The sequence below is a fragment of the Muntiacus reevesi genome, chromosome 5, assembly GCF_963930625.1.
Source record: "Muntiacus reevesi chromosome 5, mMunRee1.1, whole genome shotgun sequence".
NCBI classification, from domain to species: Eukaryota; Metazoa; Chordata; class Mammalia; order Artiodactyla; family Cervidae; genus Muntiacus; species Muntiacus reevesi.
This window is the reverse complement of record NC_089253.1, coordinates 113,683,140-113,755,228: the sequence shown is the minus strand read 5'-3', so window position 1 is coordinate 113,755,228 and position 72,089 is coordinate 113,683,140. Positions and strand designations below refer to the sequence as shown.

The window sequence follows — 72,089 nt, the reverse complement described above, 5'->3', positions numbered from 1 at the left end:
ATTGCCTGGGCAAAGGGTGCTTCCTATTTTATCTATATTGTGTTCTTTAAGATATTTTCTGGTCAGTTCGTCTTTTGTGCTCTAACACAGGTGCCATCCAGTTCTTTTAGACTGTCGAACCCTCTGGAGACAACAAAATCAACTGGAAAAGCTATCAAAGTTATGAGTCAGTTTTCTTCCTCAAAGTGGAAATCTTTCAAGAATTAACTAGGGAAAACATGTTCAAGATGTGTTCACTAGATAGATATGGAATAAATTTAGCTAGAAATAAGAATACAACTTTCTTAAAAATATCTTCATGTATTCTGCACTTATGTGTAGTTAATTTTCACTTAGATTAATCACTCTGCTTGGTTCTGTTTACATAATATAAAAATGTGTCTAAAGTATCATAATAATTATTCCAGAACCATCTGCTCCTTTGTGTCTCCAGAAGCAGAGAATGGCATGCTTTAGCATTTTAAGTTATTCAATTTCTAACAAATGAGAAAATTTTAGAACAAAGATAGATTTTGATGGTTCATTTAACACTATACATAATTATGCAACATACTTTTCAATAACTTCTCAAGAATGTGAAAACTCTGGGTAAGAGAAAAATCAGATGAGAAATTAACCTCTTATGGAGAGATTTCATTAGGAAATAATCTAAGAATTTACTATACGATTCATTAAAGACTTAGTCAATATTTGCAGTGAATTGTCAATGTGATTTACTACCTAGAAAGAATATGACTACACTATGTGATGGAATTAAGAGCCAGTAAAATTTAAGATTGTAAGAAATATTATACTTGTTATACGTTGCTTATCATTTTAGATTAATGATTGAAGCATCAGCAGAACATGGTGATGTCCAGCTTATAAAAAGAGCTTGTATTAGAAGCTATTAGTGTGGTATGTGTTTCACAATAGTCTTGCATTGACTTGTCAATAATGTCCTCTTTAGTGTTGCTTATGACTGGTAGCAGGAATGTTTAATGGAAGTAAGAAAATATGTTCTTTCACTAGAGCCTTCAACTTTGTGTGGTTCTTGAGCTGGATAGGATGAGTAGGAAGCAAGCAAATAGGCAAGTAAGTTGTTTACCTTGCTAGATATACTGACGGAAACAAGAATTTTCTGTCTCTGCTGCTGCTGCTGCTAAGTCGCTTCAGTCGTGTCTGACTCTGTGCGACCCCAGAGACGGCCGCCCGCCAGGCTCCTCCGTCCATGGGATTCTCCAGGCAAGAACACTGGAGTGGGTTGCCATTTCCTTCTCTGGTCTCTAGCTTCCCCCTAATCATTGTCATTGAGTCATCCATGTTTTATTATTTGGAAAGATGTGTATAATAGTTATGTCTGTATGGATTCAATACAGGCATGTTCACTATCAACATTTAATTTCTCTCTTCCTTCTAATGATAATCTAAACCTTTGGCTTAGCTACAGGAAGCTTTCTTTCACATTTAAGACATTAAACATTTTCCTTTTCCCTCCATGTCCATTTCTGAAAACAAAAATAAATAGATTTTTATTTATTGGGAATAAATAAATGGGAAAAATACATTATATTGGAAAATGGGGAAAATACATTATATTGGAAAATGATGGTATGGGTTTTAATTTCAGATCTCCTGCTAAGTAGCCAATAATTGTGGGCAAGTTATCTCTTGGTCTGGGTTTTCTTATTTGTTGAATTGAGGAGATTGGATCAGGTAACTTCTAAGACTTGTGTCATTGCTGTGTTTTTATGACTCTAAGAATTTTATTGAGTTAATCCTCTCATATACACTTATGGATAGGTCTAAATAAGTACATATCTCCATCCTCCCCTTATTTTGTCTCCTGTGAACTTTGAAAAGAGCTCTCTCTGTCTCTTTTTTGAAACTTTCCTCTTTTTTCTTCAGTGACACCATACTCTGCTGGTATTCCTATTAACTCTCTAACTTCTCCTTCTTAGTCTTTTCGCTGAGAACTTTTTTCCTCATTAAATATTTCTGTTGCCTTTCCTGAGCCCTCTTCTATTTTGCATACTTTCTCCTTCTATTATCATACTGATACTCATACCTCTAAAGGTTATCTATATCTTGCTGACTTTCATATCCATATATTTAGCCTTGATTTTTCCTTTGAGCTTTTAGCTTATAGTATTTTAAACAGCCTGCTTGACCTCTCCATTTGAAGGCTAATAGAAGCTCTAATTTTAACACATATTATCCTAAACTCTTGATTACTCTCGCTATCGTCAATCCTATCTTATTTTTGTTGTTGTTTTGATTGTGTGTTAGTTGCTCAGTCATATCCCACTCTTTGCAATCCCATGGACTGTAGTCCACCAGATTCCTCTATCCATGGAATTCTCCAGGTAGTAATACTGAGGAGGGTTGCCATTCCCTTCTCCAGGGGATCTTTCTGACCCAGGGATCAAACCTGAGTCTCCTGCATTGCAGGCAGATTCTTTACCATCTGAGTCACCAATCCTATTAGTAAATAGCAAGTCCACCTGTCTCTTGATTGTTCAAGCCAGAAATCTTAGATCCATTCTTGATTTCTTCTCTTCTTTAAGAATCCAATTGTCAGCATATCCTGGTAATTTTTTCCCTGAGATTTATCCTGACCCTATTTCCTTCTCCTCATCTCTACTCCACCATCTTGATCAAGAAAATCACTCTTTCTCATCTGGACTTTTACAGAATGAGATCCTGACCCTCACTTCCATTTCTGTCATCTGCAATCCTTTTTCCAAATAGCAGCTGGAATAATTTTCTTGCTATGTAAATCAGATTATGTAAGACATCACACCAAAGATTGTCCCTTACTGCAAAATCAAAGCACCCTACCATGGTCTGTAAGACCCAGACTTTGACCCCCTCTGCAGCTTCATCTTGGGCTTCCCTGGTGGTTCAGATGGTAAAGAATCCACCCGCAACGTGGGAGACCTGGGTTCAATCCCTGGGTTGGAAAGACCCCCTAGAGGAGGGCATGGCAACCCACTCCAGTATTCTTGCATAGAGAAGTCCAAGGACAGAGGAGCCTGGCAGACTGCAGTCTATGGGGACGCAAAGAGTCGGCGATGACTGAATGACTGAGCACATCACACACAGCTTCATCTTGCGGCCCTTCCCCCTGCACTCACGGTTCCACTAGCCTTTTCTGCCTCAAACCTTTGCATTTTCAATTCCTTCTGCCTCTAAGACTGACTCCTTCTCATCCTTCCCATCACACTTTATCACCTCTTTAAAAGGCTTTCCTGTGAAATAAGAGAAACATCCTATCTAATATAGTTCCATTCCTCATTAGTCCTTATTACTTACTAGCAACATTCATACCTTTTATTTTGTACTCATTACAGCAATTATTATTTTTTTTGTAGATGGTCTTCTTGAGGTGGACACTGTTAGATGCCTTCCTAATATCTCTTCTTGCTTTTTTCTTATTAAAAAGTCCTTGGTATTCTTCGGAGTGTCATTGTGCCCAGGTAAATAGAAATGCTTCACTAAGCTGTCTTGCCACTAGTGTGGCAGTGTGATACAGGTCTAATCAACGAGTCTTAAACTGATGGTTTCCTGGGAAGCTTAGACACTCAATCCCATGTGTGATGCGTTCTTGATCATTATGTTTTCCTCTTGGGTGCAACTGCCTGAGAACAGCAGCCATGCCCATCTTGCAGCCCCTGCATGTTCCTTAAATGCCTGGCACACAGTAAGCTCTTGGTTAATGTCTGTTAATTTAAGACTAGAATTTGAAGCACAAAAACAACCGCTACAAAAAAAGCCAAAGCACACATTGGGGAAGAATATTTTCAGCATACATCAGAAATACTGTCAATATGTTTAAAATATGAAGATTTGTGTAAAGCAATAGGAAGAAATATTAATAATATCAAAGTAATACAGATGGACATGAGTTTGAGTAAACTCCGGGAGTTGGTGATGGACAGGGAGGCCTGGTGTGCTGCGATTCATGGGGTTGCAAAGAGTCGGACACGACTGAGCGACTGAGCTGAACTGAACTGAATACAGACTCAAACAATAAATTGGCATATTTTAATCAAATATTTGAAACAATCCATTGTTGTTGAATTCAAAATGAGACTGATATTTTTAATTGATTTTGTTTGTATTATAAACAGGCTCAACTCTTTTGGAAAGAATTTTAGTACAGTTCATTTCAGTTCAGTCTCTCAGTCATGTCCGACTCTTTGTGACCCCATGGACTGCAGCATGCCATGATTCCCTGTCCATCACCATTTCCTGGAGCTTGCTCAAACTCATGTCCTTCGAGTCAGTGATGCCATCCAACCATCTCATCCTCTGTTGTCCCCGTCTCCTCCTGCCTTCAGTAGTTCCCAGCATCAGGATCTTTTCAAATGAATCAGTTCTTCACATCAGGTGGCCAAAGTGTGAAGCTTCAGCTTCAGCATCAGTCCTTCCAATGAATATTTAGGATTGATTTCCTTTAGAATGGGCTGGTTGGATCTCCTTGCTGTCCAAGGGACTCTCAAAAGTCTTCTCCAACACCACAGTTCAAAAGCATTAATTCTTCAGCACTCAGCTTTCCTTATGGTCCAACTCTCACATCCATACATGACTACAGGAAAAATAATAGCTTTGACTAGACAAACCTTTGTCAGCAAAGTAATGTCTCTGCTTTTTAATATGATGTAATAGGTTGGTCATAGCTTTTCTTCCAAAGGGCAAGTGTCTTTTAAGATGGCTGCAGTCACCATCTGCACTGATTTTGGAGCCCAGAAAAGTAAAGTCAGTCACTGTGGAAATTGTTTCTCTGTCTATTTGCCATGAAGTGATGGGACTAGATGCCATGATCTTAGTTTTCTGAATGTTGAGTTTTAAGCCAACTTTTTCACTCTCCTCTTTCGCTTTCATCAAGAGTTTCTTTAGTTCTTCTTCACTTTCTGCCAAAAGGATGGTGTCATCTGCATATCTGAGGTTATCAATATTTTTCTCAGCAATCTTGATTCCAGCTTGTGTTTCATCCAGCCTGGCATTTCACATGATGTACTCTGCATATAAGTTAAAGAAGCAGGGTGACAATATACAGCCTTGATGTACTCCTTTTCCTATTTGGAACCAGTCTGTTGTTCCATGTCCAGTTCTAACTATTGCTTCTTGACCTGCATACAGATTTCTCAGGAGGCAAGTAAGGTGGTCTGGTGTTCCCATCTATTGAAGAGTTTTCCACAGTTTGTTGTGATCCACACAGTCAAGGGCTTTGGCATAGTCAATAAAGCAGAAGCAGATGTTTTTCTGGAATTTTCTTGCTTTTGCTATGATCCAGCGGATGTTGGCAATTTCATCTCTGGTTCCTCTGCCTTTTCTAAATCCATCTTGAACATCTGGAAATTCACAGTTCACAGACTGTTGAAGCCTGGCTTGAAGAATTTTGAGCATTACTTTGCTACCATGTGAGATGAGTGCAATTGTATAGTAGTTTTAACATTCTTTGGCATTGCCTTTCTTTGGGACTGTATGAAAACTGACATTTTCCAGTTCTGTGGTCACTACTGAGTTTTCCAAATTTGCTGGCATATTGAGTGCAGCATTTTCACAACATCATCTTTTAGGATTTGAAATAGCTCAACTAGAATTCCATCACCTCCACTAGCTTTCTTCATAGTGATGCTTCCTAAGGCCCACTTGACTTCTCATTCCAGATGTCTGGCTCAAGGTGAGTGATCACACCATCATGTTCATTTGGGTGATGAAGATTGTTATTGCATAGTTCTTCTGTGTGTTCTTGCCACCTCTTCTTAATATCTTCTGCTTATGTTAGGTCCATTCCATTTCTGTCCTTTATAGTGTCCATCTGCATGAAATGTTCTCTTGGTATCTCTCATTATCTTGAAGAGATCTCTAGTCTTTCCCATTCTGTTGTTTTCCTCTGTATCTTTGCATTGATCGCTGAGGAAGACTTTCTTATCTCTCCTTGCTATTCTTTGGAACTCTGCATTCAAATGGGTATATCTTTCTTTTTCTCCTTTGCCTTTAGCTTCTCCTCTTTTCTCAGCTGTTTGTAAGGCCTCCTCAGACAACCATTTTGCCTTTTTGCATTTCTTTTTCTTGGGGATGGTCTTGATCACTGCCTCCTATACAATGTCATGAACCTCTGTCTATTATTCTTCAGGCACTTTGTCTATCAGATCTAAACCCTTGAATCTGTTTTTCACCTCCACTGTATAATCATAAGGGATTTGATTTAGGTCATACCCGAATGGTCTTGTGGTTTTCCCTACTTACTTCAATTTAACTCTGAATTTTGCAATAAGGTGTTCATGATCTGAGTCACAGTCAGCTCCCAGTCTTGCTCTTGCTGACTGTATAAAGCTTCTCCATCTTTGACTGCAAAGAATGTCATCAGTCTGATCTCAGTATTGACCATCTAGTGATGTCCATGTATAGAGTCTTCTCTTGTGTTGTTGGAAGAGGGTGTTTGCTATGACCAGTGCATTCTCTTGGCAAAGCTCTGTTAGCCTTTGTCCTGCTTCATTTTGTACTTTAAGGCCAAATTTGCCTGTTACTCCAGGTATCTTTGACTTCCTACTTTTGCATTCCAGTCCCCTATAACGAAAAGGACATCATTTTTGGGTGTTAGTTCCTGAAGGTCCTGTAGGTCTTCACAGAACTGTTCAGCTTCTTCAGCATTACTGGTTGGGGCATAGACTTGCATTACTGTGATAATCAGTGGTTTGCCTTTGAAACGAACAGAGATCATTCTGTCATTTTTGAGGTTTCACCCAAGTACTGCATTTCAGATTCTTTTATTGACTATGAGGGCTGCTCCATTTCTCCTAAGGGATTCTTGCCCACAGTAGTAGATAAAATGGTCATGTGAATTAGTGTTTTTAGTGTTTCACATAAAAAACTGTAAAAGTGATGTCCTTCGATTCAGTAGTTTTTTTTTGGTTTGTTTGTTTGTTTTTGGTGTTTTCCCCCGAGAAGGAAATTTTGAACAAGGACATTATTCTTCACAGGAAAAGTAATTGAAATGTCCAGCTGTAGAAGAATATGTGTTCCCCACCTTCTAGTAGAGTATTATGTGACCATTACATATAATTATTAAGCCTTTGTAAAAATATAAAAATGATTAAATCAGGTGCTAGCACAGTTGAACTAAAAGGTAGGAATCAGAGCTCTGTGGTGAGTCGTGTACGGCTGTGATGAGGCCTTGTTAATGACTACCATAGCTGTAAGCAATCAAAAGTTTTCAGAGTCATCCAGGTTTAATAAGCCACAAAAGATGGGAAACTTGTCGTCTGTTAAAACTTGAGCACAACAGTGGGTGGTGCTTTGCCGTCTGAGGAGGCCTATTGTCCATCCTCGGTTGCAGTGTGGTCAGCATCCTCCCAGTAGCCTTACTGGCAGCAAAGTCATGCAGCTGGTCATGGTTGGGTCAGCAGTGGTGACTGACACTCTAGGTTTAATAGAATGAGCTGGAATCATGTTGGTGATACAGCCCCTTGCCCAGTATTCCACTGGTGCTCAGCTGGCTGCAGATCTTTCTACATTGACTCCAGTCCAGTCATGCCCTCACTGTGCACAGACTCCAGGCAAACCTCCACAAGCCGGGCTTGACAATGTATAATTTTAATATAATATAGCTTCTACAAAAGCACAGGTAGATTGCATATAACCTCTTGTCTCTATCATAAGAGTTTTGGGATCAGTTACAAAATGTTTTGTGTTAGTCACTCAGACTCTGTGACCCCATGAACTATAGCTCTCCAGGCTCCTCTGTCCATGGAATTCTGTAGACAAGAATACTGAAGTGGGTTGCCATGCCCTTCTCCAGGGGATCTTTCTGACCCAGGGATCAAACCCTGGTCTCCTGCATTGCAGGTGGGTTCTTTACCAATTGAACCATCAGGGAAGCCCTGAGTAGGAAAAGCAATTTCCTAGTAAAGTATTTGAGCAAGTATTTTGGCTTTGGTGTACATGGGCACTGTAAGCAGGCAGTCTGGCTAATTCAGAATTCAGTCCTGATTTCAAACCACCCTAACTCAAAATCACATATTATTGTTTCCTACCGTGTTGATTGACTTTCATGTAAACATGCCTATGAAGTTGGAAAATATAAGAAAGGGTGAAAGAAAAGAAGGTGGCTAAGTGGAAGGGCTAAATTGCTGATTCTGTGATGTATGAATGAAACAAATAATTATCCAGATGACTCTCTGTAGGATTCAATTCAGAGAGTAATCAGCTCAACTCTATTTCCTTCCTCTGAACAGTCCTTTCCTGTTCTATGTGATATCTGATTCAGCTGAAACTGACATTATTTTCTTTTATTTTGTCACTTGAACTCCTGGTTTTGTTTACATTAGTCAAATTAAATGGCCTTGGTGGAACTGATGAGTTTTGTCCAGGAAAAAATTTAATAAAAATAGCTGCCATTTATTGAAAGGTCTATTAGGTGTCCATCTTCTATGGTGGATTATCTCAACCAGTAGCTCAGTGGTAAAAGCATCTGCCTGCAATGCAGGAGTTGCAGGTTCTATCCCTGCATTGGGAAGATCCCCTGGAGGAGGAAATGGCAACCCCACTCCAATATTCTTGCCTGGAAAATCCCATAGACAGAGGAACCTGACAGAGGCTATAAGTCCATAGGGTTGCAAAAAGGCGGACACAGCTGAGCGACTGAACGAGTAGCACAGCACAATCCTCAGAATAGTTCTGGAAGCTGGATATTATTATTTCATAGTTATTTTGCACATCATGGATAAAGAGTCAGAGGCTTCAAACGTTAAGCTATAACTTATGACAAGGTACGCTCATCTCTGGTTCCAAAGATCATGCTGTTTGCCTCATATATGAAGCTTAAATTATTTTTTTTCTCCTTTTGAGACTTAACTTTGCCTGTGCAGATGTGATTTTAGCTTTTCATTAAGGACAAGGGTGAAGAAGAGTTATTACACATGTATGGCATTTGCAGATCTTAGTATCTCCGATTTAGGAAAGAATTGTAATAATGCCACTCAGTATTCCACCTACCTCTGGTAAAGGAAGATTAGAAGATTGGAAAATTTGACATGACTTTGATGTGTTAAATGCTAAATAGTGCTGCACAGGATAAAAATTCTTTGGAAGAAGACCATAACTATTTTTGCAGGTGTTTTAAGAGCAAAAATCTGTTCACTCAGTGATTCCACATTTTTGGGAAGAAGGTAACTAGGAAAAATTTTAGTGTTTTTTTTTTTTTCTCAAGGAAGGAACATGAAAATGCCAGAAATATAGAGGTAATTATTTTGATCAAGCAGTTATGTTATTCATTATGATGGCAAAATCAATTTGTCCTTTATAGAATCATTTGTCAAAAAGCTTGGAAGTATAGCACATTGATAACTGCGGCAAAAGCAATTATATTTGGTTTCTTGATTAAGAAGAAAATAACGAGTATAACCCATTAATTAACAAAATTATGAAGAGTCTCAAGTCAAATATACACTTATTTTTCTTGATGACTACGAGGTGATTTGACATTCATAAAATCCCATAGGAGTTTCAGCAGTCCAGACTTTCTAAATGTCAAGAGAAGATAAATTGAAGCTTCACTGGTAACTTGTTCAATAAAATACGTAAGAAAAAAATTAGGGTTTGTGAAAAGGAAAATAGTGATCTATCAGGACACTTGAAACTACTAGAGAGATGGGATCCACATAGAAATACTTGACATAGTCTTGGAATATAGCTTTGTATTAGGCTGTAATCCAAATTGCAAATCTGTATTTAACCAGATGACATCTAAGGTCAAGATCTGAATCATCCAACAGCTTGATCCGGACCTTTTGTGAGGCCCTGCTAGCCTTTGAGACTTCCCTTGGCATCTGGGTTGACACAAAGAAGCATTAAATATACTGCAACAAGATTGGAAAACCGGCTCCCAAATAAGGCTCATTTCTTTTAAAACTATGGATTTAATATCCATTAAGCATGTGAAAGTTCTTTCGGAAACTTCTTTGTGTGGGCTGTAGCTCATTTTCATACTGCATTTTTTCACCCCATCACTTAGGACAATTAAAAATCCACCAAATTTATTTGAAGTAACCAATTAATACTTTGAGAGGCAACAATTAATATGTAAATTATGCCACATTAAGAGTCTCAGGAGGAATGAATTAAATTGAAAATACACAACCCTTTAGAAGTTAAAAAAGATATTGTTTTACCATCACAGATTTTCCAAATCCATGTGATTTTTCTTCTGTGGTTCATTTTATTATCTCCTTGCCTAGAAGTACCGAAACAAATGACCATGCCTGTCTTAAATGCATTACGTCAGGAGACTAATAGAAGGATATTAAACATGATAGTCATATTTGACAGAAGACCTGATGAGGCAAATAACAATGCACATAAATAAATGTGAATTCAAAACAGAATAATTACATCAAAAAGTAAATAATTATCATTGCCATTTCCTTCTCTGAAATGCTCACAGGGACCAAGAGGTCATTTGGAGATCATTATCAAACAGGCAAAGTCTTTACTCATGTGTGCAAATTCTGTGGTACAATTAGATTTTAAATGGTTTTTCCTGGTGACTGGATAATGTTAGGGAAATATGAATGTTATCAATAGAACACCTTTGCTCAGGGCTTGGCCTGTCATCTAAACCTCACAACAGCTCTCTGAAATAGGTATTGTGGTTACTGTCTTACAAGAGAGGAACCCCAGGGCAATGTGATTGACTGAGGCTGCCCAGGGAGCAGGGCCAGGCTCTGAGCCCGAAGATCTAACTCAGGAGCCCACTTTTTTCACCATGATGTCATCTCTGAGAAGGGGGCCAGAAAATATCATTGGTATTTTTTTGAGCTTAAGTATTAAACTGTTAGAAAATTAGACAGATGAATATTGCTATTTAGATAATTGTCATTATGTTTACTTCTTGCTATTATTTCTACAATCTAATTTTTATTACTCTAAATATATGATAAAATATGTTGTAAGAATTAATGCACAGGTGTATTGTTTTCCCACTGAGCTCAGGAAGGTTTAAATGTATCATCTCATTATTTTACCTTCAGTTCACCTCAATTCAGTTGTTCAGTCATGTCTGACTCTTTGCGACCCCATGAACTGCAGCACCCCAGGCCTCCCTGTCCATCGCCAACTCCCAGAGTTTACTCAAACTCATGTCCATTGAGCCGGTGATGCCATCCAGCTATCTCATCCTCTGTTGTCCCCTTCTCCTCCCGCCTTCAATCTTTCCCAGCATCAGGGTCTTTTCCAATGAGTCAGTTCTTCACATCAGATGGCCCAAGTATTGGAGTTTCAGCTTCAGCATCAGTCCTTCCAATGAATATTCAGGACTGATTTCCTTTAGGATGGATTGGTTGGATCTCCTTGCAGTATAAGGGACTGTCAGGAGTCTCCAACACCACAGTTCAAAAGCATCAATTCTTTGGCACTTAGCTTTCTTTATAGTCCACTGTCACATCCATACACGACTACTGGAAAAACCATAGCTTTGACTAGATGGACTTTTGTTGGCAAAGTAATGTCTCTGCTTTTTATTATGCTGTCTAGGTTAAATTTTCCTTAATTAGAGATTGGAAGAAGCTGCATTTCTTCTCCTAGTGTAAATGACAAATATGGAGGTGATTACTTAGATATTGGTAGTGGATATTTGCAAGAGAGTTGAGCTAATTATTAAAATTCTTGTGGAAAACAGGTATTTTGCAAAGAACTACCCAGTACTAGATTCTCTTTTTTCTTATATATTGAGTTGGCCAAAAGTTTGTTTGGGTTTTTCCATAAGATATTATCATTATCATCACCACCATCATCACCACCATTCCTGTCTTTTTCTGAAAAGATATGACACAATTGCTTGAACTACATGCTTCAGGTAGAAGTCAGTTTTGGCCTAAAGGATAAATTAAGTCCATTAACAAGTGATTATTAAGCGTGTATTCCATACAAAACACTGCATTAGCTGCTTTGTGATAATAATTTTGAAATGCTCTAACTTTTGAGAGCCTGCAGTTTCACTGGGTCAATAAATCATACACACAATTAAAATCAAGGATGTCTGAGGAAAATACTTTTACAAGTAGAAAATCACATAAGAGTGTATAGATTATTTCCAAGTGGGAATTAAGAATAAGTAGGAGGAAAATCTGAAAATGGTCGTTAAGAAAGTTTTTAAATTGAGTTTTATGGGCACAGTAAGTTGTGTCCACTCATGTAAATCTATTTATTTTGCGACAGTTTACCAAATTTTCTCTTAAAGATGGAGCGGTTTTTATTTTCTGTGAGAAATACTGTGCTAAACTGTCAGTATAGCACAACTTAAACATCAGCTCTGCTGCTTAGTCACTGTATGATCTTGGGCAAATTACTGTGCCTCTGTTTTCTTACCTGTGAAGTGGAGATGATGGTAATATCTGCCTCATAGGGTTCTTCTGATGATAAATGAATTAATATGAGCAAAGCAATACAGTGCTTGGCACTATATAAGATGTAGCTACTCGGATTATTATTTCAGTGGGGATAGCAAGTTCTGATCATGTACATTTAAGATGTATAGGTATTAGCGCAAGAGTCATTTTGTATGTTTCAAAAATAAGAGGGAGGGCAAAAGACATGCCCTGAGCTAAAAACATGGCAAAAGCACAGACATGGAAAAACATAGGGTTTGTTTAATGTCATTTTGTTTTGTTTGGAGGAAACAAATAAGTGTTATGTCTTATTTATCATAAGGCATATTTACAGATCAGATAAAGAAAGTTTTTGAGGACTCATGAACATTAAATGTTGAATTCCCTTTTTGCCTTAGAAGTCTTAGGTTTTTGATAAGAGCAAATACATCATTCCCAAGACTGCCTTCATGAAGTTGATAAAATACTAGGAGACAAAACAGGATAGAACCGACTGAAAATTAATTGGTCTTTCAAGAGGATTAAAAGCAATCATTTCCTTCTGCCCCACATATTCATGTAGCAAGGAGGCATTTTATTTTTGGTTATTCCTGAGGATAAAAACTGTTCTCAATACTATAAGACAATGTAACTGATTTCTATAGGAAAATTCTCACTTAAGCATTTATTCACCTCTCTGATCACTTAGCTCATTTGTTATTGTTAACCCAGGTGAAAGTGAAAGTCCTTCATTTCCAATCTTGTATTCCCAAAGCTTATTGACTTATTTTTACAGGGCTGCTCAGGTTTTTATAGTAAAAAGCCACTTGAAAATCTTGTCTAAATGTGTTCAGGTGCATACTAATTGATTTTCCTCCTTTTATTAAAATTTGACAAGAGGACAGCTGGAGACAGTTTATTAACCATTTGGAAATCTTGGGCTCGAGAGATACTTGGAAAAGAACAGGAGGGGGAAAGTAGCATGATTTAAAGGAACACAAGTAGTCTTCCTGACAGTGAGATATAATATTTATCCATTTGCCCATTGATTACTTCCTCTACAAAACTTCTGGCTCAGAAATAGTCTGGAAATTAAATTAAGACTGTCTCCTGCATGATGCTCCAGAATGGTAAATATATGTATCTTTTGGTATTTAATATTTGATAGCTGATACTGCTGAAATATATATTTCAGAAACTTCTGTTTCAAATGATAATCACTCAGCTCAAAATATTTTAAGCAAAGGAAGGAATTTATTAACTCATTTAATGAAATTTCAGAGTGGTTCTAACTTCAAGCATGGCAGGGACTCGTGTAGTATCTTTTGGATTCTATCTTGCTGTATCTTGTCACTTTCCTTCCCTTGTGGTCTAGGTACACTTTCTGATGTGTTGTTGTTGTTGTTTTGTAGTAGCAAAGATGGCCCTCACAACCCCAGTCTTAAATCATTATGGCTTGAGGTTTAGAAGGAAAAGGCAGCCCTTTTCCCTAACATGCATGTATCAGTTCTGAGAGGAGTTCCTGACTGTATTTGCTTATGACAAATGTCCTCTCATGTATGATAATAAGCTGCTCAAACTATAACATATATACATATCATAAATAAACTTGATAAACATGTTAAACTGCAGATTTTAACTAAGCCCACTTTAACATTTTTTATATAGGTAACTTAACTCCCAAGGCATATAGGTTGCCACACATATCTTTTATGTCATATTATAAAAAGGAAGAAAAAGAATAAATGGAAAAAAGAGAAGTCTTTTTCTAGAAGTATCATACCTTGAACGAGCTGTATCACTGAAAACTATCAGACCCTGTGTGCTCAGTTGCTCAGTCGTGTCTGACCCTTTGCAGCCCCATGGACTGTAGCCCACCAGGCTCCTCTGTCCATGGAATTTTCCAGGCAACAATACTGGAGCAGGTTGCCGTTTCCTAGTCTGGGGATCTTCCCACCCCAGGGATCGAACCCATATTTCACGCGTCTCCTGCATCAGCAGGCGGGTTCTTTACCACTGGCACCACCTGGAAAGCCCATGTTGTTTTCTATGAATTGAAAGAATAGTATTCCAAAGGCACACTACTAATAGTAGACCTTAGGGTTGAAACATTTTATATGTATTGCTGAGTTGCAATATGTTTCCAGGATAAGCAGTGAGAAATCCTTAGAAGTGAAAACAGCAGTGAATATGGGAACCTAGGGAGGTGGATACACATTTAAGCTGTTCTTTTCTTGAGAACACTCAAACTATGGTGACTTGAGTTTATAATTTGATGGTCGCACAAGATGCAGAACATACTGACAAAACCTAGATCTAAAATATGCCTAATTGGAGATTCCAAGGTTGATAATAGAAAAATAATGAGAGAGAGAATTATTTGAAAAGAGAGCTGTTAAGAGTTTTTTAGTCAACACGAGAATGTTAAATCTCTTAAGATTTAACTGTGTTGTTTTTGTTGAGTTGCTTAGTTGTGTCTGACTCTTTGTGACCCTGTAGACTGTAGCCCACCAGGCTGCTCGATCCATGGGATTTCCTAGGCAAGAATACTAGGAGTGGGTTACCATTTCCTTCTCCAGGGGATCTTCCTGACCCAGGGACTGAACCCGAGTTTCCTGTGTCTCCTGCACTGGCAAATGGGTTCTTTACCACTGAGCCACCTGGAAAGCTCACAGAATATAAATATGTTTAATATATTTATAGAGATTAAAGAGGGAGTTGAAAGTATAATTAGAAGAGCAAGACACTTAAAATTTTCTTGGTAAGTAGAAAAAGAAAAAAAAACTCAGAGCAGTAAGAAAAGGAAAATAAAGTAATTAAGAAAATGAAAAAATGTGGTGGAGACACATGTAAGAGTTTCTTTTTTTTAAAAAAAGCTATATAATGATCTAATTATCTGGTCCAGCAGTTGATTACAGAAAGATAATGGGGAAGAGTAAAGTATTATAATTCAATAGCTGAGAATTTTCCAGAATTAGTAAAAAGTACAATGCTTAGATTCAGGAAGTTCATTAAATCCCCATGCATGGTAAATTAAAAGAAATTTGCAGTTAAACACATTACGTAAGGTTGTAAACTGAGGTGGGGAATGGTGCAGAAGTGGGTGGGTGGAGAAAAATGTTTTAAAAGTTGTTGTTCAGTCACTAAGTCATGTCTGAAATACAGTGCTGAACTTCCAAACTAGAAAAGGAAGAAAAGGAATATAAAAATTGTATTTAACTGAAAGAAAGATCAAAGAAGGAAAGAGAAAAAACACAATTGAAATGTAAGTACAAAATAATATTGTAGCAACAAGTCCACATATGTTAGTCATCATAATAAACATAAACGGACTAACTTTCCATTTAAGAGATAAAAATCGTCAGGCTCTATAAAAAAATAAAACTCATCTATTTGTAAGGGATACAACTAAATCGCAGGATACAGAGAAATTATAAGACTAAACAAAGATCCACAGGGCAAACGTTAAGACCTTCTCTGTAAAGTTAGAGTAATTAAAGCTTTTCGGTAATGGTGCAGGGACAGTCAAATAGGCGTGTCATCCGGGCTCTGCCACTCAGACATGACCTCTGGGGCTGCTGACAAAAGGCAGAAGGGCAGTAGTGCTGGGGATGGAAGTGGTTGCTGCCGTTGTTTCCTTATCAGACCCGTTCTGCAGTGAGATTTTGAATGTTGTCCCTGGAAGATTACCTGGAGCTAGAAATTCTGTGATCTACCCTATCTACCCTATGTATCACTCACCTAGAGCCAGACATCCTGGAATGCGAAGTCAAGTGGGCCTTAGGAAGGAGCACTATAAAGAAAGCTAGTGGAGGTGATGGAATTCCAGTTGAGCTATTTCAAATCCTAAAAGATGATGCTGTGAAAATGCTTCACTCAATATACCAGCAAATCTGAAAAAGTCAGCTGTGGTCACAGGACTAGAAAAGGTCAGTTTTCATTCCAATCCCAAAGAAAGGCAATGCCAAGGAATGCTCATACTATGACATAATCGCACTCATCTCACATGCTAGCAGAGTAATGCTCAAAATTCTTCAAGCCAGGCTTCAACAGTATGTGAACCATGAGATTCCAGATGTTCAAGCTGGGTTTATTTTATTTTATTTTTTTTTCTTTTTTTTTTTCAAGCTGGGTTTAGAAAAGGCAGAAGAACCAGAGATCAAAATGCCAACATCCGTTGGATCATAACAAAAGCAAGAGAATCCCAGAAAAACATCTGTTTCTGCTTTATTGACTATGCCAAAGCCTTTGACTGTGTGGATCACAACAAACTGTGGAAAACTCTTCAAGAGATGGGAATGCCAGACCACCTTACCTGCCTCCTGAGAAATCTGTATGCAGGTCAAGATGCAACAGTTAGAACTGGACATGGAACAACAGACTGGTTCCAAATAGAGAAAGGAGTATATCAAGGCTGTATGTTGTGACCCTGCTTATTTAACTTATATGCAGAGTATATCATGAGAAATGCTGGGTTGGATAAGCACAAGCTGGAATCAAGATTGCTGGGAAAAATGTCAATAACCTCAGATATGCAGATGACACCACCCTTATGACAGAAAGTAAAGAAGAACTAAAGAGCCTCTTGATGAAAGAAGGGAGTGAAAAAGTTGTCTTAAAACTCAACATTCAGAAAACTAAGATCATGGCATCTGGTCCCATCACTTCATGGCAAATAGATGGGGAAACAGTGGAAACAGTGACAGCCTTAGTTTATTGGGCTCCAAAATCAGTGCAGTTGGTGACTGCAGCCATGAAATTAAAAGACGCTTATTCCTTGGAAGGAAAGTTATGATCAACCTAGACAGCATATTAAAAAGCAGAGACATTACTTTGTCCACAAAGGTCCATCTACTGAAAGCTATTGTTTTTTTCAATAGTCATGTATGGATATGAGAGTTGGACCATAAAGAAAGCTGAGCACCGAAGAACTGATGCTTTTGAACTGTGGTGTTGGAGAAGACTCTTGAGAGTCACTTGGACAGCAAGGAGATAAAACCAGTCCATCCTAAAGGAAATCAGTCCTGAATATTCATTGGAAGGACTGATGCTGAAGCTGAAACTGCAGTATTTTGGCCACTTGATATGAAGAACTGACTCATTTGAAAAGACGCTGATACTGGGAAAGATTGAAGGCAGGAGGAGAAGGGGAGGACAGAGGTTGAGATGGTTGGATGGCATCTCTGACTCAATGGATATGAGTCTGAGTAAACTCCGGTAGTTGATGATGGACAGGGAAGCCTGGGGTGCTGCAGTCCATAGGGTCACAAAGAGTCGGACACGACAGAACAACTGAACTGAACTGTACAGAACCCTGTGTCTTTAAACAAAGAAATGCTCTCCTGCTGTTCTTTTTCACTCAGAGTCAGCTTCTATCATTTGCAGCTAGGAATCCTGACTAAAACAAAATGCGCTTCCTAAGAGGAAGAAGAGAAAATTTTAAGGTTTTAGCCTTAAATTAGCCTCTGGATTGCTAATTGGGATCCTGTCACTCTGATCTTTCCTGCAAAATGGGAGCACATTTCTGAATTCTCCCATTATTTGCAATGATTTCATCTCTTCCATTTCCCAGCAAAGTGTGAAAGATTAGAATCTATGTTCAGAAATACATCAAATTTAGAAACAATCCAAAGCAAGGGATACTTGTTTAAGGCAAAGTTCAGCTTTCAGGAGTTCTTGACAATAATATGAAAAGAAACTGATGATAATTTTAAAAGAAATGATATTTTAAAAAGAAACCTATAAATCACAGCAGGATCCTCTATGACCCACCTCCCAGAATATTGGAAATAAAAGCAAAAATAAACAAATGGGACCTAATGAAACTTAAAAGCTTTTGCACAACAAAGGAAACTATAAGCAATGTGAAAAGACAGCCCTCAGATTGGGAGATAATAATAGCAAATGAAGCAACAGACAAAGGATTAATCTCAGAAATATATAAGCAACTCCTGAAGCTCAATTCCAGAAAAATAAATGACCCAATCAAAAAATGGGCCAAAGAACTAAACAGACATTTCTCCAAAGAAGACATACAGATGGCTAACAAACACATGAAAAGATGCTCAACATCACTCATTATCAGAGAAATGCAAATCAAAACCACAATGAGGTACCATTACACGCCAGTCAGGATGGCTGCTATCCAAAAGTCTACAAGCAATAAATGCTGGAGAGGGTGTGGAGAAAAGGGAACCCTCTTACACTGTTGGTGGGAATGCAAACTAGTACAGCAACTATGGAGAACAGTGTGGAGATTTCTTAAAAAAACTGGAAATAGAACTGCCATATGATCCAGCAATACCACTTCTGGGCATACACACTGAGGAATCCAGATCTGAAAGAGACACGTGCACCCCAATGTTCATCACAGCACTGTTTATAATAGCCAGGACATGGAAGCAACCTAGATGCCCATCAGCAGACGAATGGATAAGCTGTGGTACATATACACTATGGAATATTACTCAGCCATTAAAAAGAATTCATTTGAATCAGTTGTAATGAGATGGATGAAACTGGAGCCCATTATACAGAGTGAAGTAAGCCAGAAAGATAAAGACCATTACAGTATACTAACACATATATATGGAATTTGGAAAGATGATAATGATAATCTTATATGCAAAACAGAAAAAGAGACACAGAGCTACAGAACAGACTTTTGGACTCTGTGGGAGAAGGCGAGGGTGGGATGTTTAGAGAGAACAGCATCAAAACATGTATAATATCTAGGGTGAAACAGATCACCAGCCCAGGTTGGATGCATGAGACAGGTGCTCGGGCCTGTTGCACTGGGAAGACCCAGAGGAATCGGGTGGAGAGGGAGATGGGAGGGGGGATCGGGATGGGGAATACATGTAAATCAATGGCTAATTCATGTCAATGTATGACAAAAACCACTACAATATTGTAAAGTAATTAGCCTCCAACTAATAAAGATAAATGAAAAATAAATAAATAAATAAAATAAAATAAATAAAAAGAAAAAGAAACCTGGAGGAGAGTTGATACATGAGATGCATAACCTTTATATTTTTAAAATTTATATTATATATTTTTATATATTAAAAGTGATATGTAATTTGTTTAGAGATTTTTTCTTTCTTTTCAAGTTTTTTTTTTCTTTCTGAAATTTAGGCCTAGTTATCTGTACCTTGACCCAGTATTAGTTTTCTTAAATGATTTTTCATGTGACTTGTCTAAATGCCTGCCTCGCTAGGAGATTCTAAGCATCACGATAGCGGAGAAGCATTTGTCTTATTCACTGGGTACTCCTGTTGCCTAGCAGAGTGCCTAGTATATAATAAGTGACTGAAAAAAATATTCTCAGTTAAATGAAAAATAATGAATAAGTAGAATATGGTAAAGGCAAAACATTTTTTACTCTCTTATTTCACTAAAATGATAACTTCAGACTGAATGGTTTTAAATATAATACCATAGAAACATTAAAAAAATATATCTGCATGATTGATTAGCATGAAGAAATACAAATTGTGTTTTTATATCTCCAAACCAAAAAAATGACTTTTGATTACACACAAGTTTAATGTTCTCATTCAAAATTCAACTATTCCACAAAAAATTTAATTTAATTTAATTTTATGTCTCAAATAGGCCCTCTCCCAGGATTTTCTTTGAAGAAGTTCATTAAATCTTCTGGATTTGAACAGAAGATTAATCTCCAGAGCTTTCTTCTAAATGTCTGTGTAGCACTATCTACTCTAATGAACTTGCCTTTCTTTAGGAATTATTCTTTTTCAGTCTTTAAATAAAATTTCCACTTCTTCCCAGGACCTTCTAAATTAAACAATTCATCTGCCTGGACAGCGCCTATTCCTTCTTCCTCTAGATTAATATTATTTGAAATTTTTACTTAAAAAATCTTCCTTGATATTTATGATAAAAATGAAATATTAAGTCAAATCCATAGTGGACTTCCATGATTGACATTGTACTTTGCTGGCCTTGAAATGTGTGTCTGTGCTTTGGGGGTGACGGTGAGAGGAGTGAGATGGAGTAACCATTGTTGAATCTCTCTGTAGAGGGACTGCCTCCCATGTGTATCCCCTAGATATGGTCTCCTCATCCTGGGATCATTCTCCAATGTTCTAATGCACTCCTTCACATTTCCAGCCCCTGCCTGATTGAACAATGCTCAATGTCCCCGGCAGAGCCAGAGCATCTGGGGCTTTCTCTGTCCTTTTTGATCTATTATCATGGCCTAAACTCTCTGTGTTAGTTTGCTAGGGCTTCTATAATAAAGTACCATGGACTGGGTTGCTTAAGCAACAGTGGCTAATCTTCTCACATTTCTGAAGGTTAGACATCTGAGATCAAAGTGTCAGCAGGGTTGATTTCTTCTCAACTCTCTCTCCTTGGCTTATAGGGATCTACCTTCTCCGTTTCTTCATGTAGTCTTTCCTCCATAGTTGTGTATCCTAATTTCCTCCTTTCTTAAGGACACCAGTCATTTTGGATGAAGGCCCACTCTAATGACCTCATTTAACCTTAGCTATGTTGTAAAGATCCTTTTTCCAAATACAGTCACATTCTGAGGTACTGGCAATTAGAACTTCAGTGTATGAATTTGGAAGCAATACAGTTCATCCCATAACCCCATATATCTTGCTTCTTTGAGCTTCAAAAGCCTACTTGTGAATTGTAAAGGAAAAAAAACAACAACAAACAAACCCAGAACATTTGTTGCTTCTTCTTTGTATTCAGCCTAGAACAACTCTAATTTTCCCTGAGGAAATGATTCAGCAGTAGGATGATGTGTAAAGAAAAGCACATGGATGGCTATTTTAAAATAGTATTTCACTGCTCCTACACTTTGCCATAAGTCGTGCTGGGAGCTTCCTAAAATTAATAACCTCACTCACATGGGCTCTGAGGTGACAGTCTATGCAAGAGGATGCAGACCCAAGGAGAGTTTAGGTCAGGTGTACAAGGTTAGTGACAGGATTGCAAAGCAGGAAAGTCCATCTCCAAAACCCAAGCTCTCATTGTAGAGATGACTGTTCTCAGTATTAGTTGGGCAAGAAAGTTGCAGTGTATGTAGATGCTATTAAAGACTCATACTGATTATAGCTAATGGATGAAGAGCGTCGGGAGAGTAATATGGTGGTCTGCTCTAAAATTAGCATAGTAATAATGACTGGAGTTCATGGCAGGATCCTCTTCCTGCCATAAGATGGCCAATGAATACATGAACCTTATGTTTTTGCCATGTGATTCTAAGGCTTTCAATAGGGCAGAGTGGGCAGGAACCTCTCTGTTGTACTGAATGAAGCAGAGCTTGGACTGCTCAGCTCTCTAGGTTTTAGCCCACTCTTGGTAGAGGATTACATCACTTACCACCTCCAATATCCCTTGTCACTTTTTTATACTTCTTACAAAACAACACCAAGGAATGACAGAAGCAGTAGGTGTATAAGTTACTGGGTTAGGAAAGAATTTCAGTGGATGTTTTTCTACATTTTTAAGAAATATTTTCCTCTGCAGAAAGGAAAATGACCAATCTAATAATTTTGATTATGATAATCATAATGACAAAGAAATAGTATAAATTATTACCATGTGTTATGTTTTGGACTATGCACATAATACTGTTAGTAAAAAAATGATCTTTACAGCCTCATTAAAATGGGATAAATCACAAAATTAATTAAATCTATTTGTCATTATTCCTGGCAGACTTTCTTTTTAGTGTTTTTATAACAAAATCAATATATAAGTTTATTCATAGAAAAGTAAGTTATTTATGTGAACTCCAAGTCACATAAATTACTTTTTCTTTAGGACCAATGTAGAAAATATCTGATACCACTTATTAATAATTAAATTTTAACAAAGAGGTTGAAATATACAAATAATGTGGTGATTTATTTGCTAGACCAGAGGTTACAGGGAGAGGAGCATAAAATTAGAGTGAAGAAAATCATGCAGGGTGAGATGGGGAACATGTGGGAATAATAAGAGCCTGTGCATTCTGAACTAAGAGTTCAAGGTTCTGGGACTGCTAGGGAGAGGTTGAAGGTTTGGGTTTACTTACATAATAATAGAGGGGAGTGTGCAAACAAAGAGTACTATGGAGGCATAAGATGTGTTCCTTGTCTCCAACAAAGATGAATTAAAGATGGGTCTTAGTTACAGGTTTTAAAGAAATTTTCTACCTTTAAGTTGCCAAATCCGGATAAAGGTCAATAAAGAAAATCATTCATTAATTCATTAAACCAACATTTGTCGAGTGACTTATGTATAAGCCAGTGTGTGGGCACTGGGCTTGCATCAAGAAGTAAGACAGAGATTTCTCATTGGCCTTATTTATCTTATAGTCTTGTGGAAATTATCCAGTCTTCCTGGATATCCTAATGAATAGAAGTCTTAAATTAGATTATTTTGAATTCCAAGAGCTCACCTGGTTAAATACAGAAGGGAATTTGCTCTGTTCTCCCAGGTTTGCTGCTATTTTTGAAGTATAGAAGAAGCATTTTTTTTTTTTTTTAATCTCACAAGGGACTATGAGCAACATTTCCATTCAAACCGCCTCAAAATTTCAAGAAGTTTTTAACAAGAACTCACTTGGAGCCCAGAACTTCGGAGACAGTAAAAGTATCTGCTTTCTGTGGTAGTTAGACAGAGCATCTGTTTCTTATGTACCTGGGAGCCTATGGGCTGCAGAAGAAGGGTAGAGGGCTGCGAAGGGGAAGGAAAGAGACGAAGAGGTACCAAGGTCAAGAGAGAGATACAGGGTCAGTGAGAGGGAGGCTCTAGGCAGGGCATTTTGCAAATAGACGAGTACAGTAGGTTCCCTGCATGCAGCCAAGTTCCATTCTGAGGTCACCCTCCTCAGTCCAATGTGTTTGTAAGTCCAACAGAGTTAGCCTACGTAGCCAACTAACACCGTTGGCTATATATTAATAGGTTGCTATAATAGGTTGATGATATTTTTCACACAAATAATACATAAAAAACAAACTCAAAAATAATACATTTTTAATCTTATAGTACAATACCTTGAAAAGTGCAGTAGTACAGTACAGCAGCTGGCATACAGGGGTTTGCATCCACTGAACAGGAGAGAAGAGTTACTGATTGGGAAGGGGTGGGAGATGGTAGGGCTGAAGGAGCAACAGCAATAGGAGGTGGAAGGCAATGGAAGGCAAGCTGCAGTTTCACTCAGGCCTGACATTGATGGCACAGGTTCTGGTTCCTTTCTGGAACCAGATGTAAGTTCACATCTTTGAAAGTTCCCATATTGAAGGTTCATAGGTAGGGGACTTATACGTTCTTAGACTGCCTGTGATGTTTCATCCTTAGCAAGATGGTGATGCTCATTTGGAGAGACTTCCCAAATTTCCTGTTTCAAGGAGGTATCTTTTAGCAGGTAAATTGCTCATCTGCTGTCTCTCCCATCCCAATACTTGGGAGGCGGCAGGGTCTTTCTCTACAAGAACTCTAATGTCTACTGCTGGGTCTTCCTAATACTCACTTGCAGACAGAGTCCAACTCAGGTCCTACCAGAAAGGCTTCTTGCTCGAGGAGAATGAGTCTGCTTTTCCCTGGGCCTTTTTCAGTTAAATGGGCTCCCCACTGTTTCTTGTGATCAAGCCTTTATTTGTAACAGGGTCCTGGTCCTCACCGTTGCCTAGGATCTCAGTTCCTTGGATCCTAGATTGCTCCTGGGACTCCTTTGTCCTCTCTCCTTAGAATGCCTTCCCACGATAGGTCACTGTTTTCTTCCGTCGGGCCGTCCTGATGCTCAGGGCATCTTGGCTATGGGTTTGCTACCTACTGGAACAGCCCCCTGACTTCCTCCTCGGTCTCACTGATGTGTAGTGTTGCCTGTACTTCTGTTGTTTTTGGTAAAAAGGGATTTGGGAAATAATTAATAATCCTTAACTCGTCAGAAGCTTCCCCCTCTTATGAAAGCGTGTGATAGTGTTAGTCGCTCAGTCGTGTCTGAATCTTTGTGACCCCATGAACTGTAGCCCACCAGGCTTCTCTGTTCATGGACTTCTCTAGGAAAGAATACTAGAGTGGGTTGCCATTCCTTTCTCCAGGGGATCCTCCCCACCCAGGGATTGAACCCAGGTCTCCTGCATCGCAAGCAGATTCTTTACTGTCTGAGTCACCAGGGAAACCCTAATATTCAGTTTGTAAAGATGCTAATTCTTGTTCAGTGGAGCTGTGAAAATGTTAGATATGATTGATGTTTACTGTGTGTACAAACCATAGATTTTGGTTTTGTTTTGATTGAATTTGTTTCGGTTGAATATGTTTACATCTGAGAACCATGTCGATCATGGGAGAAAGGAATGCTGGCTGAAAATGTTGAGCATGGATTAGATGACAAAGTATCTTTAATAGTTAAGATTACCTGTGAAGGCGCAAAACCGAGAGAATGAATACAGTTGGGCAATTGGTTTGATAAAGATCTTCTGATGTTCACCCTGATCATTGGAACCACAGACCAATATGTGGCTCTTAGAAGAATGAATAAGTATTTTGAGAAAACCTCTTTAGGATGGAGTAACTTCATGGTCTGCTCTCTCTCAGAATTCTGTGAGGAGCAAGTTTTCCAGTCTCTGTCTGCTTGGACCCCAGGAGCTCGGCTCTGCAGGGACTTGTCCAGGCACCCTCAGGGATCTCTAGCCCTTCACAATCCTAAAGTCTAAGCTTTATTTTGTACTCTGGTAATTAGAGGTGCAAGAAAGAAGGCAAAGGCTTCAGCCTTTTCTTCTGGGTTCCCCTAAAGGCCAAACTCTTTCTTTGGAAGAAAGAGAAAGGAACTTTAATTAGAGTTTTGAAATGCAAATCTGACTCACTTAGCTTGCTGCCAGAATGCCTGAGCACTTGAGTGTCCTCTCCCAAAACTGCCCCATAGCCTCCTGATGGCTGTTTCTCTGCTTGTATTTTGGAGTGTAATTTATCAGACAGGTTACTACATTTTATTTACTGATTCATTCTACTTAAAAATGAAAAAATTCATTAAGCAACTATGTTAGTTTAATAGTTAAATCAATGCAGTTCTTGATTTTAAGGAGGGAAACTAATGGATAAACCAGTAAGTGGCATGAAGTGATAGGTCATGGTAGAAAGTACGTACAGGATGAAGGAACGGAGGTGAAAGGAAGGAGGGTCAGATACCGAATTTCAAATTACTCTGGGGTGAGTTTTATTTTTTTTTATTTTTTTATTTTTTTAAATTTTTTATTTTACAGTGGGTTTTGTCATACATTGATATGAATCAGCCATAGAGTTACACGAATTCCCCATCCCGGTCTCCCATCCCACCTCCCTCTCCACCCGATTCCTCTGGATCCCCCCAGCCCAACAGGCCCGAGCACTTGACTCATGCATCCCACCTGGGCTGGTGATCTGTTTCACCATAGATAATATACATGCTGTTCTTTCGAAACATCCCACCCTCCCCTTCTCCCACAGAGTTCAAAAGTCTGTTCTGTACTTCTGTGTCTCTTTTTCTGTTTTGCATATAGGGCCATCGTTACCATCTTTCTAAAAATACCCTAATTCAACCCCAGTGACTGTTTGCTAAACCCTGGCTCTAAGACTTGGGCTCTGCCAAGCCAGGCTTGCTTCCCATAACAAAGTCCATTGGCCTCTCAGATTAATTATTCCTGTCCACAAAATAGCAAAGAAACATCACGCCAAAGCATTTGATTATCTTCTGCTTGAAGCTTTAATTAATCAGGTTTTTGCTGATTTATCATAATCTCAAGCAAGTGCCAGAAAAACATCATGGTGGAATGGAAAGGCACATTTCTTTGCTCAGAAATCACAGAAGATTGAAAGCTCTAAAGAGGCAGCTTAAAACTGGGCTTTGCCATGTACTTGGGCTTCATCAATCTGAGAACGAGGATGCTTTACCGCTATTTGAAAGCGTTTCTGCTTTCAAAAACCTCACCTGCTACTTGCATTTTAAGAAACAGGCATTCAACCTGTTTTGGGGAATTGACATATGGCTTCATTTTCCTGAATTTCTGCGGCTGTGTCTCTAAGGATTGTCTAGAGATACAGACAGTCACAGTGGTTCTACTGCAATAGTTTTTCAAGTATTGGCTATCAGTATCATAGGATATATGATGTTATTGATTATGGGAAAGAAAGTCCTTTTGCCTCTAGATTGGAAGTGGGTTGTATTTTAACATCTAATGTGTTTGGTCTCACCATTTTCCCTGAGTTTGGCAAAATTTTGAGAAAGATCAAACTAAGGTTGTCACAAATGAACAAATGTCTGTCAGTGACCCAACAATAAAAAGTTTTAGGTCAAGAACAAACCCATCTTGAAAATTTTTGTCCATCTTCTTCAACAGCTAGCTTTCTTAAGGAGAGATATAGTTGGTCAATTTTAAGGGTGGTTTGGTAGACAAATTTATTACTATTGTTTGAATGCTATCATCTCACTTTACACTCATGTGAACTATATGGTATAGGTTGTATTATCTCTGTTTAGTGAATGATGAATTCAGAGTATATGAAATTAGGTGACTTGTACAGTTTCAGACAGGTGGTATGGGGCAAAACTGGGACTTGACTTCACCAAATCCACATGGTTTCCATTAAACCATTATGCAGTTATGCAACCAATATCGCAGGCTCCTTGAAAACAAATGATTATTTGTAGCATTTTTCCCCCCTCATTGTACCAGATATCACTCTGGGAGTAGATGGCTTGATTTCCTCAGTTTATGGCACTATTCTCTAGAGATGTGCAGGTAACTATACCAAATAAATATGGATATATGTCTATATACTATAGCCAAAATATGGAACTATAAAATCCCATTGACTGGAGAAACAGACATAGAGAATAGACTTGTGGACATGGGGAGAGAGGGGGAGAGGGTGAGACGTATGGAGAGAGTAACATGGAAACTTACATCACCATATGTAAGGTAGATAGCCAACGGGAATTTGCTGTATGGCTCAGGAAACTCAAACAGGGTGCCTGGATCAACCTAGAGGGATGGGATGGGGAGGGAGATGGGAGGGAGTTTCAAAAGGGAGGGGATATATGTATGCCTATGGCTGATTCATGTTGAAGTTTGACATAAAACAACAAAATTCTGTAAAGCAATTATCCTTCAATAAAAAAAAAAATTTTTTTTTTAAAATCCCATTGACTAACATCTTACAGAGTACTTTTAAGGACTGTGAATTAAGGATTAGATTTTACCCTACTTGCAAACTATGAAGTAAGCCTGCCACAGTTTCATAGGGGCTGGTAGAAGACTCAGATTTCTCAAAGTAATAGCAGTACCAATCAACATTTTCCATCTTGTTTCTCCAAGTTCCGCTTCCTGTCTGGTGATACCAAGAGGGCCAGGTAAACCTCTGTATGCAGTGAGTTGTATTATAGGAAGGAACTATAATAGGATAGTAAGCATGCTTCTGCGCTTCCCTGGTGGCTCAGCTGGTAAAGAATCCGCCTGCAATGCAGCAGACTCTGGTTTGATTCCTGGGTCACGAAGTTCCGCTGAACTAGGGATAGGCTACCCACTCCAGTATTCTTGGGCTTCCCTGGTGGCTCAGATGGTAAAGAATCCACCTGCAATGCAGGAGACCTAGGTTCCATCCCTGGGTTGGGAAGATCCCCTGAAGGAGGGAATGGCTACCCACTCCAGCATTCTTGCCTGGAGAATCCCCATGGACAGAGGAGCCTGGCGGGCTACAGTCCATGGGGTCGCAAAGAGTCGGACACGACTAAGCAACTAAGCATAGCGCAGACAGCAAGCACGTTTCTACTCCAAAGGAAGACTGTATTTTATTAATATATTCTCAAACTATTCACTATACAAACATTTTTGGAAAGAGTGTTATGAGAAGAAAGCCTGGCTTGGCCAGGCTCAGTTCTTAGAGCCAGGACTTAGTGGGCACTTGGGTTGACTATAGTGTTTTCAAAACTCACCCAAAAATAATTTCAGCTCTGGCATCTAGAACAAAGGGCAGGTAAGCACCTTTCAAGGTGGTAGATAAAAGAGAGGACCATGGAGAATTGTCTCCCAGAACATATTCAACTCCTTTACTTGTGTTCGGCATAGAGTTTCAGTGTCTGAGGAGGCAGTTTCCCCACACCATCCAACAGTCAACTCTGACATCAGCGAGGTGTCCTTCAGTTCAACTCAATTCTGAGGCTATATACCTGGAGATAGCATCGGATTCCACAGACCCCACAACCCTGCAAGACTGCTCCCCTTTCAGATGCCAATCTCAAGCGCAGGTTCCTCTGCCTGGCTATAAATCAAAGGTTCCTATGACTCCCTCTTTGGGTTTGATTAACTTGGTGGCTTATAGAACTTGGGAAACCCGTGTACTCACTAGATTACCAGCTTATTATAAAGGATATTAGAGGATGTGAATCAACAGCCAGGTGAAGAGATGCATAGGGGAAGGCATGGGGAAAGGGCTTCATACTTCCTCACTTCCTCACCTTCTCCAGGCACACCGCTCTAATTATGTGGTTGGTTCTCTTGGCAATCAGTCTCCACGATCAACTTCTTATTCTTTAGGTCTCAGTTTAAACCTTTCTTCCTCAAGGAGACTAATCCTACCCCCGTGACTTGAATGGTCTGAAGTTCTACCTTCTGTGTAAGCTAACATTTTATCCTGCCACACTTTCATAGATGCTGGCAGAAGACACAAGACTTGTGGGTCAGAGACAGTCTTTATTATTACCAGACCAGGATCATTTGCCAGACATGCAACACGCCAGATGCTGAAAAGCTGAGGCTTACAGCAGAGTAGAAGTTTACTTGCAAGGCAGCCAAGTGAGGAGTCAGGAGAACAGCTCTCGGATCTGCCTCCCAGAAGATGGGGTTTAGGGATGTTGAAGGGTTAGAGGGGCAGGGTGATCTGAGGCATGGGGAAAAGTGACTGGAGGTAAGAAAAGTGAGGTCATGGGTGGTCTGCACAAGAGTACTCAGACTTCGTGCCTCTTCACAGGCCGCATGTTCAGAGAATGACTTCATTAGCTGCTGTAAGGGTGGAGTTTTGGACCCTATATTGTCAAAAAGTCATCCATCAAACATTCATGCAGGCCCACTCAGATGGTCCGTGGTCTCAACTGGTCCCAACAGGCAAGGTCTAGCTCCCAGTTCCTGAAAGATAAGCAATCATTACTCCAGCGACCCATATGTCAGAAGTGTTTTCTATAAGGAAGCTCTTGGGAGTTTAGTTTAAAATCAGCTAGAAGCCAGCAGTTAAAAGCCAGTGAGGCAGGTTAGGTGTGGCCGGCTTAATCAGATTTGCCCTCAGTTTCATTTCTTTTCATTCCTTTTTTTTGGCTGCACTGAATCCTCAGTGTTGCGTGCAGGCTTTCTCTAGTTGAGGCGAGCGGAGTCTGTTCTCTAGTTGTGGTATGTGGTCTTCTCATCGCGGTGGCTTCTCTTGTTGCGGATCTCGGGCTCTGGGGCATGCAGGCGCAGCAGTTGGGGCGCACAGGCTCCAGAGCCCAGGCTCAGCAGTTGCGGTGCCCAGACTCAGGTGCCCTGTGGCATGCGGAATCTTCCTGAACCAGGGGTCGAACCTGTGTCCCCTGTGTTGGCGGGGACTCTTAGCCCCTGGACCACTAGGGAAGTCCCTCAGTTTCCTTATTACAGCACAGCAGGCGGCACAGCTGTCCTTTCGCCTCGGCTCCTCTTGTCCCCGAAGTCTCAGGAGGGTGGTGGCGAGCAGAGCAGGTCAGCGCTGCACACGCAGTGGGTTTGCTGCATAGCTGCGGAGACTCACGCCCAAGAACCTTGGTCTTCCAAAGGGGACTTCCGGCAAACCCGCCCATCCTTTGCCATGGAGGCTGACATGGTCTTTACCGTGCTGGGAGGAAACCTTCCCTGCGCCTCAGAGGGAGACACCATCTCTGTCTTCTGAGGCTGCTTCTTATACAAACATCCATGAAAAGAAAGAAGGGAACAAAAGCTGACGCAAGAGATACATGAATGTGAGAGACCCAAGGAGAATGGTCTCCCAATACCCCTTCACTGCCTCATCTACCTCATCTACATTATGGTAGGTTGTTATAAATTTGTATAAAACTGTTATTTTCTCTTGGTAACACTTATTCCAATTACATTTAATAACGTCTTAGTATAATTGTTTTATTTATGTCTTCTCTAGATTCTAAGTTCCACGTGGGTAGAGACTAATTTGAATGTTAAACATCTAATTCTTAGCAAAGCCTACATGAGGTGATTCATAGATGCTCATAGAATTTTGTAGAATCATGAATGAACATGGCTGGGGCCTCTCTTGTGCCTGGAACCTCCTTTGAGAAGTCTTCTCAGATTCTCTAAATGTTGGTTTGATGTCCTGTGAACTTCTGTCCTATCTTATATGTGGTCATATTGCAACGTTCACTGCAACACTGAAATTATTTAGTAAACTTTGAACTTCTCCACAGAAGAGTCATCATTTCTTCCCCAGCTAGAACAATGCTTTGCACAGAGTAGAAGCTTAATGGGTATGTGCTTTTGTCTACACAGACCTAAATCTCCCTACTGACAGCCTTATATATTAAACTGCTTTTGGAGCTCATCTCCTAATATCCTGTAAGAAAACAGATAAATGAGTCACAAACATAAAGTTACACCATTTTGACTCAGTGTTTGACCCATACTTAACTAAAGGAGGAAAATAAAATATAAGTAGGTAGCTCAGTTGAACAAAAGTGATTATTTTGTTTGGGAATATCAAACCTAAGTCAAATACACATGATCACCAGTTTAAGATATTTTACTTTTCTTATATGTCTGATATTTCTTGTGTTGTCTAGAATATTGAATTGGGACAATTCTCTCTCCTTTTTTTTTTAAAGAACAATTCTTATTTTATTAAAAGAAAGTAGCAGGATAGCTTAGTTGAAAGTGCATGGACTTTTGAATCAGAAAAAAAAAATAGGAATTCTGGCTTTGTCATTATGAATTCAGGTAAGTTATACCTTTCTTGATTTCTCAATTCAAAAATAGGAATTGTTATATTTATTTTATTGTGCCAAGAATTGGATATTATATCTGTGATTTGCTTTGAAACCACATCTACGCCCCATCCCTTTGGACATTTGTGAATTCTTTACAAGTTTTGCCATGTGCCAAAGACCTGCCTTCCCCGTAATGCTGGCGATGCCCTTGGCACAGGCACAGGGAGGTGGCAGAGGGCTTGCCCGTCAGAGTTGCCTTCTCCAGCGGTTGACTCTGTACCCAGTGATGCAGCAGAGATGCTCCCTCTGTGTCCCTCTTTCTGCCAACAGGGCAGTAGCCATGCTTTCCCGGCTTAGTTCTTGACCCAGAAATGACAGTGCGGTGCCCACCCCCTGATGATGGCTGCACTGTTGTCTTCACCAGACAATCCTATGGCACGATTTTCAGCATTATTCCTCGAAGTGCAGCCTCGAGTCTGCGTCCCTAGCACTCCCTGTGGTTCTGGGAACTTTTTTGTCATTGTTCAGTAGCTCAGTCTTGTCCAACTCTTTGCGACCCCACGGACTGCAGCGCGCCAGCCTTCCCTGTCCTGCACTAACTCCCGGAGTTTTTAGAATACTGGAGTGGCTAGTCATTCCCTTCTCCAGGGGATCTTACCAACCCAGGGATAGAACCTAGGTTTCCCGCATTGCGGGCGGATTCTTTACCATCTGAGCCACCAGGGAAGCCCTCTGGGAACTACATGATATCTTTGATTTCATTTTCTACCTACTCAGTCAGAGACAGTTTCTGTCACTTTCATCTAAAAACCTCAAGCCAACGTATGTCCCCAGCGTATGAAGGTCCGGTGGGTTCGGCAAGTGAGAGGCCAATTAGCTCAGGTCCAGGCGGGGTTGAGAGGCTTCTCAACAACCCCAGAGTCGCCTTAAATGTCTGATGATCTGAGCACTGTACATAATTATTTAGGTCCAGAAAAGTGGAAATGAGGCAGTCGTTGATGATTCAAGCAAACACGCATGTTCTTTCGTTTGACTTTCTCTTTTAGGGCATTTGGTTTTACTTCATGCTCAGAATTAACTCAGTTTCATGCACTTGCCAAAGAAGCATGTGCCAGGGGAGTTCAGTAAGTATGAAAAGCCGTTCCTCTAAAAAGCAAGGAGCAGCCAATTTGGGGATACACCAGGCCCTCAATCGAAAAGGAGGCATTTACAGAAATCCTAAAATTTTAAGAAACGTTGGCACTAAATTAAGGCATTATTTCATCATCATGTATTTTTGGTGGAAGTGTTTAGGTTTTCTGATCATAAGCATTAAAACTTTATGTGCAGACTTAGCCTTTAATTTTGCTTTCAAAGACTTTCTAATTTTCCCCAAACCACAAAGAATAAAAAGCTATTTTAAAAAGTCCTATACAACTTGGTTTTAAATAAAAACAAAGGGTAATGTGATTTTAAGAGCTCTGGGCTTAAAGTCAAAAGTTTGTGATTTCTCCTCCTCCAACTTGCCCGCTTCCCACTGTTTGATCGCTCCTTGTCTCTGTTTCCCTATTTGTGGAAGTGGGTCATAAAATTCGTTCCACAGAGCTGTTTTGAGGACAAAATCCTGGGACTGTGTATACTAGAGCCCCTGCCTGGAGACTTGACATAGGAGGATCTTGCAGAAGATTGACATTTATACACTACTGTGCCTAAAGTAGGCTTCCCTGGTAACTCAGCTGGTAAGGAATCTGCTTGCAATGCAGGAGACCCTGGTTTGACTCCTGGGTCGGGAAGATCCCCTGTAGAAGGGATAGGCTACCCACTCCAGTATTCTTGGGCTTCCCTGATGGCTCGGATGGTAAAGAATCCACCTGCAACGTGGAAGACCTGGGTTCGATCCCTGGGTTGGGAAGATCCCCTGGAGGAGGGCATGGCAACCCACTCCAGTAATCTCGCCTGGAGAATCCCCATGGACAGAGGAGCCTGGTGGGTTGTAGTCCATGGGGTTACAAAGAACTGGACATGACTAGGCAACTAAACACACACACACGTGTGTAAAATAGATCGCTATTGAGAGGATATATCGCACAGGGAACTCAGCCTCATTCTCTGTGATGACCTAGAAGGTGGGATGGGGGCAGTGGGAGGCAGGTCCACGAGGGAGGGGATATATGTATACATATAGCAGATTCACTTCCTTGTACAGAATAAATAACATTGTAAAGCAATTATACTCCAATTAAAAAAAGAGGTTGAATTGATTTTGATCCTGAAAGTATTCTGACATTAATTTAAGATGAACTATATGGTGAAGGGGAGAGATGTTAGGCCCTTCTATAGTGCAGTTAATGTTTATTTTTAGGAAACTGCTCTCTTGTTATTATTATTTTCCCATAGTCTTAAAAATCTGAAAAGTGAAAGTGGCTCAGTCGTGTTCGACTCATTGTGACCCCATGAACTATGTAGTCCATGGAAGTCTCCAGGCCAGAATATCGGAGTGGGTAGCTGTTCCCTTCTCCAGGGGATCTTCCCAACCCAGGGACTGAATCCAGGTCTCCTGCATTGCAGTCAGATTCTTTACCAGCTGAGCTACCAGGGAAGCCCTTAAAAATCTGAATCCCAAATGATTGCTCCAAATCCTTATTAGAGAGAGGAATTTATTTTATTATTTTTTAATATAAGAATGTCAGGATGGGGGCTAAAGGGAGGGAAGATCCAGATTGTGAAAAATGAAGACTCCATAAACCTAAGTTTGTTTCTTCGGGGCAGGAGAGGAGGCATCGTGGGAAACGTGGGGCATCCCAGAGGAGGATCACTCCTTTATTTCTGTCTCGTTTCCGTCTCCTGAGCTGTAAGCACTGCGGATACAGTGCACACCAGCCCTCCTTTGCCAGCTTCCCTCCCACACCCACACAAGAACAATCTGTTACTGTCCTGGGGCTTGCAATTACCGAGTCTAAACCTGCACACACATAAAGGAGTACAGTTCAAGTAGAGTGTCAACGTGAAGATAGCATTTCTAAAAGTCTGCCTCCTTTGAGCCTGAAGAGTTGAGAGATGTGTGTGTTACCTGGAACATCTTGGAGCAGAGGATTTGTTTGTGCGTTGATGTGTGGCCAGAGCCGTTTGCAGGGCTTATCATCGAGTGATGTTGGTTTGAAGCCTCTGCTTGACAAGGGCTGGCTCCCAGCTCCTCCACCACCCCACTGCCCGGGTTGTTAGAATCGGCCTTGGTGTCTGAGACCACTTTGTCACAGCAGTGCCTCCGTGTGCCCTGAAGTCATTCCTTTAACCCGCCATGCTTCTGCTCTGGCTATTTCAGCTTTCCTCACAGTCTTGTCAGAGCAGTTCTGTTGGGCAGTGAGGTTCTTCATCTCCAGCCTGGAACTCTAATCCAGGCCCATGTTAAAGAACACCAGGGGAAGACTGGACCCACAGAACCGGCACCAACCTTTAGGTCTGTAGTTGTGCCTTGTATGGAAGTGTTACGGAAGGATGTTCATCATTCACTACGCCCAGCCTCGACGAGCCTCTGCACGGGCTTGTGGAGGAGATGGCTTCTCTGGGACTCGCTCACCCACATCAGGCACTTTCAGAAGGGCTTCCTGTTTTCAGAAGGGCTGCGGGTTTGGTTCAGACTTCTAACTATTGGGATGGTCAGATGTGGCCAAAGCATCTACTTGAAGAGCTCATTCGAGGAAAAGATGCTGTTTTTCATGGCTATACCTTTGACCCCACTTCCTCTGCCCCACTCTCCCCAGACAGCTTGTATTTAATTAATTTTGCTGCTAGTCACTCTGTCATGTCTGACTGTTTGTGAGCTGGGGCTGTAGCCTGCTAGGTTCCTCTGTCCATGGGATTCTCCAGGTAAGAATACTGGAGTGGGTTGCCATTTCCTTCTCCAGGGGATCTTACTGACCCAGGGATTGAACCCAGGTCTCCTGCATTGCAGGCAGATTTTTTATAGTCAAAGCCATCAGGGAAGCGTCATTTCTTTAATGGCTATACCACTAACCCAACTTTCTATGCCCCACACCCCCCAAGGTAGCTTGTATTTAATTAGCTTTGCTGAGCCTCAATTTTTCTCGTCTCAGAAATGGGGATAGTATTTTATATCTCATAGCGTTTCTTTGAGGATTAAGTGAAATAATGGTTAGAAATCACTTGACAAATCAGACGCATTGTGTTTCCTTCTCTTTATGTTTATAACAATTGTCACAACTTGTCATCCTTAGGGATGATTCCACCATCTGTTCTGTGTGTCATGCCAACAAAAATCATGCTGAAATATATATAGAACAAAAATTCAGCACTACTGGCCACTAAAAACCTAATGAGACCTGTTAATTAGCTAGATTATTTTCAACCCTGCGCTTTGGCAGAACAAGATAAATGACATAAAGTAGTCCATGACTCTGGTATCAGCTGAAATGAACAAGGAATTTCATGGCACGCACTGAGGGCTTATGTATACAGTGATCTTAATTACATGTACATTATTGCAGTGGGGTCATCAGGGAAAGTTTTGCATATTGACTCTCAATCTGCTTAGATCCTTAGTTACCAAATAAATATTACATTCATTATTAGCACTCATATTTGAGTAGCCCAGGCCTTCCCTTGTGGCTCAGATGGTAAAGAGTCTGCTTGCAATGCAGGAGACCTGGGTTCAATCCCTGGGTTGGGAAGATCCCCTGGAGGAGGCATGGCAACCCACTCTAGTATTCTTGCCTGGAGAATCCCGTGGACAGAGGAACCTGGTGGGCTACAGTCCATGGGGTCACATAGAGTTGGACACGAGTGATGAATGTACACAGAAGATTCTGATGATGGAGATGATTCTTGTATCGCAAAACTTTGCTAAAGAAGTATCCAATCAGCAATGGTAACCACTGCTTCGTTTAGAACATGGAGATGAGTTGCCAGAGGTAGATTTCAAGACCACAATAGAAAACATTTAGCTTCCAATCAGAGAGTGTGTGTGTTAAGTCACTTCAGTTGTGTCCAGCTCTCTGTCACCCTGTGGACCATAGCCCACTAGGTTCCTCTGTCCTTGGGGTTTTCCAGGCAAGAATACTGGAGCATTGGTGTCACGCTCTCCTCCAGGGGATCTTCCCCACCCAGGGATTGAACCCTGGTCTCCTGCACTGGCCAGGTAGATTCTTTACCACTAGCACCACCTGAGAAGCTTCTCTAATCAGAGTAACTGCTAATTACACTCAAGATCCCACTAGAAATTTTAACCTCGTTATAACTCAAACTATATCTCTTTCTTATTTAAATAACAACGCTAAATATTTGCTTATACCTTGTAGTAGTTTCGGGTTAAAGTATAAAGAAGAGAAAGGTAATTGATGACAAAATTATCTTCATGATCATTTGCATTGATTACATTACTTCTGATTCAAAAGAGTCAGTATTCAGATTATAATCACGTGTTATATTTTTTTAGATAGCACGATTTCATCGGGGGTGTGTCTGTAGTGCTTTACAATTGGCAGATTTGTTAATGAGTGACAAAAGTTCTGCCTCAAGATTTAGCATGTTTAGTAGTAACTGGAGTCTCAGTAGAAAACATCCATTCCTAATATACTATGATTATTTTATTAGGCTGATTCTAGGAGATGATGCTTAATTCTCTATCCTATCAATTATAGCTGGTTTTCCTAGTAATGGTGATTCACTTATATCTTATTCTTGATTGTCCATAGCCAAGTGGCACGTGTGGTAAAGAACCCACCTGCAATGCAGGTAGACGCAAGAAACTCAGGTTTGATCATGTGGTCAGGAAAATTCCCTGGAGGAAGGCATGGCAACCCACTCCAGTATTCTTGCCTAGAGAATCCCATGGACAGAGGAGCCTGGCGGGCTACAGTCCATGGGGTTAGAAAGAGTCTGACACGACAGAAGCGACTTAGCATAGCATGGCATACACAGCCAAGTACTGTAATACTAACTTAAGTAAACAGAATCTACAGCTAACTTGATGCCATATTTGGTTAGCTGTCACTTGTGGAGCTGTCTTTGTTTTGCAGAATTCCCTCTGCTAGATCTAGGAACAGGGACAGTTGGCTTGGATATTTGAAGGAACACTATTCTGCTGGCATAGAGCTAAGAAACATAATATAAAAATCAATGAAGAGGGATTTTGCTGTGTGTTTTACTGTTGCATCGGCTGAACAGTTTATTTGTGTTTTTCCATAACATGTTATGAAAAGCCCAAACGAATGTTTTGGCCAACCCAATACTTTTCATGTCTCACTTCTATCCTTAGACAGAGGTAAGAATGTCTATGTATCAAGCTAAGGAAAGAAGGAGAAAATGACCAGGACTGTGTGTTTATTGAACAGTTTTAGTGTTAAACTATGTAGGATTAACTAACAATCTACTTCTGCTTCATTGACTACCCTAAAGCCTTGAACTGTGTGGATCACAACAAACTGTGGAAAATTCTTAAAGATATGGGAATACCAGACTACCTTACCTGCCTCCTGAGAAATCTGTATGCAGGTCAAAAAGGAACAGTCAGAACTGGCTTGGGACAACAGACTGGTTCCAAATTGGGAAAGGAATACATCAAGGCTGTATATTCTCACCCTGCTTATTTAACTTATATGCAGAGTTCATTCTGGGAAGTGCCAGACTGGATGAAGCACAAGCTGGAATCAAGATTGCCGAGAGAGAAATATCAATAACCTGAGATACGCAGATGACATCACCCTTATGGCAGAAAGTGAAAAGGAACTAAAGAGCCTCTTGATGAAAGTGAAAAAGGAGAGTGAAAAAACTGGCTTAAAACTTAACATTCAAAGAACTGAGATCATAGCATTTGGTCCCATCACTTCATGGTAAATAGATGGGGAAACAGTGAGAAACTTTATTTTCTTGGGCTCCAAAATCACTGCAGTTGGTGACTGCAGCCGTGAAATTAAAAGATGCTTGCTCCTTGGAAGAAAGCTATGACAAACCTAGACCACATATTAAAAAGCAAAGACATTACTTTGCCATTAAAGGTCTGTCTAGTCAAAGCTATGGTTTTTCCAGTAGTCATGTATGGATGTGAGAGTTGGACAATAAAGAAAGCTGAGTGCCAAAGAATTGATGCTTTTGAAGTGTGTTGGAGAAGACTCTTGAGAGTTCCTTGGACTGCAGGGAGATCCAACCAGTCCATCCTAAAGGAAATCAGTCCTGAATATTCATTGGAAGGACTGATGCTGAAGCTGAAACTGTAATACTTTGGCTACCTGATGTGAAGAACTGACTCATTGGAAAAGACTCTGATGCTGGGAAAGATTGAAGGCAGGAGGAGAGGGGACGACAGAGGATGAGTTGATTGGACGGCATCACCAACTCAATGGACATGAGTTTGAGCAGGCTCCAGGAGATGGTGAAGAACAGGGAAGCCTGGAGTGCTGCAGTCCATGGGGTCGCAAAGAGTCGGACATAACTGAGCAACTGAACAACAACAAATAAACCTCTTGGTTTCCTGATCCAAATTTTGCCAGCGAGGCACCTTTTCACATAAAAATGCTTCTGCTACTAGCCCTCAAATACTATTTGGCCTTATGGTGTCATGGAAATGATTGGAGACAGAGAACATGACTGTATACAGATGCCTGAATTAATACTGACTGGAAACAATCTTGTGACTTGATTCTGAGTTTATATAAAGGCAGGAATTGGAAGTTCCAGACTCACCGCCCTTGGAATTGAGATGGACTCGATGGACATGAGTTTGAGTAAACCCTGGGAGTTGGTGATGGACAGGGAGGTCTGGCGTGCTGCAATTCATGGGGTCACAAAGAGTCAGAAAAGACTGAGTGAATAAACTGAACTGAACTGATCTAGTGAATTAGTTTAATCAAATATTTTGAATCTCTAGCCCTTTTCAGCCCTTAAACACCTAGCTAGGGTCTTTTTACTGTTAGAGTCTTGTCCCAAATTAAGGCACCAAAACAGTAACCAGAAACAGGTTTCTTTTCAGAAACCAGAAACCAGTTTCTTCATGACGAAGCCAAATCTGAAAAGCTGCCATCTTCGAAGGTAGCAAATTCAGTCTTATTTGAGCAGGAAAAGGCAAAAAAGCACCCATGTCAATTTAACTTTACTCTTGGGACTCACAGTACCACAGTTTTGCAAGTGAAGTATTGCTTTCTATGGAATATGTAACAATGGGAATTTCCGAGCAGCTCAGATAAATTGGAAAGAACATGGACATGAGTAATGAAAATGATGAAGGAGCTGGAAGACCTGATTTATGGCAGAAGATGAGAAGAATTTAATATGGATATCTTGGCTAAGTAAAGAATAGATCCTTTGATTAATAACTATGCATTCTTGAAGTGCATAAGCACTATGAAAAGTCAGTTTGGGGGTGTGGAAAACATGAATAATGGAATCAATTAAGTAAGGGAAAATAGGCTGAATGTAAAATGTAAGATATCTATTTCTGGATTTTTCAGATGTGCCTCTTGAGGTACTTTCAATGTTAAATATTTTCTAGTAGGATGGATAAGCTCTTAACATGTTCAATTGTTTTTTCCTAAAAGAAGCAAAATCTCCCAAGAGTTTTGAAAGGATGCATTTTGTCATAGGGGCATTGTGGTCAGATTCTGGGGTCTATGATCTTCAGGACAGAGACTTTGTATCTAATGTTATTGGTCCTAAAACTGAAGGATAGGCTTCTCATTTTTCTCTAGGAAGTTTGTCTCAGACCTCTAAGAGAAGCCGAGGGAAACAGTTGCCAGGGCTTTGACACCCATTGATTCAGGATGACCTGAATGCACACTGTCTCCTAATAAGAGGAGTCTGAGGTTCAGTTCAGAAGTTGGAAAAGTCTTCAGTTGAAAAATATTAATGAAATATGTCAGCATGGTTATGCTCAGACTTCAGTTGCCAAGACAGAAGTTACAAATGCACCTAAGGATGTGGAGGAGCAAATCTGGAGATTCCAAGCAGGCTGGTACCATGGTTTAACTAACACATGTACGTGGATTATCTGTCATTCCAATAAATCTTGGAGTCCAGGGTAGCAGCTTACTGTTTAATCTCAGGCAAATGTCCACCCTGTCTACATCGCAGCCTGCTCTTCTGTGGGCAGCTCCAAGCACTGTTGTGAGGATTGTGTCAAAGATGATATTTATAGAGCTCAGCAAGTGCCTGATTTAGCAAGTGTTCATTGCATGCATGAGTGTTCAGTTGCTCAGTCATGTCTGACCCTTTGCAGCCCCATGGACTGTAGCTTGCCAGGCGCCTCTGTCCATGGGATTTTCCAGGCAAGAATATTGGAGCAGGTTGCCATGTCCTTCTCCAGGGAATCTTCCCGACTCAGGGATTGAACCTGAGTCTTCTGCATTGGCAGGTGGATTCTGAGTCACCTGGGAAACCCCTAAGTGTTCAGTAAATCTTAGTAATTATTCTTGTTACTAGCTGGGTTCTCTACCCTGACTGTATCCTCCACCACTTTGATCACACCTCTTCTTCCAAAGGTAAGGACCAGTGATGGGCTATTCTTGGGAGAGATGAAAGAGAATAAATTGTCATCATTCCATGAGAAAGTATGGGGTATTTTATATATATGTAGATTTCAGGAAAACCTCTATGGTTTAAACTAAAATCTGAATAGTCTGACATGTCTAAATTATAATGTTCTAATAGAAATTCAGTCTTATTCTATTTCATTATGAGTGATAATCCATTTGCTTATTTCTCTACTTTTCTCAAATCTTAATTCACTGCTTTTATTTGTATCCTTTCTGTTATTAACTTTTTAATTCTAAATTTATATTTTACTAGGATTTTTGTGATTTCTAGTTTCACTGTAAGCCACCCCAAATCTTCTAGATAAGAAGTAAGGATATAAACAAATAAATAAAATGTGCATAATTGAACTACTTATAAAACAACACTTTATATGTATAGCTTAGGAATATATGCTCATGTTCTTAAAGAATGGAGAAATTCGTGTCAACAAAGAATAGCAAACTAATGATGCTGATTCAGCCTGGGGGAAAGAAAAGGGAGTTTGGGAAGAAGAATCCAGAAAGCTTCGGCTGTCCTGGGAATGTATGGAATGGATCTAGGGAAAACAGTAGGGTGCAGGCTTCAGTTGTTGTTCAGTCGCTCAGTCACATCCGACTCTGCAACCCCATGGGCTGCAGCATGCCAGGCTTCCCCGTCCTTCACCTCTCCCAGAGCTTGCTCAGACTCAGGCTTCAGTACCATGACATCGTTTCCATGATGAGTGGTCCTGGGAGAACTGGCATAAAGACTGTCTACGAAGATCAGTTTGATAAACTCAAAGGTGATGAGAACTCTAAAGCACAGTTGGCTTCTGCATGTGTTGCTTGTGACTCGGTTCTCTGTGCTTCATGTTGCACCTTCTGACAGTGCTTATGTTCCTCGCTAGTATGAATCTTTTCTGTCCTTATTATTTTGTTTTCTGGGAACTCAGTGTACATACAGGGTTCTATTAACAGCACTGACAGCTAAAGTTTTTAATACCAAATGCTTTGCAGGCACCATCTAATCCCATCACTTTAATCTTCTCCTAAAAATCTCTGCAATTATACACTCAAAATTAGGGCAGAATCAACTAAATTGAAATTCCATCCCCTCCAGGAAGGCTAATCTAACAGTGATGTCAGAGACTGGGTTTTCAGGTACAGGGTTTGGCTGAGCACTTCTGCCTGGGTTAAATGTTGTGACGGCATAACTCTGGGTTAAGAAGGCTTAGGAAATGAGCAATTTGAAATTAGAGGCAAAACTGAAAAATGAGAATCTTGGGTGCTGCAGATACAGAGCAAGAAAAGGGATCAGTAACACAATGTGGGATTGACTTACCATGGGCAAGGCATTACGTTTTGTAAATGAATAAATATCAGAAATCCAAGTCAGATGAGAATGTCACATCAGAAGAGGAAAAGGAGGCTTACAGAGCTTTAAGTGACGTGCTCATAGCCACATAGCTAGTGGTGGGCAGAGCTGGCTTCAAATCTAGATTTGTCTTCCCTCTAGAGCTGCTGTCCTTGACCTTTACGTCAGGAATTTATGTGCAAATTTCATAGTTACTTTTACTCAGCTGAGCAAACATGTATATTTCCTCACTTGTCAATAAAAAATTTAATTTCTCTCTGAAGCGCCTCTGATGTCTGATGCAAACATCTTCATTTAGACATTACCGGGGAAACCCAGTCGTATTTAATTTTGTAGTCTCTCATTTCAGGTCTGAAGTTATTCTGCTACGCCCTGCCTTTCCCTGGAGTTGACACTATGCCCAGCAGGCTACGTGGACCACGCGGAGGTGTTTCATTCTCTGACTTGGATGTGTCTCGGTGGCCCGCTGTTGTCCGTTCGACTTTCCAGCTTGTCTCCAGCCTGATATGGTGCCGTGGCATTTGAACAGCGGAACCCCTACTGGACAGGCCACTTTATATCTCTGTGTTAGGGCCCTGCTGTAATCCCTCTGTAATCTACCAGCACTCTGCACTTGGGCCAACTGCTGCTCCCGGCTGAGGGACCACAACCTCTCAATGTGTTCCTGCTGATTCCAGGGTCGAAAGAGTCTCCTCTCCCCAGCCCTCTCCTTCCCTCCCCGCCCCACCACCATTACAGTTTATTACAATATATTGAGTGTGATCCCCTGTGCTCTACAGTAGGACTTCATTGGTTACCTGTTTTATATATAGTAGTTTGTCTGCTAATTGCAAACTCCTAATTTGTCTCTCCCCCACCCTTTTCTCCCCTTTGGTAGCCATAGGTTTGCTTTCTATGTCTGTGAGTCTGTTTCTGTTTTCTAAATAAGTTCATTTCTATCTCGTTTTTTAGATTCCGTGTATAAGTGATATCATACGGTATTTGTCATTCTCGGTCTCACTTACTTTACTTGGTATGATAATCTTCAGGTCCATCCATGTAGCAACATGGATCCAGCCCTCTCCTTTATCCTTGATGGTGCCCACACCACACTGGCACAGCCAATTCCTTTCCAAGGTCCTCCCCAGGAAAATGGAGGCCAAGGTCTCCCATTTTTGAAATTTAATGACTTAATTGAAAGGCTGAAGGTATTTTTGGCTCCCCAAGGAGGCTGAGCTTGAAGAATGGAGGGGTTAGGATGCCACTTCCTGCCTCTGTCCTTAATGGATAACTCCCATGGTTTGTGTCTATTCTAGCTCTGATATCTTTTCTACCTCAACCTGCAGCATTCTCTCTAGATTGATGTAGGGGTGAAGAATGGAACGTTCAGTCACCCAGTCGTGTCTGACTCTTTGCGACCCCAGGGACTACAGCATGCCAGGCAGTTAACAATAGCTTCTTCCTAATCCTTCCGTCTTACTCATGGATCTGAAATGTTTGAGTTTACTGGCCCAGTTGTTCCTTTTGAAACTCTCCCTTAGAGCAAAATAGCCTGAGAGCTCCCAGCCTTGTTGGGGCAGGTCACATCTCTGGGAGGAGGGGGTGATGAGATGAAATAGCACTCCAGTTTGTGCTTACAAATCATTTTCCAACTTCAGTGAAATCATTATACCTTGTTGGAGGCATCAGGAGGCATCATTTTGGGGGGAGATTCCCAAAATTCATAATATTATTCTGTGGAAGTTGTTGATGCTGAAAGGTTGCCTAAATACTGAGGACTTCATAAGTTCAGTCAAAGTTACTTAATTTGCTATTCTGCTGTTACTTCAGGAACCTTGACATTTAAGACACATAAAAGGGAATAATTATGTAAGTCATAAAATTAACACATACTGCGGCAGTTCACAAAATACGTAAGCCAAGTCTGTCTTCCTGCAGGTGTTGGGAATTCAAGGGTGAGAAAAATTTGGCATTGACATGGGATGCTGATTATGTGGGCTTGTGCAACTTACATTATCAATCATCCTTGTTTGCACAAGAGAAGCCCTGTTACAATAGTCTTTAAGGAATTGCCCAGATTCTTTTGTTCACATCAAAATGGTTTTAATCCTGGACTCTTGGTTCATCTCCATATCCATGCAGAAACCAAATTCTGTCTTGCAAATATTTGTCCTGGCTTCTCCATCCCCATTATTACTGCCTTAGCTCAGACCCTTGTCTGAACTAGTTTATCTCTTGTCTATAATATTATAAGATCCTCCAGACTCTTCCTGCCTCACCCAGTACATACTTTGTGTGCACCCAGGTATTTCTTATTAAATACAGATCTGATCTTTTCTTCCCACTTGGGAAGCTGTGATGCCTGGCTACCGCTTATAGAATAAAACACCATCCCTTTGAGCAAAGTGTATAAGGCACTTTTCTGTCTGCATCTAAATCATGTCAGCATGTATGCATGTGTTCACTCACTTGTTCAAGGTTTCTATTGAATGCGTCACAGAAATTTATACAAAGATTAATGGGTATAGTTTATGCCCAGGTAAGAGTGGGGTTCTGGGTAAGGAGTAGATAGAAAGGAGAAAAATAAGGAGAGAAATCACTACACTGTCTGTAATAGGAAGATGCAGAAGATACAGTGGAGTGTGTGTGTGTTCAATTATGTCTGACCCTTTGTGACCCTATGGGAGATACAGAGGAAGTGTTCACTAAATCTGTTGGGGAAAGTTAGAGATGTTATCTTCTACTGCTTAGACTTTCCTTCTCCAAGGCACCTTTAATTCAGCTGTTCCACCATTATCTTTCTTTTTTTTTTCAACAACATCTCTTTTTTTTTTTTTTTTTTCAATTTATTTTCATTAGTTGGAGGCTAATTACTTTGCAATATTGTAGTGGTTTTTGTGATGCATTGACATGAATCAGCCATGGATTTACACGTATTCCCCATCCCGATCCCCCCTCCCATCTCCCTCTCCACCCGATTCCTCTGGGTCTTCCCAGTGCACCACGCCCGAGCACTTGTCTCATGCATCCAGCCTGGGCTGGGGATCTGTTTCACCCTAGATAATATACATGTTTCAATGCTATTCTCTTGAAACATCCCACCCTCGCCTTCTCCCACAGAGTCCAAAATTCTGTTCTGTACATCTGTGTCTCTTCTTCTGTTTTGCATATAGGGTTATTGTTACCATCTTTCTAAATTCCACAAAGCCACAGTCATCAAGACAGTATGGTACTGGCACAAAGACAGAAATACAGATCAATGGAACAGAATAGAAAGCCCAGAGATAAATCCACGAACCTATGAACACCTTATCTTCGACAAAGGAGGCAAGAATATACGATGGAAAAAAGACAACCTCTTTAACAAGTGGTCCTGGGAAAACTGGTCAACCACTTGTAAAAGAATGAAACTAGAACACTTTCTAACACCACACACAAAAACAAACTCAAAATGGATTAAAGATCTAAATGTAAGGCCAGAAACTATAAAACTCCTAGAGGAGAACATAGGCAAAACACTCTCCGACATAAATCACAGAAGCATCCTCTATGACCCACCTCCCAGAATATTGGAAATAAAAGCAAAAATAAACAAATGGGACCTAATGAAACTTAAAAGCTTTTGCACAACAAAGGAAACTATAAGCAATGTGAAAAGACAGCCCTCAGATTGGGAGAAAATAATAGCAAACGAAGCAACAGACAAAGGATTAATCTCAAAAGTATACAAGTAACTCCTGCAGCTCAATTCCAGAAAAATAAATGACCCAATCAAAAAATGGGCCAAAGAACTAAACAGACATTTCTCCAAAGAAGACCATTATCTTTCAATTCTGCTAAATTAAGAGTTTCATGATAAGCAGATTCTTTTTCCTTATCTTTGTTGCCTCAGAGTTGCCTAACAAAGTACTTGGAACTTTGTGGCATCCAGTAACCACAGTTGAATTAGGACATCATACTGAATTTTGTCTGAAATATGCTGAGGTTTGAAACTGTGTTTGTTACTGAGGGATGATCATTTTAATGAAAATTATTTATGAAAAATAATATATTTTTTTCTCCTAAATATACCCTTAGATGTTTGCCTTACTATCTGTTCTCTTTTTGAACCATAAGTAATAGCCATATTTAATTTACTTGTTCACACTTAATTCTTAAACTTAGTACTTAGCATTTTTAAGAGATGGGATTCCAATAGTCATGGGGGGGCGGGGGAAGCTTCCTGATTATAAGGACACACTTAACATAATAGAGAAGATACTGCAACAAAAGCATTGAGTAGCTGAGTAGTGAGACTAATCATAGAAAGCTTCATGAAGAAGGTTAGCATCTAGCCTGATTTCAAAAGGAGGGGTCAGGCGAAAAGAAGCAATGAGAAACATTTCAGAGAAAGTGGTCTATTTGCAAAGGTGAGAAGTATGTATAGGGCATGAGATATGAATTGTTAGACTATAGGGAGGGGAACATTTAGGATTAAAAAAGAAAGTGCTTGGTGTGCTTGCTTATTTTTTTAAAGATTGTATCTTGTGCTTATAAAGTGCTTAATCCAAAATTTATTGATTTCTTGGATTAATAGCAGAATGGTTAAAAAAAATAAGAAAATTGAAATCCAGATAGAATCTCCTGGATAGTACATGAAGTTAATTTTAAGTATATAACACTTCTTTTTTAAATCAAAGTTTTAGAATATAATACAGTGGATCATTTCTGTCTACCAGGGCTTCCCAGGTGGCTCAATGGTAAAGAATCCACCTGTCAATGCAGAGATGCAGATTTGACCCCTGGGTTAGAAAGATTCCCTGGAGAAGGAAATGGCAGCCCACTCCAGTATTCTTGCCTGGAAAATCCCATGGCAGAAGAGCCTGGTGGGCTATAGAACCATGGGTCACAAAGAGTCAGACCCAATTGAGCATGTATGTATACATATATATATGGAATAGTGAACGGTTGTGCTCTGATCCCCTAAACAAAGCCAGTATGAAAGAGGGAAGTTGGGAATCAAGAGAGGAGCTGCCTTGAGAGACTGGAGAGCATCATGGTAATATTAGCCCTCCACCCTCCCCTCCCCTTGTTTTCTCTAAGCCCAACTTCAGCTTAGCCTATTGGGTGAAAGCTCTCCCCATTGTTTTACCAGGTTAAGTTATGCTTCTGTTATTTGGAGCAGAAGTTGATCTGGCAAGCTTAGTGACTTAATATCCACCGAATCATAAAAGAGGCTTAATTTTATTGTGAGAAAGCTCTTACAAGGCTAACCAGTTTCTGCTTTCCACTGTCATCAATGCTCATTCACAATGTGTGTTAAGTTGCTTCGGTTGTGTCCCACTCTGTGCAGCTCTGTGGACTGTAGCCTGGCAGTCCTCTGTCCGAGGGATTCTCCAGGCAAGAATACTGGAGTGGGTTGCCATGCCTTTCTTCAGGGGATCTTCTTGAGCCAGGGATGGAACCCACATCTCTTGTGTCTCCTGCATGGGCAGGCAGGTTCTTTACCACTAGTGCCAAATAATGCCCACCTATTTTTAGGGTAGTCTAGATTAGAACACTACTCTCTTAACTTCTGGGAGAGGAGGGTGACTAAGAGTCATCGTCCCCCATCCCGGTCTGAATATCATGATTCCAGCTTTCACAGCATGCTAAAAGGCATTCGAGTAGAAAAGAGACTGTTTTCTGGTAACTCAGAATCTCATAAACTCTTGTTGCTTTAGCTGCATCTGACATTCTACTGTAGGACAAATGGGCCCCTGCAGTGGCCAGATTGTTTTCATGTTTTATCTGTTTTCCTTTGGAAAAGGTTGAACTCTCTACTTTGTTTTGTGATGTCTAGGGGTATGATGTTTATGTGGTTTTTGGCAAGTTTATTTGACCCTGGATTCCTCCAAATGTCATTCTCTAAGGCAACAGAATATTCACTGAAGACTCTTAAAAATGCAACAGGCTTGTTTTTTTGGGGGGAGAGGAGGGAGGTTGTCCTTGATTGATTAAGGTATAATTATTTGTAATAATGAATATACTATTACAGGGACATCTTGGGGCAGAAGCAAAACATTTAAAAATGCAACAATAACAACTGCATCTAAGAAAATCAAGGTGTCTTTTGATGATCCCTGTAAGATTCACATTACTATTCTCATCTTTGCATCAAATGTTTATTTAGTAGGATCTAATAGAGAACATCTTGCCAAGACTTGGGGACAACAAAATGAATATATCTCCTGACTTTTTAGGAGTTGCAATCTTGTACAGAAGTCAGGGCATATATTATAATAACCAGAGTATATCTAGGTGCCACAGAAAAATACAGTTCACAGTGATAATAAAAAACAAATCAGCAATATTTCTCCAACTCATCTACTATATATAGCTTGGTCTGCCATTTCCCACCTCAGATTTTCCCAGCTAATTCAGGAAACTCTGAGGGAGTAACTCACCTGTGCTAACCAACAGAGGTTTCTTGTCTTATGAGGTAGACTCCAGGAGTTCTTCATCATGCCTTGGTTGGCTGGTTGGTTGTTCAGTCGCTGAGTCATGTCCAACTCTTGCAACCCTGCAGATGGTAGCCTGCCAGGCTCCTCTGTCCATGGGATTTCCCAGGCAAGAATACTGCAGTGGATTGCTATTGCCTTCTCCAGGGGATCTTCCTGACCCAGGGATTGAACCCGCATCTCCTGCATTGCTCGAAGTCTCCTGAATTGCATGCGGATTGTTAAGTGACTGAGACGCCAGGAAAGCCTCCATCATGCCTTACTGCGCAGGTATCTTGGCCACCTTGAGAGGCTCCCATGTTCTCTTTCCTGCCTTTTGCTCTGTTCGAGAGAAGAAAGTGCTTTCTGTCCGTCTTGGTTGCTGTGGTCTACTGCCTGGACTAAAAAGAAGCAGCACTTAGCGTGCTCTGGGCCTGATGGATCTTAATAAAGCAGCACTTTTATTTAATCACGTTGTAAACTCTAACTCCCTGGGATTTTGGCTAAGTTCCGCTCGAGTTATTAGGTAAGATGGTGATGAATGGGCTGAGAGAAAATGGGAACAACATACTTCAAGTGGCACTTAAAACTATCCCTCCTTTCCTAGGTGACCCACTGGGCTTGGATTAATCATTGCTGACAATAATTTACTTTCACAGAATGCTTCTTTGCTTTTCAGGCGTGTAGATCTTGTGCTCTCTCAACCTTAATGTTCCTCTAGCTCTGGTTTTATTTGCTAAAATGTAATGAGTACCTACTATGTGTCAGGTGCTGTGCTGGACCTTGGTGATATACTGGTGGATGAAACAGTCCCAGTTTCTCTTATCAAGCATCTTAGCAGAAAGAATTACAGTCCTAAACTGTCTGAATATTCAGTAGATAGACAGGTTATGTTTTTTAAAAATTTACTTATTTTTAATCGGAAGATAATCACTTTACAATATTGTGTTGGTTTCTGCCATACATCAACATGAAGCAGCCATCAGTCCCCTCCCCCTTGACATCATATGTCCCCTCCCTCTTGGCTTCTAACCCCTGCTGCAGAACGAATGAGCAGCAGAAGGCTGTTTGTTAAATGCAGAATAAAGAAGCACCATAGGATTTCAGAGGAGCAATTGTTTACTGGAAAGGCTGGACTAAACTCTATGAAAGAGACGAGAGTTGAGACCTTGAGAGAAAGGACTAGATGGATAGAAATAAACAGGAATAGCATTCTAGGAGAACTGCATATGGCAGGTCCCAGAAGAGAGAAGCAGTCCAGGTTTGTGTCCATGCACGCCAGGAGAAATTCTCAGGACAGTATAAAGTCTCAATGACCTTGATTCAAATCAGAGTCTGATCACTTAGTGTGGATGTGAGTGACTTTGGGTTAGTTCATTAGATTCTCTGAGTCTCAATTTTCTAATCTGTAAAGTGACGATATTAAGACCTACTTCCCTGGTGGTCCAGTGGTTAAGACTTCGTCTTCCAGTGCAAGGCAAGGGGTGCCAGCTTGATCCCTGGTTGGGAAGCTAGGATCCCACATGCCTCATGGCCAAAAAAGGAAAACATAAAACAGATTCAATAAAACTTTAATGGTCCACAGAAAAAATATTTTTCAAAAGGACCTACTTCTTGGATTTTTGCATTGATTATAAGAGTACAAAGTTTATAAATGTAGAAAAAGTGCTAAAAATCATGCTAACAAATAGTAAGTGCTCAAAACTGACAGGTCTTGCTGTTTTGGTTGACCAGGTGATGCCTGTAGGATGAAGGAAGTACTTACTTTTAGATATTTAGTTTTGGAGTTTACCTGTTGCTCTTGAGTAGGTGAAAATGACCGAGAAATACTCTCTTGTTTTGTCACCCACAAGGTGAAAGAAAAACCAATAGAAAAATAAGTGACGAACACGGACTATTTTCTTCTTCTTCTTTCAAATTCTTATCATTTGTGTTGAGCACCTGAATTACTCAGCCGGATTCTTTCTGTGTTTGGGACGTGTGCTGGGCCAGTTGGGGGCTGGGAGAGGACACCCTCTTTTCCCCCATTACTCTTTACTTGGCAAACGGGGAGCAGAGCTGTGTATGAGATGATCTAACCACATACATCATTGTTATGCCAGAACATCAAGTTAGGTTATTTGAATTTAAAAGCTATTAGCAAACAGGGCTCATATGTTTCTACTTCCCATCATAAACACTAGCTTATAGACACTCATCTCTATTGCTTCCAATTGTGTCTTACCCTTTATTTGTGACAAAATCATCTTCACTGATTTAACTTGCTCATTCCTACTGTTGGCTTCTAATCTGTTTCCTTTATAATCACTTTAAACTCAAAGTCAATTGTAGTGCTGTAAAAACGGCAGCTTCAAAGTGAAGATGCCATTTCACATAGAATAAAGTAGATCTTTAATTTCGATTCCACATAGTCAAGGCTTTGAACAAGTCCTTGTGGAACTCTCACCTGAGTTTCTGTTGTAGCCACACTACAGTAAAAGGAGCAGAATCAGAAATAATATGTCTGGCTCTTTTTATTTCTCAGTGTCTTTTGCTGAAAGAATGCCAGCTTGTACCAGAAAATCTAAAAGAGAAAGACAGAGAATTGTTAGTAGGAGTGAGATATTTTGTAGTTTCAATAAAAAAACAACTAAAACCAAGAGGAAAGTGGGAGCATTTGGTAAACATAAAAAAAGAAAAGCAAGAAATAGGAGGAAAAGAATTACCAGATAGGTTAACAGTTTGCAAATAAGACAAATGGCAAAGAATTGTTGAAAGAAGAATGGTACAAGATTACTGGCCTGCGATTCAACGCTTGTCTTGACTGAATGAGATGGGAGACTCAAAGGGGATTATAATTCCAATCCAGTGGATTTCTTTTACTCTGAATTACCAGCAGACTAGAACAGCTCATATCATGATTTAATTGAGCAAGGCATCTCTAAATTTTTAGCCCCAGTCCTTTTTGTTCCTAATATGGTTCCTTAGCCTTTCTTCTGAAATTGAACACCTGAGCACCATTGTATTCAAGTTAATTGATTAAGTGTCTTATTGCAGCTGCCAGTGGGACTCTTGAGGGCATGGAACCTGTTGTGTCCATCAGTGAGTTTCCTGTGCCTGACCCACAACTGGGCACACATTAGGTGTTCTCTGAAAGTTCTGACATGAATGAATAAAGTAGTGACCCTTTGGCATGGCCCAATAGGCTTTCAGCCCATTTCTTTGAGTATTCTTTAGACAGATTGCTTATTATTCTACTTCCTCTGAAGCAATGAATTCTCTCTGACATCCAAGAAACATTCAAAAAGAGAAATAGGACTTTGATTCCCAAAAGGGTTTCCCTACAAACACAAAGTATTTCATGTGTAATGATGAAAGAACCCAAAATCAGTCTGGCACCATCGCGACAGTAACTGACAGGCTGACAAGCTGCACTTTGCCTGAAAAATCTCAGAGGGCTGGGTGTGTTTTTCATACCCTGCCAGTTTCGAGCATCTACCTGACAGATGTCTGTCGGGTGGCAGCAAGAAAAAACAGCCTCGGGGAGGCCCAGTGGTGTTGCCTGTACGTGCAGCTGGATGTGAAAAGTGGCCTGACTTTGACTACTACGTGATCTCGTCTCTGGACCTGGAACCTAAGATATTTTCATTTCCCCAATTCTGGGAATTAGAGTCACTTTCAGAAATAGGAACTTCATTGTCTGTTTATTCTAATATGTGTGTGTGTGCATGCTCAGTCCTGTCTGACTGTTTGTGACCCCATGAACTGTAGCCTGCCAGGCTCCTCTGTCCATGGGATTTCCCAGGCAAGAAGACTGGAGCAGGTTGCTGTTTCCTACTCCAGGGGATCTTCCTGATCCCGGGAACAAACCTGCATCTCCTGTGTCTCCAGCATTGGCAGGCAGATTCCTTACCACTGTGCCACCTGGGAAGCACATGAAGTGAATGAAGACAGCTTATTAAAAAGGTATAGATTTTTCTGTTTTGCACAGGCCTGGTGCACTGGGAAGACCCAGAGGAATCAGGTGGAGAGGGAGGTGGGAGGGGGGATCGGGATGGGGAATACATGTAAATCCATGGCTGATTCATGTCAATGTATGACAAAAACCACTGCAGTATTGTAAAGTAATTAGCCTCCAACTAATAAATGGAAAAAAAAGGTATAGATTTGAGAATCAGATGAATAGTTTTTAGTTGAGTGAAAGTGAGCAAATATCAATGAGTCTGTGTTTCTTAATCCAAAGAAGTGTGTATGATACTTGTTTCACAGAGTTGTTGAGAATGGAGATAGTGTGCCTGGAGTGTATGAGATGTTTGTTTGTTCTCCCTGAAAATCTGTATGTTGAAACCGAATCCCCAGGGTGATGGCATGAGGACTCGTGGCCTTTGGAAGTGATTAGGTCATGAGGGTGGATCCCTCATGAGTGGGATTAGTGCCCTCTTAGGCTTTGAAGTGCTTACTCTCCACTTCCACCCTGTGAGGACAGATCGAAAAAGATGGACTGTCTATGACCCAAGAAGCTGATCCTCACCAGACACCAAATCTGCTGGTGCCCTGAACTTAGACTTTCCAGCCTCTAAAGTTGTGGCATATAAATGTGAGTTATTTAAGCCACCCAATCTATGGTATTTTTGTTTTAGCAGCCAAAATGGGTTAAGACAGGATCTACTGAGCAGTGGTTCTTAACTGGAACAGTTTTGTGTTCCCCTCTAACTAGGGGCATTTGGCAATGTCTAGGGACATTTTTGGTTGTCACCACTAGGGAGGTTGCTGCTGGCCTCTAGTGGCTAGAGGGGTGCTGCTCAGCATCCTGCAATGCATAGAATAGCCGCCACCACCACACACCCCTCCCCATAAACGAGGAACTATTCTGCTCCAAGTAATCAGTACTGCCAAGCCTGAGAAATGCTCCTGGAGAGCAGGAACGCTCGAGCCGTGAGCGGAAGCTTGTGTGTTTAAGTCCTAGAAGGGTTGTTGTCTTGTTCTCCTTAAATAAACCCCCACTCAGAAATCATGTGACCCTTTAAACCATGCTCCTCACTCAAAAAGCATTTGGGCTTTAATCTTTTAACACTAGGTTGAACCAGAATGTTCTGTAACGTATTTTAGTGACTCAGGCAAGCGCTCTTTCAGGTCTGAGACCCGTCTCATCCTCCCATAGTCTCACAGAGCCCTGCAAAATATTCCCCTGGGCTGCCTCTCATCTTCGGCCACATTCCGTGGAGGGGTCCATGTGTGGGGTCTGCTCTCTGGCTTCTAACTTGCTGTGATTTCCGAGGCACTGTGTTGGCAGAGTTTGCTCATGACTCAGTTGTCTAGCTGTCATGGGTAACTCCCCAACCCCCGGATTCACATGATGAAGTCCTAACCGCCCAGTGCCTCACAACGTGGCTGTGTTTGGAGTTAAGGTCTTTAAACAGGTACTCTAGTCAAAGTTAGGCCATTAGGATGAACCTTAATATAATATGACTGGTGTCCTTCTAAGAGGAGATGAAGACACAGACAAGCACAGGGCAAAGACCCGCAGCATCAGGGTCATCTGAGAACTCGTTAAAAATGCAGATTCTCAAGCTCCATCTCAAACTTACTGAATCAGAAACTGGAGAGGTGGGACACAGCAATTTTATGTTTTTAAGAAGTCCTTCGAGAGAATCTGATACATTTTCAAATTTGAGGCTCTAGATGTGGCATCTTTGAGTCTCTGAGAATTCTTTTTGTTTCCAGCACAGTCTCTTCTGTCTCAAAGGACTCTCTGGTATCTAATTGTTGGAGTTCCTCCCCAGAGTGACATCCTATTCTTCCATTAAAACACCCTTCAACTGCTTTCCTATGGGGAGATCATCAGTAGGGTTCACAGATTTTAGGATGGAAAACTCAATTCTCAATCATCCTTCCATCAAAATCAGACCATTGGCTAGCTTATCCCCTGAAAATTATTTTTCCCTGACTAGGCTAGTAACCTATTTATACTTAGTTGCAACATTAAATGCACTTTTGTGTTATCACCAGGCTGCAAGTTCCAAATTTATGTACTTGATGAGAAAAGGAGTAGGGGAGAGGATCTTGTCTCAATAGTTTTAGATAAATAGTAATATTAATAGTTTCAAATTGTAAAGCATTTTCCAATGTACAAAACTCTCTTTACCTCCTGAAATGTTTGTGTCCTCATCTGTACAGCAGGAATTTAGAACTGGACATGGAACAATAGACTGGTTTCAAATAGGAAAAGGAGTACATCAAGGCTGTATATTGTCACCCTGCTTATTTAACTTATATGCAGAGTACATCATGAGAAACGCTGGGCTGAAAGAAGCACAAGCTGGAATCAAGCTTGGCGGGAGAAATATCAATAACCTCAGATATGCAGATGACACCACCCTTATGGCAGAAAGTGAAGAGGAACTAAAAAGTCTCTTGATGAAAGTGAAAGAAGAGAGTGAAAAAGTTGGCTTAAAGCTCAACATTCAGACAACTAAGATCATGGCATCTGGTCCCATCACTTCATGGGAAATAGATGCGGAAACAGTGGAAACAGTGTCAGACTTTATATTTTTGGGCTCCAAAATCACTGCAGATGGTGACTGCAGGCATGAAATTAAAAGACGCTTACTCCTTGGAAGGAAAGTTATGATCAACTTAGATAGCATATTAAAAAGCAGAGACATTACTTTGCCAACAAAGGTCCATCTAGTCAAGGCTATGGTTTTTCCAGTGGTCATGTATGGATGTGAGAGTTGGATTGTGAAGAAAACTGAACGCTGAAGAATTGATGCTTTTGAACTGTGGTGTTGGAGAAGACTCTTGAGAGTCCCTTGGACTGCAAGGAGACCCTACCAGTCCATCTTAAAGGAGATCAGTCCTGGGTGTTCATTGGAAGGACTGATGCTGAAGCTGAAACTCCAATACTTTGGCCACCTGTTGCAAAGAGTTGACTCATTGGAAAAGACCCTGATGCTGGGAGGGATTGGGGGCAGGAGGAGAAGGGATGACAGAGGAAGAGATGTCTGGATGGCATCACCGACTCAATGGACATGAGTAGGAGTAAACTCCGAGGGTTGGTGATGGACAGGGAGGCCTGGTGTGCTGTGATTCATGGGGTCACAAAGAGTCATACACGACTGAGCGACTGAACTGAACTGAACTGAATAGGGATTTTAAAACAAGCTCATGAGTTTGGATCCCCATTTCTCAGAAGGGAAACTGAGATTCAGAGAAATCACATGACACAAGCTGTGGGTCCTGCAAAGAGATTTTCTGATACCATCATTGAAAACAAGACAAATCCATTTGTTCCCACATTGTAGGTTTTTAGCACTAAGTAGGGATGGTCCAGCCACCAGGACCCTCACTTGACGTATGCCTGGGAGACAAATTATGTTTCTTACATCTTTGGTTGCTGATCCATGCCCTCACTAAAAATAACTGAATGTACAGCCCAGGGGGCCTGCTTTCAATTCTCTTCTGTAAATTAAAGAGGGGAGAAGACAGAGTTCTTATTGCAGCTAATTACGGCTAGAGTCAGTGGGAAAAATGAGTTGTGACAAAAGCCAACCATCAGTGGCAAGGTACTGTCTGCAGTGGGAGGACTTGGGAAGGCTGGTAATGCATGGCTGTGGAAAGCTCTGAAGATGAAGGTGGCTTTTTCTGTTACTGCTGGACACCTGCTCTAAAAAACCCAAGGACCCGGGGGGAAAACAGGCTCTGTCCACAAGTTGGAAAACTTTCTGTATTAGAATGTTGAACATTGTCTGATGCAAAAACTCTGGGGGGCTGCTACAGATGATTGACAATTCCCCCAAAAAAGAATGGAGATAGAGTCATGTGAAAGACTTGCAGGAAACTGGAGAACTCTGCTGAAACCTTGATACTTGAATGAGAAAGTTATGCATTTGTGTTTACATGTAGGTGCATGCCCCCACCGCCGCCTCTGTTTGTTAGTTGCTCAGTCGTGTCCAACTCTTTGCCACCCCTGGACTGTAGCCCGCCAGGCTCCTCTGTCCATGGGATTCTCCAGGCATGAATACTGGAGTGGGTTGCCATTCCCTTCTCCAGGGGCATATACATGCCTGTGTGAATGCACGTGTCTGGGCTCGTGTGATTATGTATGCATGTGTGTGTGTTTAATGTTTCTTTTTTATACCTTTTAAAAGCCCCACAGATGTTTGCGGGAGAGGATTTTAAGTGATATGTAAGCATGTCAGGTTGTCTTTGAGAAAACATAAAATTCTGGGAGCCATGGAAATTGTGATGGAATTTTCCTAGATTCTTAAAAGAAGTGAGTGCCAAAACTTAAGGTATAATTAGAATATGTTAAAGTATATTCTTGGCAACCACCTACTTAATAGGTATTTTATGTCTTTTTTTCCCTCCCTTTCAAGATGAGAGTCAATTGTTGGCCACCCCTTAGCATGTTGGCATAATTTGGATATATAACCTTACTCTGACCTCTGAAGACTGCCACCTTGGCCCTTTTGTTTTTCATTCTGAATGCACAAGTTATTGTTGCTTTTTGCAGTATAATGATATAACTAAAGCTCCAAATAAGTCACAATAATAATAATACAAGAGTGGACATTTATTTTCTACTATTCACTGGACATTGTTCTAAGACTTTATAGGTAATATCAACTTTAACTTCTACAGTTTAGAGGCAGACTGTACTTGCTTCTCTTTTTTTCTGAGTTCATTGTAATGAGGGCAGAAATAATCTTTTTAAAAGTATAAATCAGAGATTGAAAGCTGACAAATCAAGGTCTGGATTTTGCCAGTGAACGTATTTTGATTGACCTGCAAAGCGTTCATAAAAATATTATTTTCCAACATTTAAATACTGATTGTTTCTCATAAGAATTCATATCTCTGGCAGTTTTGAAAAAAGATCAGATATTTAACATTTCAGATATTTGACATTTCCTTCTCACAGGCCAGTGATTGGCTGAGGGTGGGTAATGACTGTATTTCCTTCTCACAGGTTAGTGATTGGCTTGGGGTGGGTAATGATTGCCATTTTAGATGAATAGTAGGTCTTCAACATTCTGCTACACAATTATTTTATCTTCCTCTAAAATGTTGAAGTACCTAGGGCTCGATCATGAGATCTCTTCTTTGTTCTATCTATACTCATCACTCTGTACTGACTCCCTGGGTAATTTCATCTAATCTCATGACTTTTAATCTTATTTCAATACAGATTAATCCAAAATTAATATTTTCATTCCAAAATACTCTGCTTTTCAGTAAATGTCCATTGGCAGATGAATGGATAAAGAAGATGTGGTACATAGATACAATGAAATATTATTCAGAATGAGTAATAAGAATAAAGGATTAAATAATGCCATCTGCAACAATGCCATGGATGGATCTAGAGATGATCATACTAAGTGAGAAAGAGAAAAAGAAATACCATATGATATCACTTATAGGTAGAATCTAAACAAAATGATACAAATGAAGTTATTTACAAAACAAAAACGGATTCACAGACATGTTACCAAAGGGCAAAGGTGGAGAGGGATAAATTAAGGGTCTGAGATACTATTGCATGCAAAATACATCAATGGCAAAGATCTGTTGTATAGCACAGTGGACTATATTCAATATCTTATAATGACCTATAATGGAAAAGAATCTGAGAAAGATTATGTATGTATATATGTATATATAATGTATGTATATAATATATAGTATACTATATATTATATATAATTAATATGATACATTATATATGTGTATATAATGTATGTATTTATATGTATAATGCATATATATAGTATATGTATATATAATGCATTTTGTATACATATATTTCTATATGTATATACATAATTATATAATAAATATTATATATCTGAATCACTGCGTATACCTGAAAATAATACATTGCAAATCAACTTTACTTCAATCTTATTTTATTTATTTATTTCATTTTTATTATTTATTTATTTATTTGTTTATTTTTCATTTATTTATATTACTTGGAGGCTAATTACAATATTGTAGTGATTTTTGCCATACATTGATATGAATCAGCCATGGATTTACATATGTTCCCCATCCTGAACCCTCCTTCAATTTTAAAAAATGCAAGTCAGTTCATGGCTCTACGTTGCTTAAAATCCTCCACTGACCCAGTTCACATAAAGAAAAGCCTCAGTTCAGTTCAGTTGCATAGTCATGTCTGACTCTTTGCGACCCCATGGACTGCAGCATGCCAGGCTTCCTGGTCCATCCTCTGCTTCCAGAGCTTGCTCAAATTCATGTCCATCGAGTAAGTGAATCCATTCAACCATCTCATCTTCTGTTGTCCTCTTCTCCTCCTGCCTTCAATCTTTCCCAGCATCAGGGTCTTTTCCAATGAGTCAGTTCTTTGTAGCAGGTGGCCAAAGCATTGGAGCTTCAGATTCAGCATCAGTCCTTCCAATGAATATTCAGGACTGATTTCCTTTAGGATGGACTGGTTGGATCTCCTTGCTGGCCAAGGGACTCGCAAGAGTCTTTTCCAACACCACAGTTCAAAAGCATCAATTCTTCGGCTCTTAGCTTTCTTTGTGCTCCAACTCTCACATCCATACATGACTTCTGGAAAAACCATAGCTTTGACTAGACCGACCTGTGTCAAGCAAAGTAATGTCTCTGCTTTTTAATACATTGTCTAGGTTTGTCATAACTTTTCTTCCAAGGAGAAAGCGTCTTTTAATTATATGACTGCAGTCACCATCTGCAGTGATTTTGGAGCCCCCCAGAATAAAGTCTGTCACTGTTTCTGTTGTTTCTCCATCTATTTGCCTTGAAATGATGGGACTGGATGTCATGATCTTCACTTTTGGAGTGTTGAGTTTTAAGCCAGCTTTTTCACTCGCCTCTTTCTCTTTCATCAAGAGGCTCTTTAGTTCCTCTTTGCTTTTTGCCATAAGGGTGGTGTCATCTGCATATCTGAGGTTATTGATATTTCTCCCGGCAGTCTTGATTCCAGCTTGGGCTTCATCCAGTCCAGCATTTCACATAATGTACACTGCATATAAGTTAAATAAGCAGGGTGACAATATACAGTCTTGACATACTCCCTTCCTGATTTGGATCTAGGCTGTTCCATGTCTGGTTCTAACTGTTGTTTCTTGACCTGCATACAGATTTCTCATGAGGCAGGTCAGGTGGTCTAATATTCCATCTCTTTAAGAATTTTCCACCGTCTTACTGAGCCATTACCTGAAAACCCATCATGTATTTCATTGTGTTGCATTCCTATCCCCTCTCCTGCTTTATTTTGATCCTTTGTGAAAATTATCGCCAGCTGAATTACTATATGTGTTTATTTTATTTAATTGTCTCTTTCTCTTTGAATTGTAATGTTGCTTTCCAAAGGCCAAAATGTTTTTTCCATTGCTATATCCCAAGTGATACAGTGGTACCTGATACTAAGTAGGTGCTCAACGAATATCTGCTAAATAAATGAATGAATGAATAAATAACTTGGCTCCAAGTAAAATGTTTTCAAGGTGAATGGAACAGATTCAAAGGAATAGATAAAAGAAGTAAGCGGCCAAAAAATACTCAAAATTGGATTAAGAAGGTATATATTTCTTTTCTCAACCTGAAATAACATTTATGTGCACTATTTGAAGTGAACATTCTTACAAACCAATAGTGTAAAGGGACACAGAAAAAAAATAGAGCTATGTTTAATAATGAATTTTTAAGTGTTGGCTTAAAAAATCATTGAAAGTTGGAGTTAATGTTAAATGGACCAGGCTTTAGCTGATACCAAACTTTAAAAGTCACATGCTTAAAGAACCTCTTCTGGGAACATTACTTTCACTTTCTTGCACTAGCTCAGTGGACTGGATCTCTCCCAGGAAGAGCAGCATCAACATCAGTGGAACTGGTTAGACATGTAGATTCTCAGACCCCACCCCAGATTGCTGCGTCAGAAAAAAGATGACAAATGAGAACAGGCTGTATGTCACAGGGAACTCTACCTAAAGCACCATAGTGACCAGGGTGGGAAGTCAGTCCACAAGGGAAGGGATGCATGTGTGTGCGTGGCTGACTCACTCTGCTGCATGGTGGAGACTAGCATAACACTGTAAAGCAACTATGCTCCGATAAAAATTAATTTTAAAAAAGGAAGTCCTGGGTAGGGTTCAGAAATTTGCATTTCCATGAGTCCTCCAGGTGATTCTGACACACGTGAAAGTCTGAGACCCGTGGCTGGCTATAACCAGCTCTGGCTCTCCAAGGGACACACTGCTTCCCTGCCGTGCTCCCACGTGGAAACTGTATTCCAGTTGCTTTCTTTAGACCACTGGCTGGAAGTGAGCTAGTGGCCTCGTTTTTAAGCCTCCTTGCCTCTCAGGCCGTTTCACTCCCTTCTCTGACAATGGAAACATACACGCGCGTGCACACACACACTGGGGTTATCAGACCAGACTTATTATCCATTGTACCTTCTCATTTGATATCATCCTTGTCTTCTACCTCGTGCACAAACAAGGTATGCTTTTGCCATTCCAAAAACAAAACACGGCTTCCCTGACGGCTCAGTGGGAAAGAATCTGGCTGCCAATGCAGGAGAAACAGGGCCGATGCTTAATCAGAGAACCCACACGTCCCAGAGCAACCAGGCCTGTGTCCATAACACTGAGCCTGTGCTGTAGAGTCTGGGAGCGACAACTACAGAAGCCCACGTGCTCTAGAGCCTGTGCTCTGCAAGGAGAAAGCCACCACAGTGAGAAGCTCACACCCTGCAGCTAGAGAGTAGCCCCCCTTGCCACAACTAGGGAAAAGTCCATGCAGCAATGAAGACCCAGAATAGCCCATAAATAAAATTACAAAAAACAAAATAAAAATTTGAAAATTCTCTCATGAGCTTCTTTCCCTTCAAGTCATTCTCCCATTTCTCAACTTACTTTTATAGCAGAACTTAAAATGAATTCTCTTAAAACTCTCCTTTTTCTTTTGAACCCACTAAATCTGGCTTTTTACTGACACCACTTTACTAAAACTGCTTTTATCAAGGTCATTCCACTGTGCTACATCCAATGAGCAGTGTTTAGTCCTTCTCATACAGTTCTTCTCTGAGTACTGACCACTTCCCTATTCTATCTATGCCCATTTTACATCTAATACCACGGCTTTATATACCAATAAAGAATCTGCCTGCAATGCCATAGACCCGAGTTTGATCCCTGGGTCAGAAAGATCCCCTGGAAAAGGGTATGGCTACTCACTCCAGTATTCTTGCCTGGAGAATCCCGTGGACAGAGGAGCCTGCAGACTACAGTCCATGGGATAGCAAAGAGTCAGACATGACTGAGCGACTAACACTTTCACATTCATATATTGATGACTCCCAAATTTGTATCTCTAGATCCAAATGGTACCCTAGCTCTAGAGCTCAAAACTATATCCAAATGTCTGCTTCCCGTGTCCATTTTGGTGATTAACAGGCATCTTGAAATTAACATATCCCAAACCAATTGCCTATATGTTCCCTCCCAGACCTACTTCTTTACATTCTTATCTCAGTTGATTGATTATAACTCCATTCTTCCAGTTGCTTAGACCAAAAACCCTGATAACATTTACACTTCTTTCTCTTTCATGTCACATGCAAAGCAACGAACAGCAAACATCGTTGGCTCCATTTTCAAAATACATCCAGAATTTGATTGCTTAGATTCTTCCTCCAGAGCTCTTACACTGGTCCAAGCCACAATCATATCCTGCCTGGATTGCGTGGTGAGCTCTTAAATGGTCTGACTTTTTCACTTATTCCCGGTGAGTCCATTTCAGCACAGCACTGGCCTGATCCTGCTAAGCCCAAGTCAGATCTCTACTCTTTTACCCAGATCCTTTCAGTGATTGCCCCGCCAGGCCAGAGTGCAGAGCAAAGCACTTATGATTGAAGGGGTCCACCGTGATCAGCCCAACATTAAGTTTTTGATCTAAATTCCTGCTCACTCTCTCCTTGGCTCCCTGGCCTTTTTGCTATTTTCTTTCTTCCTTCCTTTCTGAAAAGTTTTGCTTGTTTGGACACACCATGCAGCATGTAGGATCTTAGTTTCCTGACCAGGGATTGAACCCGTGCCCCCTGCAGTGGAAGTGTGGAGTCTTAACCACTGGACCCCAGGGAATTCCCATCTTTCCCGTTTTCTTAAACACTTGATAGGCGCATTCCCACTTCTGGTCTCTGCCTTGCAGTAACTGCTGCCTTTGCCTGGACTATTTCCTTGCAGTTTTCTGCATTCCTCTCTCTCACATCCCCCAGGGTCACAATTCCTTGTCTAACATTTTAATTCTCTCGGATAGCTTCTCTCTCCCTTCCATTTATTTATAACACAAACTTTGTAACTTAGCACCATATGGGATATGGTATATTTTATTCATCTGTGTTGTTCATTGTCTCTCTTCCACACTAGACTATTAACTTTGTGAAAGTAGAAATTTGTGTCTCTTTTGCTCTTCCCCAGCACCTAGAGCAGTGCCTGGAGTGTAGTAGACACTGAATATCTCTTTACTGAGAAATGAGTGAACTAAAACTTAAGCTCATAATTTCAAAAAGAGCATCTGTACTCATCCTCAGGCTGAAAGGATAATATAAAACTCTTGCATTTTTAATGGAAAAAAATGTATAAATATTCTTATGATGACTTTGTTAAGGCCTGTCCCTCCTCCCACTTGATTCTGAGTAGCATGAAGACGGGAACTGAGTCTCATTTTCTCGCAGTTGTCCAGGAGCAACTGTGACAATGAGGCTTGTGCTCTGGACATAAAGTTAAATTGGGGTAGGGCACATCAAGCAATCAAGATACATAATATTTTCATACAATGCTTTTAAAATGTCAAGATGTAAAAATCTGATGAATAGCATACCAAATTTTTAAATAAAAATAGGATTAGTATTCCTGACTGTCTTTAGCTTCAGTCTCAAATTTGGCTTCACTTGGTGCTAATTTTGCCTTTTTTACCTTCATTTATATATATTGATTTGATTGATTGACGACAGCATGGCACATAGTAAGTGTAGGTTGCTTTCGTTATTAATGCCAAAGCACAAAGGAAGGTCTCTAAGAGGTAGGTTTCTCATACTCTGCATCTTTGCTGGACTTCATTTCCTTGTTCATGCAGCAAATGGTTATCAGGTAGCAAAAGGTTATGTGTGTGTGTGTGTGTGTGTGTGTGTGTAATAATTTATTAATTTAAACATTCCCCACACACTATAAACTGTTATTTCTGCTATCATCCCCATTTTACAGATGTGGAAATTGAGGTCGAGAGAGATGACATGATTTGAGTGACTTCATAGTAAGTGGCAGCTCTAGGCTTGATAGTGGCAGATCTTCTGTGGATAGGAAGTCTGATAGTCTGCACGGCACCAGGATACATTCCAGGAAAAGGGAATCTAAGCAAATTCCTTTTACTCTTATAGAGCAAGTTCACACAGACACCAAAATAAATCATGAAAACCTAGGAAAAAACAGATGTCACGATCTAAACACTAGGCTAGGGAAACTAATGTGGAATTGTTTTATGAAGCCTGTGAAACATATGGAACATGTTACAAAGCAGGGTCATTAGGTTTTTTTTTTTTTTTAAGTACAGTTGGCTTCAGGAACCAGGGTGTAGTATAGAAGAAAGAAGAGTGAAGGAAGGAGGTAAATTATCCTACCCTCTACAGTAACAGAGACGATTGCTCTGATAGTTTCCTTATCATTATATACCTTTTAAAATGCTTTTTCCCTGTGAGAAATAACTCACGGTGCCCTTACGGGAATGCTGGCAGTCCATTTTGCTCTAAATGGTTTTGTATATAATAGGTAGGATCCCAGGTGGGGATTACGTGCTAGAGATTATTTGTAAGTCACTCATAGCAAACACCATTGGTGTTAGCCATACTAATTTGGAATAGTGTTTCAAGGCTGTTGTTGACGTTTATCATCAGAAAGGTGGCTTACCATTTAAAATGTGTGAACAAGTTTTCAGGAAATAACATTAACACATTTAAGTGAATATCATCGCTACGCCATTATTAAAAGCAACATCTCCCCTTGTTTTGTGCAAAATAGTGAATTTTTATCGCATTTGGTGAATATTGGCAGTTACATAAGTAAATCTTTGAGAGATGGGTTAAGGGTGAATAATGTGAGAGGCCTGTAGGTCTGGTCCAGGCTTCTATCAAATTACTGTTCTTGTCCCCTTTCCTAGTGCATGTGAGGTTTCTGTGTGCGCTACCCATGTGGCTCAGACGGTAAAGAATCTATCTTGTAATGCAGGAGACCCGGCTTCAGTCCCCAGGTTGGGAAGACTCTCTGGAGAAGGAAATGGCCACCCACTGCAGTATTCTTGCCTGGAGAATTCCATGGACAGAGGAGCCTGATGGACTACAGTCCACAGGGTCGCAAAGAGTCAGACATGACTGAGCAACTAACACTTTTTGTGCTTGCAGGCTCTGTCTTAAAACAAGTTGCAAAATATTTGGGTAGTGACATGGTTTTGAATTCCAGGCGCTTAGATGACAACTTCTGATTTCCCTCTGCCCTTCTCAAAAGTCATCAGCAAAGTGGGCTCCACCTGGACTTGAAGCCACAGGCTTCCCCTCCTGATCTCTTAAGCTGTTCACCCTGGCAGACCAGAAAAAAATAAGAAAATAAAAGTGCATCCACCCCCAGGCTCTGAGTGGAATTTTATATTCTGATCTGACTCCTTTTAAGAGGTGTTGAAATAAAGTCAGATTTTTTTTACTTCCCTTTTACGTGATTTTCTGGGGCTCTTTGAAGTCCCGGAGCGGACCGACAGCTTTACTTAGTTGTTTTTATGAGACCTTGTAAGTGCCGTCCTCCTGAGCTGTTTTGTTCTGTGTGTTCTTGAGAGCAGAACTCATTGCTTTTTGGTGTATGTGAGGAATGATCCTTGTCCTAAATCACCGAACGCTTCATTGGAAATAAAGAGGCGTTTTAAAGTTGTGATTTCACATAAAAAGAGTCTTCTCCAGCAGCACAATTTGAAAGCATTAATTCAGTACTCTATGTAATATAGATAACTAATAAGGACCTACCGCATAGCACAGGGAACTCTACTTAGCCTGTAAAGACCTAAATGGGAATAGAATCTAAAAAAGAGTTGATATATGTGCATGTATAAATGACTCATTTTGCTGTACGGCAAAAGCTAACAACATTGTAAATCAAGTGTACCCCAGTAAAAATTTTTAAAAATAATAGTTATTTCAAAAGATGGGGGAGCAACATAGCCCCGAAGCATCATTTTCTAATGTCAACTATAATCATTTGCTACCTCTCCATAGGCAGAAAAGAGTCAGAGAACAGAGACCAGACTTCTTTGATATTTCTGAAGTCAAGCATAGAAGCTTGAGAGAAAACACTGGATTTATCATACTGTTCCTATTAGGCAATATCATGATGAATTACAGTCTAATGTTACAAGAGGGCTGAAGCAATGAGCATGACAGGTTTGTTAAATCACTCTCCTATCAATCAGTTCTGTGACCTTCAGCAAGACACTTAACTTTTCTGGGACTTGAGCTTTTCTTTTTCTCCAATTCTTTTCTTCTACCTATGCAAGAAGAAATTTAAAAGTTCACAGATAAAATTTCATTCATTTGTTCATTGAACATTTGTATTGATCATCTACTTTTGTGCCAGACTGACCACAGGGTACCAATGATTTAGCGCCCAGCAAAGTAAAACTTGGTTGCGACACCGTTGGAGTTTACACTCTAGTGGGAAGACGTAGGCATTATTCAAAAATCATAAAAAGAAAAATGTATAAATATAATAACTTTAAAGAGTTAGGTGAAATGCTTTGAGCCTTGCAAGCATTTTAAAGGGAGAATTGAGCTAGTCCACCATGAGTATTCTATTTTATACAAGGGATAGTTTAGGAAAAAGAAAATGTTTATGACAAGATTTTTTCAGTCAAAAACAGTTTTATTGAGTCACACAGAGGAAATCATATATCTTTATTTCATGCTATGAAGAAAAGCAATTTGGTGATTATATAAGAACTCCTTGAAGGTAGAAACCCAGTTTTGTAGAGAGAAGCCAAGCTTCTAAGGACTGAGTATAGATGAACTTCTGTGTGAGTGAGCAAATGGGATACGTTTGTGAACAGGCTTGAAGGTGTAGGATAAGAAGAGGGAATGGGTGAGTGGAGAGAGCAAGATGACAGATAAGGGGCAGAATGAGAGGTACCCCTACCAGGCTTCCCAGGTGGCACAGTGGTAAAGAATCCGCCTGCCAATGCAGGAAATGCAAGAGACATGGGTTCAATCCCTGGGTGAAGAAAGATCCCCTGGAGGAGGAAATGGCACCCCACTCCAATATTCTTGCCTGGAAAATTCCATGGACAGAGGAGCCTTGTGGGCTACAGTCCATGGGGTCACAGAGTCGTACACGACTGAGTGACTGATACCTCCCCATGCCCCCAAATCCTTTAAGTCTTAAAGCTATTCAACCCACATAGTGTTTCCACAGAAATTGATTTAGAGGTTGGACTTGGCGATTCTAGGTAATAAGCCAACAAACAGAGATCCTAAACTGTCAGGAATCTGCAAAAAGTGAAGCTGGGGACTCTTTGGACTTCACTAAGGTTAAGTTCAATAAGATTTCTGTGAGGCAATAGGATTCAGCAAATATCAGTGTTATACTCCGTGTTCGGTTATATGCTATATTAAATAGAAGACTGCCAAAGAGAAATTTTGCACTGTTTTTTTGCTACTAAAATGGTATCTGCTATCTCCAGTGACTGTACTCACATCCTCTGAGCCTCTCTCTCTGTGGCTTCGGTTCACCTCGTGATATCTTCTGTTATGTGCACATTTCTTTCCATAGCCCCTGGTGGAAACCTGCTTTCTCAAGGATTTGAATGTACTTGGAAATTGGGAGTGTATCACTTCCAGGAGCATTCTTTATGGAGTGTGGGAACAGATGGATAAATTCATCCCCAGGGGGATAGTTCTAAGATACATTAATATACTTTTTATAAACCCTCCTGCAAGAACAAGCCCCAGTAGTCCACAGAAGTGACCTCAAAAATTAGCTTTTCCCTCCTCTTTAACTTTCCCTCTTCCCTCTCTCCTTCTTCTAAGGCTTGCTCCTCATATCAGGACACAAGTCCACATATCAGGATCTGCTTTTGTAGGGAGCACTAAAGATAAAAATATGTGCATATTTGAAAAGAAGAATATGGACGCTGCTCTCTTTTTCTCCATTCCTGGGTTTGTTTATGCCTTTGTGAATTCCAAAGTACTATTATGATTGCATTTTATCCTTGAAATGGTTCTTAGAAAAAGAATTTTTATTATCCCCATTGTCCAGGTGGAGAAATTAACACTCAAAGCAAAGAAGTAAGAAGGTAGCTGGCTCAGAGTTGCAGTTTTGCCCACATAGAACTAAAATCGGTTATTCCACAGTCACATTCTACACATGGATGGCTACCGTGTGCTGGGTCCCGGGCCAGCCGCTGGTCCTTGTTCTTCTTTCCTCTGGATCTCCTTTCCAGATCTTTGTAGGATCTCTCTTCTACTTAGGCTGATCTAGGCCTGATCCAGAAGAGAAGGGCACTCCCTCCAGCATCTGGAAGGACCGGTGGATGGCATACTAAGATCACTGTCTTCTTGAAGTTGCTCTTGTCCCAGTGGCCCAGAGATATAGCTCCTCATCCTTGGCTTCAGGGGTATCTTTATGGACTTCCTTTCACTCACCACTCTCAGCCAAATGGCCCAGGACCAACAATTCTGAAAAGATTCCTCTTTGAAAAGTTTGCCTTGATGGCTTTTCTTCCTGATCTCTCTGCTTAGTAAGTTCTGAAAAGTTGTGATTGAAATTATTTTATAGGATTTATCTCAAGGCTGTATCGTCCATGATCTCTCCTCAGTGTTTTGAAGTGTGTTGACTCTTAGATAGGCCTTGAATGCATATGAAATTATCCTTCCCCCACAGACAGCAATGAATCAACTACAAATGGTCTGATTTCTGAAACGATCCCTAAGGCTGACATAAGAAAAAGATACTGATCAGGATCAATAATGCTGGACTATCAATCCACAAATTAATATGCATGCCTTGATTTAGAATTGGGAAATAAGAAGGATAAAATCAAGATCATTTAAGCATCTGTATTGTTTTGCTATGTATATTATAAAAGTATACTGCAAATGGCATTAGACATTTGCCTTATTTCCTACCCAACATGAAATAAAATAGCACACATAGAAAAACTGTTCAATGGACATTAATCTTAAAATATGCCTCTGCTATTAGCAGAGTAGCTAAAACAGATTTTTGGTTTCAGGCTTCATAACATTTAAGAGAAAAGTATTTTAAGCTGAAAAATGTCTTAAGCTAAAAGTCTCCACGGTACTTGTTTCATTTATATAGAATTCTGAGAGTCTGAAACCCCACTTTCCTAAAGGATTAGTGTTCTTAATGATCATTTTCCAAAATTTATAGCTGCTATTTTACAAAGTTCATATTTATTACTTTGTGTAAAACTTTTTTTTTTCCACTAGCAAAGAACAAAACAAAACCATAAAGAGCAAACAAAAATTCTAGGGTTTATAAATTCTTTATGACTTAAATATCTTATGTCATAATGTCACCATAGAGTACTTAGGGATTTTATGTGGTATGGAACTTTGTATGGAATAGTAAAAGGAAGTAAATTATCATAGGTTTTAATTTTTCATATATATATCTATATATATATCAAACTGTGTTTGTATAATTATATATATATAGTATATATAAAATTATGCACATATATACATGCACAGATGTCTTCCCCTGGATTCCCTTGAAAACTGAACGTAACAAAAGGCTGTGGTGCTAATGCTTTTTTGGAAAGAGAACTCCAGGGTAAGGACTTCCTTGGTGGTCCAGTGGTTAAGAATCTGCCTTCCAATGCAAGGGATGCAGGTTCAAGTCCTGGTCAGGGAACTGAGATTCTCACATGCCTTGAGGCCTCTGAGTCCATGCACCACAAGTATTGAGCTTGCACACCCCCAGTAGACAGCCTGAATTCCACTGTCTTCAGAGTCCATATGTTCTGGAGCTTGTGCACCTAAGCTAAGACCTGATGCCGCCCAAAATAAATGAATAAATAAGTTAAAAAAAAAAAGAATTCCAAGTTAACTAGAGTGAAGAAAAGGGCAAGTGTGGCAGCGAACAATGGGAAGCACATTCAAGCTGACATGTTAGCGTACTGACCACTGCTCCACAAAGAGCCACAATGAGACGTGGCCATGCCATCAGCTCTGCACCTGCTTGGCCGTATGTGGTATTGCTCACCCAGATGGCACGGCCAAACCTTGTATCTCCTACAGCCCATCTCAGGGAAGAAGCGAGATGACATTTATCTACCTGCCCTCTTTCATCTTCTGTTTCTTGTTGGTCGCAGATGGACTCGTGAGAGTTGATTCACATACACTTAGAAAGTTCTATCACCTGGTCCCTTCAGCAGCTTTGGGGAAGCCATCACACTCTATGCAATGTGTGCTCCTGGAAGTGGTGAAAGGAACCAGGGGCTCCATATATTTTCGCTTGTTTGGCCTCAGGTACAAAATCACACATCAGACCCACAAGTAGCTCTCAGGGTCAGAAACTGGATTGAGGAAGTTGCCGAGGGCCTGGGAGTCAGGTGACATCAAGAGAATATAGATAGGAGGATAAAAGGTGATAATACAATGTCAGTTAGTCAATCTCAGATGCAGCAGTAGTACCAACATAATATATAATGCATCCTCAAATCTCTGCACTAAAGAAAGAGAAAGAAGTATGTATAAGCTTGTACAGAATACAATGTGAAAATATGCCAAGCTTTGGAATGGGTGTTTATATTTTCTGAGATCCAAGTGAAAAGTCTGAAAACAGAGTAATGAAGATTTATTGGGAGATTTGGTTTAGGAAGCTAAAGAAAACCATCTTTACCTGTCATCCTCTCTTTCATCTCTTGGATTAACCACTTACAGTAAAAATTTGTCTGGAAATAGACAGGATAGTTCTTCCAAACAATGCCAAGTATTGGATGCCTAGTAAGGGCTGTCTCCTCAGAGCAGAAGAAATAGATCTTTGGATTTTAAACAGCTTCCCACTAGGCAGCCTGTAGAATAAACAAAAAGAGGTAGGAAGCCAACAATACAAGTGGAGAAGTTGAATCAATAAGCTTCAAATTCAGAAAATGGCAGTGTGAGTAACAATCTTTCAGATAAACAAGGCCGAGAATTATAAGTGCTTAATTTATATGTATTTTCTAGGTACTGTGGGAAGAGATCTATATAGGAAAACATGCGTTCTAGAAATCAACAAGATGAGGGTTCAGAATAAAAATATTAGAGCAATACTCTTATGAACAGAAAGTCATTATGTAGTAAAGTGTCATGAGCAAGTTGATTTTAAAAAATACCTAAGGGGCAGGTGTGGTCCCTAAACGTGTGAGCAGCGCATGCATACCCAGATCTACCACAGCGGGTGTCTTGGCGAGGGTTTCTTTATACTGTGGCCCTCGTGTGTCTAGGGCTTTTGTGTCTTTGTGTAACTGACTAGCTAGCAGCTAGGGACATTGCCTCCCTGCCCCCTCCCCAGCTCGCTCAGCTCCTCCATTGCAGCCCAGCAGCGAGACAGTTTGGCAAGGGATGGAGCCGGCAGACTGAGGTGCTAAAGCCACACGCCCTGCCCTGGCCAATCTGATCGGCCTCCCACGCCAGCTCTTCAGACCTGCAGGCGAGCAGGTCAGTATGGAGGACATGCAGGCGTTCTCGGAAGTCTGTGAGAGCAAACCCCGCTGAGGGGGCAGTGTATGCCAGGTTCGACCAGTACAAGTGGACCTGAAACCTGGAGAATCAAGGAAATGGAAAATTTAATCTCAGGATGCTATGGGTGATAGACAAGGCAGCAGTATCCAGGATTGCACTGACTCCCTCTGATTTCTGAACATGCTGCAGGGAAATCTAAAAGAGACATTATTCTTCAAACTTCAAATCAAGAAGTTTGAATGAATCTTGAGGGAAAACCAGTGTGCCTACATCAATGATTCCATTGGCTTACATTGAGTACAGGGTATCAGCCATACAGAACCTCCCCCGAGCCTTCACTTGAACAGTTCGCCATTTGATACCTACTATGCCTTTGATCAAAGAACAGGATGTAAAGACAGTCACCATGGCATTCCATAGCAACTCTGGAATCAGGACTCCACTCACAACTTAAGGATCACTGGAGAGTGACTAAAGAGTACCAAACCCTCAGAGATTTTACTTTAAGCTCCATGAAACTTTTGCCTCGGAAAAGGTCTCCCACCATTTGCTCTCCAGTAATAAACTTTACAAGGCCAATACTTAGATCATTAATACTGTAAAGCAGATGTTAATTATAAGGCATTAACTAAGCAAATAGTGCCCTGAGCTATTATAGAAGAAAAAAATCCCACTAAAGATAAAAAAGCTTGTGATTTTAAAATACCAAATCAGGTGTGCCACTGGGTTTTACTCTCAAAACCCACTGGAAC

General features: G+C 40.4%; 1 pseudogene; it reads left to right on the top strand.

Annotated features, from left to right (window-relative positions):
- Window positions 1-43,196: 43,196 nt before the first annotated feature.
- Window positions 43,197-71,812, top strand: LOC136169415 (cysteine dioxygenase type 1 pseudogene; annotated as a pseudogene).
- The last annotated feature ends 277 nt before the right edge of the window (window positions 71,813-72,089 follow it).